Here is a 72,089-nt window from a genome sequence, read left to right as displayed (position 1 = left end):
CTGTGTTCTATGAATGGAACCCTGTGTTCTATGAATAGAACCCTGTGTTTTATGAATGAAACCATGTGTTCTCTGAATGTAAACCACCCGTGATCTATAAATATAACCATCTGTTCTATGAATAAAACCTTGTGTTCTATGAAAAGAACCCTGTGTTCTATAAATGGAACCCTGTGTTCTATGAATAGAACACTGTGTTTTAGGAATGAAAGTATGTGTTCTCTGAATGGAAACCACCCGTGATCTATTAATATAACCATGTGTTCTATGAATAAAACCTTGTGTTCTATTAATAGAACCCTGTGTTCTATGAATGGAACCCTGTGTTCTATGAATAGAACCCTGTGTTTTATGAATGAAACCATGAGTTCTCTGAATGGAAACCACCCGTGATCTATAAATATAACCATCTGTTCTATGAATAAAACCTTGTGTTCTATGAATAGAACCCTGTGTTCTATGAATGGAACCATGTGTTCTATGAATGGAACCCTGTGTTCTATGAATAGAACCCTGTGTTTTATGAATGAAATGATGTGTTCTCTGAATGGAAACCACCCGTGATCTATAAATATAACCATGTGTTCTATGAATAAAACCTTGTGTTCTATTAATAGAACCCTGTGTTCTATGAATGGAACCCCTGTGTTCTATGAAAAGAACCCTGTGTTTTATGAATGAAACCATGTGTTCTCTGAATGGAAACCACCCGTGATCTTTAAATATAACCATCTGTTCTATGAATTAAACCTTGTAACCTATGAATAGAACCATGTGTTCTATAAATGGTACCCTGTGTTCTATAAATATAGAACACTGTGTTTTAGGAATGAAATTATGTGTTCTCTGAATGGAAACCACCCGTGATCTATAAATATAACCATGTGTTCTATGAATAAAATCTTGTGTTCTATTAATAGAACCCTGTGTTCTATGAATGGAACCCTGTGTTCTTTGAATAGAACCCTGTGTTTTATGAATGAAACCATGAGTTCTCTGAATGGAAACCACCCGTGATCTATAAATATAACCATCTGTTCTATGAATAAAACCTTGTGTTCTATGAATAGAACCCTGTGTTCTATGAATGGAACCCTGTGTTCTATGAATGGAACCCTGTGTTCTATAAATAGAACCCTGTGTTTTATTAATGAAACCATGAGTTCTCTGAATGGAAACCACCCGTGATCTATAAATATAACCATCTGTTCTATGAATAAAACCTTGTGTTCTATGAATAGAACCCTGTGTTCTATGAATGGAACCCTGTGTTCTATGAATAGAACCCTGTGTTTTATGAATGAAATTATGTGTTCTCTGAATGGAAACCACCCATGATCTATAAATATAACCATGTGTTCTATGAATAAAACCTTGTGTTCTATTAATAGAACCCTGTGTTCTATGAATGGAACCCTGTGTTCTATGAATAGAACCCTGTGTTTTATGAATGAAACCATGTGTTCTCTGAATGGAAACCACCCGGGATCTATAAATATAACCATTTGTTCTATGAATAAAACCTTGTGTTCTATGAATAGAACCCTGTGTTCTATAAATGGAACCCTGTTTTCTATAAATATAGAACACTGTGTTTTAGGAATGAAATTATGTGTTCTCTGAATGGAAACCACCCGTGATCTATAAATATAACCATGTGTTCTATGAATAAAACCTTGTGTTCTATTAATAGAACCCTGTGTTCTATGAATGGAACCCTGTGTTCTATGAATAGAACCCTGTGTTTTATGAATGAAACCATGAGTTCTCTGAATGGAAACCACCCGTGATCTATAAATATAACCATCTGTTCTATGAATAAAACCTTGTGTTCTATGAATAGAACCCTGTGTTCTATGAATGGAACCCTGTGTTCTATGAATGGAACCCTGTGTTCTATAAATGGAACCCTGTGTTCTATAAATATATAACACTGTGTTTTAGGAATGAAATTATGTGTTCTCTGAATGGAAACCACCCGTGATCTATAAATATAACCATGTGTTCTATGAATAAAACCTTGTGTTCTATTAATAGAACCCTGTGTTCTATGAATGGAACCCTGTGTTCTTTGAATAGAACCCTGTGTTTTATGAATGAAACCATGAGTTCTCTGAATGTAAACCACCCGTGATCTATAAATATAACCATCTGTTCTATGAATAAAACCTTGTGTTCTATGAATAGAACCCTGTGTTCTATGAATGGAACCCTGTGTTCTATGAATGGAACCCTGTGTTCTATAAATAGAACCCTGTGTTTTATTAATGAAACCATGAGTTCTCTGAATGGAAACCACCCGTGATCTATAAATATAACCATCTGTTCTATGAATAAAACCTTGTGTTCTATGAATAGAACCCTGTGTTCTATGAATGGAACCCTGTGTTCTATGAATAGAACCCTGTGTTTTATGAATGCAATTATGTGTTCTCTGAATGGAAACCACCCATGATCTATAAATATAACCATGTGTTCTATGAATAAAACCTTGTGTTCTATTAATAGAACCCTGTGTTCTATGAATGGAACCCTGTGTTCTATGAATAGAACCCTGTGTTTTATGAATGAAACCATGTGTTCTCTGAATGGAAACCACCCGTGATCTATAAATATAACCATTTGTTCTATGAATAAAACCTTGTGTTCTATGAATAGAACCCTGTGTTCTATAAATGGAACCCTGTGTTCTATAAATATAGAACACTGTGTTTTAGGAATGAAATTATGTGTTCTCTGAATGGAAACCACCCGTGATCTATAAATATAACCATGTGTTCTATGAATAAAACCTTGTGTTCTATTAATAGAACCCTGTGTTCTATGAATGGAACCCTGTGTTCTATGAATAGAACCCTGTGTTTTATGAATGAAACCATGAGTTCTCTGAATGGAAACCACCCGTGATCTATAAATATAACCATCTGTTCTATGAATAAAACCTAGTGTTCTATGAATAGAACCCTGTGTTCTATGAATGGAACCCTGTGTTCTATGAATGGAACCCTGTGTTCTATAAATAGAACCCTGTGTTTTATGAATGAAACCATGTGTTCTCTGAATGGAAACCACCCGTGATCTATAAATATAACCATCTGTTCTATGAATAAAACCTTGTGTTCTATGAATAGAACCCTGTGTTCTATAAATGGAACCCTGTTTTCTATGAATAGAACCCTGTGTTTTATGAATGAAATTATGTGTTCTCTGAATGGAAACCACCCGTGATCTATAGATATAACCATGTGTTCTATGAATAAAACCTTGTGTTCTATTAATAGAACCCTGTGTTCTATGAATGGAACCCTGTGTACTATGAATAGAACCCTGTGTTTTATGAATGAAACCATGTGTTCTCTGAATGGAAACCACCCGTGATCTATAAATATAACCATGTGTTCTATGAATAAAACCTTGTGTTCTATGAATAGAACCCTGTGTTCTATAAAGGGAACCCTGTGTTCTATAAATATAGAACACTGTGTTTTAGGAATGAAATGATGTGTTCTCTGAATGGAAACCACCCGTGATCTATAAATATAACCATCTGTTCTATGAATAAAACCTTGTGTTCTATGAATAGAACCCTGTGTTCTATAAATGGAACCCTGTGTTCTATAAATATAGAACACTGTGTTTTAGAAATGAAATTATGTGTTCTCTGAATGGAAACCACCCGTGATCTATAAATATAACCATGTGTTCTATGAATAAAACCTTGTGTTCTATTAATAGAACCCTGTGTTCTATGAATGGAACCCTGTGTTCTATGAATAGAACCCTGTGTTTTATGAATGAAACCATGAGTTCTCTGAATGGAAACCACCCGTGATTTATAAATATAACCATCTGTTCTATGAATAAAACCTTGTGTTCTATGAATGGAACCCTGTGTTCTATGAATGGAACCTTGTGTTCTATGAATGGAACCCTGTGTTCTATGAATAGAACCCTGTGTTTTATGAATGAAACCATGTGTTTTCTGAATGGAAACCACCCGTGATCTATAAATATAACCATCTTTTCTATGAATAAAACCTTGTGTTCTATGAATAGAACCCTGTGTTCTATAAATGGAACCCTGTTTTCTATGAATAGAACCCTGTGTTTTATGAATGAAATTATGTGTTCTCTGAATGGAAACCACCCGTGATCTATAGATATAACCATGTGTTTTATGAATAAAACCTTGTGTTCTATTAATAGAACCCTGTGTTCTATGAATGGAACCCTGTGTTCTATGAATAGAACCCTGTGTTCTATAAATGGAACCCTGTGTTCTATAAATATAGAACACTGTGTTTTAGGAATGAAATTATGTGTTCTCTGAATGGAAACAACCCGTGATCTATAAATATAACCATGTGTTCTATGAATAAAACCTTGTGTTCTATTAATAGAACCCTGTGTTCTATGAATGGAACCCTGTGTTCTATGAATAGAACCCTGTGTTTTATGAATGAAACCATGAGTTCTCTGAATGGAAACCACCCGTGATCTATAAATATAACCATCTGTTCTATGAATAAAACCTTGTGTTCTATGAATAGAACCCTGTGTTCTATAAATGAAACCCTGTTTTCTATGAATAGAACCCTGTGTTTTATGAATGAAAGTATGTGTTCTCTGAATGGAAACCACCCGTGATCTATAGAAATAACCATGTGTTTTATGAATAAAACCTTGTGTTCTATTAATAGAACCCTGTGTTCTATGAATGGAACCCTGTGTTCTATGAATAGAACCCTGTGTTTTATTAATGAAATTATGTGTTCTCTGAATGGAAACCACCCGTGATCTATAAATATAACCATGTGTTCTATGAATAAAACCTTGTGTTCTATTAATAGAACCCTGTGTTCTATGAATGGAACCCTGTGTTCTATGAATAGAACCCTGTGTTTTATGAATGAAACCATGTGTTCTCTGAATGGAAACCACCCGTGATCTATAAATATAACCATCTGTTCTATGAATAAAACCTTGTGTTCTATGAATAGAACCCTGTGTTCTATAAATGGAACCCTGTGTTCCATGAATATAACCCTGTGTATTATGAATGAAATTATGTGTTCTCTGAATGGAAACCACCCGTGATCTATAAATATAACCATGTGTTCTATGAATAAAACCTTGTGTTCTATTAATAGAACCCTGTGTTCTATGAATGGAACCCTGTGTTCTATGAAGAGAACCCTGTGTTTTATGAATGAAACCATGTGTTCTCTGAATGTAAACCACCCGTGATCTATAAATATAACCATCTGTTCTATGAATAAAACCTTGTGTTCTATGAAAAGAACCCTGTGTTCTATAAATGGAACCCTGTGTTCTATGAATAGAACACTGTGTTTTAGGAATGAAAGTATGTGTTCTCTGAATGGAAACCACCCGTGATCTATTAATATAACCATGTGTTCTATGAATAAAACCTTGTGTTCTATTAATAGAACCCTGTGTTCTATGAATGGAACCCTGTGTTCTATGAATAGAACCCTGTGTTTTATGAATGAAACCATGTGTTCTCTGAATGGAAACCACCCGTGATCTATAAATATAACCATCTGTTCTATGAATAAAACCTTGTGTTCTATGAATAGAACCCTGTGTTCTATGAAAGGAACCCTGTGTTCTATGAATAGAACCCTGTGTTTTATGAATGAAATTATGTGTTCTCTGAATGGAAACCACCCATGATCTATAAATATAACCATGTGTTCGATGAATAAAACCTTGTGTTCTATTAATAGAACCCTGTGTTCTATGAATGGAACCCTGTGTTCTATGAATAGAACCCTGTGTTTTATGAATCAAACTATGAGTTCTTTGAATGGAAACCACCCGTGATCTATAAATATAACCATCTTTTCTATGAATAAAACCTTGTGTTCTATGAATAGAACCCTGTGTTCTACAAATGGAACCCTGTGTTCTATGAATATAACCCTGTGTTTTAGGAATGAAATTATGTGTTCTCTGAAGCGAAACCACCCGTGATCTATAAATATAACCATGTGTTCTATGAATAAAACCTTGTGTTCTATTAATAGAACCCTGTGTTCTATGAATGGAACCCTGTGTTCTATGAATAGAACCCTGTGTTTTATGAATGAAACCATGTGTTCTCTGAATGGAAACCACCCGTGATCTATAAATATAACCATCTTTTCTATGAATAAAACCTTGTGTTCTATGAATAGAACCCTGTGTTCTACAAATGGAACCCTGTGTTCTATGAATAGAACCCTGTGTTTTATGAATTAAATTATGTGTTCTCTGAATGGAAACCACCCGTAATCTATAAATATAACCATGTGTTCTATGAATAAAACCTTGTGTTCTATTAATAGAACCCTGTGTTCTATGAATGTAACCCTGTGTTCTATGAATAGAACCCTGTGTTTTATTAATTAAACCATGTGTTCTCTGAATGGAAACCACCCGTGATCTATAAATATAACCATGTGTTCTATGAATAAAACCTTGTGTTCTATTAATAGGACCCTGTGTTCTATGAATGGAACCCTGTGTTCTATGAATAGAACCCTGTGTTTTATGAATGAAACAATGTGTTCTCTGAATGGAAACCACCCGTTATCTATAAATATAACCATCTGTTCTATGAATAAAACCTTGTGTTCTATGAATAGAACCCTGTGTTCTATAAATGGAACCCTGTGTTCTATGAATAGAACCCTGTGTTTTATTAATGAAATTATGTGTTCTCTGAATGGAAACCACCCGTGATCTATGAATATAACCATGTGTTTTATGAATAAAACCTTGTGTTCTATGTATAGAACCCTGTGTTCTATGAATGGAACCCTGTGTTCTATGAATAGAACCCTGTGTTTTATGAATGAAACCATGTGTTCTCTGAATGGAAACCACCCGTGATCTATAAATATAACCATCGGTTCTATGAATAAAACCTTGTGTTCTATGAATAGAACCCTGTGTTCTATAAATGGAACCCTGTTTTCTATGAATAGAACCCTGTGTTTTATGAATGAAATTATGTGTTCTCTGAATGGAAACCACCCGTGATCTATAGATATAACCATGTGTTCTATGAATAAAACCTTGTGTTCTATTAATAGAACCCTGTGTTCTATGAATGGAACCCTGTTTTCTATGAATAGAACCCTGTGTTTTATTAATGAAACCATGTGTTCTCTGAATGGAAACCACCCGTGATCTATAAATATAACCATCTGTTTTATGAATAAAACCTTGTGTTCTATGAATAGAACCCTGTGTTCTATAAATGGAACCCTGTGTTCTATGAATAGAACACTGTGTTTTAGGAATGAAATGATGTGTTCTCTGAATGGAAACCATTTAAATATAACCATGTGTTCTATGAATAAAACCTTGTGTTCTATTAATAGAACCCTGTGTTCTATGAATGGAACCCTGTGTTCTATGAATAGAACCCTGTGTTTTATTAATGAAACCATGAGTTCTCTGAATGGAAACCACCCGTGATCTATAAATATAACCATCTGTTCTATGAATAAAACCTTGTGTTCTATGAATAGAACCCTGTGTTCTATGAATGGAACCCTGTGTTCTACAAATGGAACCCTGTGTTCTATGAATAGAACCCTGTGTTTTATGAATTAAATTATGTGTTCTCTGAATGGAAACCACCCGTAATCTATAAATATAACCATGTGTTCTATGAATAAAACCTTGTGTTCTATTAATAGAACCCTGTGTTCTATGAATGTAACCCTGTGTTCTATGAATAGAACCCTGTGTTTTATTAATTAAACCATGTGTTCTCTGAATGGAAACCACCCGTGATCTATAAATATAACCATGTGTTCTATGAATAAAACCTTGTGTTCTATTAATAGGACCCTGTGTTCTATGAATGGAACCCTGTGTTCTATGAATAGAACCCTGTGTTTTATGAATGAAACCATGTGTTCTCTGAATGGAAACCACCCGTTATCTATAAATATAACCATCTGTTCTATGAATAAAACCTTGTGTTCTATGAATAGAACCCTGTGTTCTATAAATGGAACCCTGTGTTCTATGAATAGAACCCTGTGTTTTATTAATGAAATTATGTGTTCTCTGAATGGAAACCACCCGTGATCTATGAATATAACCATGTGTTTTATGAATAAAACCTTGTGTTCTATGTATAGAACCCTGTGTTCTATGAATGGAACCCTGTGTTCTATGAATAGAACCCTGTGTTTTATGAATGAAACCATGTGTTCTCTGAATGGAAACCACCCGTGATCTATAAATATAACCATCTGTTCTATGAATAAAACCTTGTGTTCTATGAATAGAACCCTGTGTTCTATAAATGGAACCCTGTTTTCTATGAATAGAACCCTGTGTTTTATGAATAAAATTATGTGTTCTCTGAATGGAAACCACCCGTGATCTATAGATATAACCATGTGTTCTATGAATAAAACCTTGTGTTCTATTAATAGAACCCTGTGTTCTATGAATGGAACCCTGTGTTCTATGAATAGAACCCTGTGTTTTATTAATGAAACCATGTGTTCTCTGAATGGAAACCACCCGTGATCTATAAATATAACCATCTGTTCTATGAATAAAACCTTGTGTTCTATGAATAGAACCCTGTGTTCTATAAATGGAACCCTGTGTTCTATGAATAGAACACTGTGTTTTAGGAATGAAATGATGTGTTCTCTGAATGGAAACCATTTAAATATAACCATGTGTTCTATAAATAAAACCTTGTGTTCTATTAATAGAACCCTGTGTTCTATGAATGGAACCCTGTGTTCTATGAATAGAACCCTGTGTTTTATTAATGAAACCATGAGTTCTCTGAATGGAAACCACCCGTGATCTATAAATATAACCATCTGTTCTATGAATAAAACCTTGTGTTCTATGAATAGAACCCTGTGTTCTATGAATGGAACCCTGTGTTCTATGAATAGAACCCTGTGTTTTATGAATGAAATTATGTGTTCTCTGAATGGAAACCACCCGTGATCTATAGATATAACCATGTGTTTTATGAATAAAACCTTGTGTTCTATTAATAGAACCCTGTGTTTTATGAATGGAACCCTGTGTTCTATGAATAGAACCCTGTGTTTTATTAATGAAATTATGTGTTCTCTGAATGGAAACCACCCGTGATCTATAAATATAACCATGTGTTCTATGAATAAAACCTTGTGTTCTATTAATAGAACCCTGTGTTCTATAAATGGAACCCTGTGTTCTATGAATAGAACCCTGTGTTTTATGAATGAAACCATGTGTTCTCTGAATGGAAACCACCCATGATCTATAAATATAACCATCTGTTCTATGAATAAAACCTTGTGTTCTATGAATAGAACCCTGTGTTCTATAAATGGAACCCTGTGTTCTATGAATATAACCCTGTGTATTATGAATGAAATTATGTGTTCTCTGAATGGAAACCACCCGTGATCTATAGATATAACCATGTGTTTTATGAATAAAACCTTGTGTTCTATTAATAGAACCCTGTGTTCTATGAATGGAACCCTGTGTTCTATGAATAGAACCCTGTGTTTTATTAATGAAATTATGTGTTCTCTGAATGGAAACCACCCGTGATCTATAAATATAACCATGTGTTCTATGAATAAAACCTTGTGTTCTATTAATAGAACCCTGTGTTCTATAAATGGAACCCTGTGTTCTATGAATAGAACCCTGTGTTTTATGAATGAAATTATGTGTTCTCTGAATGGAAACCACCCGTGATCTATAAATATAACCATGTGTTCTATGAATAAAACCTTGTGTTCTATTAATAGAACCCTGTGTTCTATGAATGGAACCCTGTGTTCTATGAATAGAACCCTGTGTTTTATGAATGAAACCATGTGTTCTCTGAATGGAAACCACCCGTGATTTTTAAATATAACCATCTGTTCTATGAATAAAACCTTGTGTTCTATGAATAGAACCCTGTGTTCTATAAATGGAACCCTGTGTTCTATGAATAGAACACTGTGTTTTAGGAATGAAATTATGTGTTCTCTGAATGGAAACCACCCGTGATCTATAAATATAACCATGTGTTCTATGAATAAAACCTTGTGTTCTATTAATAGAACCCTGTGTTCTATGAATGGAACCCTGTGTTCTATGAAGAGAACCCTGTGTTTTATGAATGAAACCATGTGTTCTCTGAATGTAAACCACCCGTGATCTATAAATATAACCATCTGTTCTATGAATAAAACCTTGTGTTCTATGAATAGAACCCTGTGTTCTATAAATGGAACCCTGTGTTCTATGAATAGAACACAGTGTTTTAGGAATGAAATTATGTGTTCTCTGAATGGAAACCACCCGTGATCTATAAATATAACCATGTGTTCTATGAATAAAACCTTGTGTTCTATTAATAGAACCCTGTGTTCTACAAATGGAACCCTGTGTTCTATGAATAGAACCCTGTGTTTTATGAATTAAATTATGTGTTCTCTGAATGGAAACCACCCGTAATCTATAAATATAACCATGTGTTCTATGAATAAAACCTTGTGTTCTATAAATAGAACCCTGTGTTCTATGAATGGAACCCTGTGTTCTATGAATAGAACCCTGTGTTTTATGAATGAAACCATGTGTTCTCTGAATGGAAACCACCCGTGATCTATAAATATAACCATCTGTTCTATGAATAAAACCTTGCGTTCTATGAATAGAACCCTGTGTTCTATAAATGGAACCCTGTGTTCTATGAATAGAACCCTGTGTTTTATTAATAAAATTATGTGTTCTCTGAATGAAAACCACCCGTGATCTATAAATATAACCATGTGTTCTATGAATAAAACCTTGTGTTCTATGTATAGAACCCTGTGTTCTATGAATGGAACCCTGTGTTCTATGAATAGAACAATGTGTTTTATGAATTAAACCATGTGTTTTCTGAATGGAAACCACCCGTGATCTATAAATATAACCATGTGTTCTATTAATAAAACCTTGTGTTCTATTAATATAACCCTGTGTTCTATGAATGTAACCCTGTGTTCTATGAATAGAACCCTGTGTTTTATGAATGAAACCATGTGTTCTCTGAATGGAAACCACCCGTGATCTATAAATATAACCATCTGTTCTATGAATAAAACCTTGTGTTCTATGAATAGAACCCTGTGTTCTATAAATGGAACCCTGTGTTCTATGAATAGAACACTGTGTTTTAGGAATTAAATTATGTGTTCTCTGAATGGAAACCACCCGTGATCTATAAATATAACCATGTGTTCTATGAATAAAACCTTGTGTTCTATTAATAGAACCCTGTGTTCTATGAATGGAACCCTGTGTTCTAATAATAGAACCCTGTGTTTTATGAATGAAACCATGTGTACTCTGAATGGAAACCACCCGTAATCTATAAATATAACCATGTGTTCTATGAATAAAACCTTGTGTTCTATTAATAGAACCCTGTGTTCTATGAATGAAACCCTGTGTTCTATGAATAGAACCCTTTGTTTTATGAATCAAACTATGTGTTCTCTGAATGAAAACCATCCGTGATCTATAAATATAACCATCTTTTCTATGAATAAAACCTTGTGTTCTATGGATAGAACCCTGTGTTCTACAAATGGAACCCTGTGTTCTATGAATAGAACCCTGTGTTTTAGGAATGAAATTATGTGTTCTCTGAATGGAAACCACCCGTGATCTATAAATATAACCATGTGTTCTATGAATAAAACCTTGTGTTCTATAAATAGAACCCTGTGTTCTATGAATGGAACCCTGTGTTCTATGAATAGAACCCTGTGTTTTATGAATGAAACCATGTGTTCTCTGAATGGAAACCACCCGTGATCTATAAATATAACCATCTGTTCTATGAATAAAACCTTGCGTTCTATGAATAGAACCCTGTGTTCTATAAATGGAACCCTGTGTTCTATGAATAGAACCCTGTGTTTTATTAATAAAATTATGTGTTCTCTGAATGAAAACCACCCGTGATCTATAAATATAACCATGTGTTCTATGAATAAAACCTTGTGTTCTATGTATAGAACCCTGTGTTCTATGAATGGAACCCTGTGTTCTATGAATAGAACAATGTGTTTTATGAATAAAACCATGTGTTTTCTGAATGGAAACCACCCGTGATCTATAAATATAACCATGTGTTCTATTAATAAAACCTTGTGTTCTATTAATATAACCCTGTGTTCTATGAATGTAACCCTGTGTTCTATGAATAGAACCCTGTGTTTTATGAATGAAACCATGTGTTCTCTGAATGGAAACCACCCGTGATCTATAAATATAACCATCTGTTCTATGAATAAAACCTTGTGTTCTATGAATAGAACCCTGTGTTCTATAAATGGAACCCTGTGTTCTATGAATAGAACACTGTGTTTTAGGAATTAAATTATGTGTTCTCTGAATGGAAACCACCCGTGATCTATAAATATAACCATGTGTTCTATGAATAAAACCTTGTGTTCTATTAATAGAACCCTGTGTTCTATGAATGGAACCCTGTGTTCTAATAATAGAACCCTGTGTTTTATGAATGAAACCATGTGTACTCTGAATGGAAACCACCCGTAATCTATAAATATAACCATGTGTTCTATGAATAAAACCTTGTGTTCTATTAATAGAACCCTGTGTTCTATGAATGAAACCCTGTGTTCTATGAATAGAACCCTTTGTTTTATGAATCAAACTATGTGTTCTCTGAATGGAAACCATCCGTGATCTATAAATATAACCATCTTTTCTATGAATAAAACCTTGTGTTCTATGAATAGAACCCTGTGTTCTACAAATGGAACCCTGTGTTCTATGAATAGAACCCTGTGTTTTAGGAATGAAATTATGTGTTCTCTGAATGGAAACCACCCGTGATCTATAAATATAACCATGTGTTCTATGAATAAAACCTTGTGTTCTATTAATAGAACCCTGTGTTCTATGAATGGAACCCTGTGTTCTATGAATAGAACCCTGTGTTTTATGAATGAAACCATGTGTTCTCTGAATGGAAACCACCCGTGATCTATAAATATAACCATCTTTTCTATGAATAAAACCTTGTGTTCTATGAATAGAACCCTGTGTTCTACAAATGGAACCCTGTGTTCTATGAATAGAACCCTGTGTTTTATGAATTAAATTATGTGTTCTCTGAATGGAAACCACCCGTAATCTATAAATATAACCATGTGTTCTATGAATAAAACCTTGTGTTCTATTAATAGAACCCTGTGTTCTATGAATGGAACCCTGTGTTCTATGAATAGAACCCTGTGTTTTATTAATTAAACCATGTGTTCTCTGAATGGAAACCACCCATGATCTATAAATATAACCATGTGTTCTATGAATAAAACCTTGTGTTCTATTAATAGAACCCTGTGTTCTATGAATGGAACCCTGTGTTCTATGAATAGAACCCTGTGTTTTATGAATGAAACCATGTGTTCTCTGAATGGAAACCACCCGTTATCTATAAATATAACCATCTGTTCTATGAATAAAACCTTGTGTTCTATGAATAGAACCCTGTGTTCTATAAATGGAACCCTGTTTTCTATGAATAGAACCCTGTGTTTTATGAATGAAATTATGTGTTCTCTGAATGGAAACCACCCGTGATCTATAGATATAACCATGTGTTCTATGAATAAAACCTTGTGTTCTATTAATAGAACCCTGTGTTCTATGAATGGAACCCTGTGTTCTATGAATAGAACCCTGTGTTTTATTAATGAAACCATGTGTTCTCTGAATGGAAACCACCCGTGATCTATAAATATAACCATCTGTTCTATGAATAAAACCTTGTGTTCTATGAATAGAACCCTGTGTTCTATAAATGGAACCCTGTGTTCTATGAATAGAACACTGTGTTTTAGGAATGAAATTATGTGTTCTCTGAATGGAAACCATATAAATATAACCATGTGTTCTATGAATAAAACCTTGTGTTCTATTAATAGAACCCTGTGTTCTATGAATGGAACCCTGTGTTCTAAAATATAGAACCCTGTGTTTTATTAATGAAACCATGAGTTCTCTGAATGGAAACCACCCGTGATCTATAAATATAACCATCTGTTCTATGAATAAAACCTTGTGTTCTATGAATAGAACCCTGTGTTCTATGAATGGAACCCTGTGTTCTATGAATAGAACCCTGTGTTTTATGAATGAAACCATGTGTTCTCTGAATGGAAACCACCCGTGATCTATAAATATAACCATTTGTTCTATGAATAAAACCTTGTGTTCTATGAATAGAACCCTGTGTTTTATGAATGGAACCCTGTGTTCTATGAATAGAACCCTGTGTTTTATTAATGAAATTATGTGTTCTCTGAATGGAAACCACCCGTGATCTATAAATATAACCATGTGTTCTATGAATAAAACCTTGTGTTCTATTAATAGAACCCTGTGTTCTATAAATGGAACCCTGTGTTCTATGAATAGAACCCTGTGTTTTATGAATGAAACCATGTGTTCTCTGAATGGAAACCACCCATGATCTATAAATATAACCATCTGTTCTATGAATAAAACCTTGTGTTCTATGAATAGAACCCTGTGTTCTATAAATGGAACCCTGTGTTCTATGAATATAACCCTGTGTATTATGAATGAAATTATGTGTTCTCTGAATGGAAACCACCCGTGATCTATAGATATAACCATGTGTTTTATGAATAAAACCTTGTGTTCTATTAATAGAACCCTGTGTTCTATGAATGGAACCCTGTGTTCTATGAATAGAACCCTGTGTTTTATTAATGAAATTATGTGTTCTCTGAATGGAAACCACCCGTGATCTATAAATATAACCATGTGTTCTATGAATAAAACCTTGTGTTCTATTAATAGAACCCTGTGTTCTATAAATGGAACCCTGTGTTCTATGAATAGAACCCTGTGTTTTATGAATGAAATTATGTGTTCTCTGAATGGAAACCACCCGTGATCTATAAATATAACCATGTGTTCTATGAATAAAACCTTGTGTTCTATTAATAGAACCCTGTGTTCTATGAATGGAACCCTGTGTTCTATGAATAGAACCCTGTGTTTTATGAATGAAACCATGTGTTCTCTGAATGGAAACCACCCGTGATTTTTAAATATAACCATCTGTTCTATGAATAAAACCTTGTGTTCTATGAATAGAACCCTGTGTTCTATAAATGGAACCCTGTGTTCTATGAATAGAACACTGTGTTTTAGGAATGAAATTATGTGTTCTCTGAATGGAAACCACCCGTGATCTATAAATATAACCATGTGTTCTATGAATAAAACCTTGTGTTCTATTAATAGAACCCTGTGTTCTATGAATGGAACCCTGTGTTCTATGAAGAGAACCCTGTGTTTTATGAATGAAACCATGTGTTCTCTGAATGTAAACCACCCGTGATCTATAAATATAACCATCTGTTCTATGAATAAAACCTTGTGTTCTATGAATAGAACCCTGTGTTCTATAAATGGAACCCTGTGTTCTATGAATAGAACACAGTGTTTTAGGAATGAAATTATGTGTTCTCTGAATGGAAACCACCCGTGATCTATAAATATAACCATGTGTTCTATGAATAAAACCTTGTGTTCTATTAATAGAACCCTGTGTTCTACAAATGGAACCCTGTGTTCTATGAATAGAACCCTGTGTTTTATGAATTAAATTATGTGTTCTCTGAATGGAAACCACCCGTAATCTATAAATATAACCATGTGTTCTATGAATAAAACCTTGTGTTCTATAAATAGAACCCTGTGTTCTATGAATGGAACCCTGTGTTCTATGAATAGAACCCTGTGTTTTATGAATGAAACCATGTGTTCTCTGAATGGAAACCACCCGTGATCTATAAATATAAGCATCTGTTCTATGAATAAAACCTTGCGTTCTATGAATAGAACCCTGTGTTCTATAAATGGAACCCTGTGTTCTATGAATAGAACCCTGTGTTTTATTAATAAAATTATGTGTTCTCTGAATGAAAACCACCCGTGATCTATAAATATAACCATGTGTTCTATGAATAAAACCTTGTGTTCTATGTATAGAACCCTGTGTTCTATGAATGGAACCCTGTGTTCTATGAATAGAACAATGTGTTTTATGAATTAAACCATGTGTTTTCTGAATGGAAACCACCCGTGATCTATAAATATAACCATGTGTTCTATTAATAAAACCTTGTGTTCTATTAATATAACCCTGTGTTCTATGAATGTAACCCTGTGTTCTATGAATAGAACCCTGTGTTTTATGAATGAAACCATGTGTTCTCTGAATGGAAACCACCCGTGATCTATAAATATAACCATCTGTTCTATGAATAAAACCTTGTGTTCTATGAATAGAACCCTGTGTTCTATAAATGGAACCCTGTGTTCTATGAATAGAACACTGTGTTTTAGGAATTAAATTATGTGTTCTCTGAATGGAAACCACCCGTGATCTATAAATATAACCATGTGTTCTATGAATAAAACCTTGTGTTCTATTAATAGAACCCTGTGTTCTATGAATGGAACCCTGTGTTCTATGAAGAGAACCCTGTGTTTTATGAATGAAACCATGTGTTCTCTGAATGTAAACCACCCGTGATCTATAAATATAACCATCTGTTCTATGAATAAAACCTTGTGTTCTATTAATAGAACCCTGTGTTCTATGAATGGAACCCTGTGTTCTATGAATAGAACCCTGTGTTTTATTAATGAAATTATGTGTTCTCTGAATGGAAACCACCCGTGATCTATAAATATAACCATGTGTTCTATGAATAAAACCTTGTGTTCTATTAATAGAACCCTGTGTTCTATAAATGGAACCCTGTGTTCTATGAATAGAACCCTGTGTTTTATGAATGAAATTATGTGTTCTCTGAATGGAAACCACCCGTGATCTATAAATATAACCATGTGTTCTATGAATAAAACCTTGTGTTCTATTAATAGAACCCTGTGTTCTATGAATGGAACCCTGTGTTCTATGAATAGAACCCTGTGTTTTATGAATGAAACCATGTGTTCTCTGAATGGAAACCACCCGTGATTTTTAAATATAACCATCTGTTCTATGAATAAAACCTTGTGTTCTATGAATAGAACCCTGTGTTCTATAAATGGAACCCTGTGTTCTATGAATAGAACACTGTGTTTTAGGAATGAAATTATGTGTTCTCTGAATGGAAACCACCCGTGATCTATAAATATAACCATGTGTTCTATGAATAAAACCTTGTGTTCTATTAATAGAACCCTGTGTTCTATGAATGGAACCCTGTGTTCTATGAAGAGAACCCTGTGTTTTATGAATGAAACCATGTGTTCTCTGAATGTAAACCACCCGTGATCTATAAATATAACCATCTGTTCTATGAATAAAACCTTGTGTTCTATGAATAGAACCCTGTGTTCTATAAATGGAACCCTGTGTTCTATGAATAGAACACAGTGTTTTAGGAATGAAATTATGTGTTCTCTGAATGGAAACCACCCGTGATCTATAAATATAACCATGTGTTCTATGAATAAAACCTTGTGTTCTATTAATAGAACCCTGTGTTCTACAAATGGAACCCTGTGTTCTATGAATAGAACCCTGTGTTTTATGAATTAAATTATGTGTTCTCTGAATGGAAACCACCCGTAATCTATAAATATAACCATGTGTTCTATGAATAAAACCTTGTGTTCTATAAATAGAACCCTGTGTTCTATGAATGGAACCCTGTGTTCTATGAATAGAACCCTGTGTTTTATGAATGAAACCATGTGTTCTCTGAATGGAAACCACCCGTGATCTATAAATATAACCATCTGTTCTATGAATAAAACCTTGCGTTCTATGAATAGAACCCTGTGTTCTATAAATGGAACCCTGTGTTCTATGAATAGAACCCTGTGTTTTATTAATAAAATTATGTGTTCTCTGAATGAAAACCACCCGTGATCTATAAATATAACCATGTGTTCTATGAATAAAACCTTGTGTTCTATGTATAGAACCCTGTGTTCTATGAATGGAACCCTGTGTTCTATGAATAGAACAATGTGTTTTATGAATTAAACCATGTGTTTTCTGAATGGAAACCACCCGTGATCTATAAATATAACCATGTGTTCTATTAATAAAACCTTGTGTTCTATTAATATAACCCTGTGTTCTATGAATGTAACCCTGTGTTCTATGAATAGAACCCTGTGTTTTATGAATGAAACCATGTGTTCTCTGAATGGAAACCACCCGTGATCTATAAATATAACCATCTGTTCTATGAATAAAACCTTGTGTTCTATGAATAGAACCCTGTGTTCTATAAATGGAACCCTGTGTTCTATGAATAGAACACTGTGTTTTAGGAATTAAATTATGTGTTCTCTGAATGGAAACCACCCGTGATCTATAAATATAACCATGTGTTCTATGAATAAAACCTTGTGTTCTATTAATAGAACCCTGTGTTCTATGAATGGAACCCTGTGTTCTAATAATAGAACCCTGTGTTTTATGAATGAAACCATGTGTACTCTGAATGGAAACCACCCGTAATCTATAAATATAACCATGTGTTCTATGAATAAAACCTTGTGTTCTATTAATAGAACCCTGTGTTCTATGAATGAAACCCTGTGTTCTATGAATAGAACCCTTTGTTTTATGAATCAAACTATGTGTTCTCTGAATGAAAACCATCCGTGATCTATAAATATAACCATCTTTTCTATGAATAAAACCTTGTGTTCTATGGATAGAACCCTGTGTTCTACAAATGGAACCCTGTGTTCTATGAATAGAACCCTGTGTTTTAGGAATGAAATTATGTGTTCTCTGAATGGAAACCACCCGTGATCTATAAATATAACCATGTGTTCTATGAATAAAACCTTGTGTTCTATAAATAGAACCCTGTGTTCTATGAATGGAACCCTGTGTTCTATGAATAGAACCCTGTGTTTTATGAATGAAACCATGTGTTCTCTGAATGGAAACCACCCGTGATCTATAAATATAACCATCTGTTCTATGAATAAAACCTTGCGTTCTATGAATAGAACCCTGTGTTCTATAAATGGAACCCTGTGTTCTATGAATAGAACCCTGTGTTTTATTAATAAAATTATGTGTTCTCTGAATGAAAACCACCCGTGATCTATAAATATAACCATGTGTTCTATGAATAAAACCTTGTGTTCTATGTATAGAACCCTGTGTTCTATGAATGGAACCCTGTGTTCTATGAATAGAACAATGTGTTTTATGAATAAAACCATGTGTTTTCTGAATGGAAACCACCCGTGATCTATAAATATAACCATGTGTTCTATTAATAAAACCTTGTGTTCTATTAATATAACCCTGTGTTCTATGAATGTAACCCTGTGTTCTATGAATAGAACCCTGTGTTTTATGAATGAAACCATGTGTTCTCTGAATGGAAACCACCCGTGATCTATAAATATAACCATCTGTTCTATGAATAAAACCTTGTGTTCTATGAATAGAACCCTGTGTTCTATAAATGGAACCCTGTGTTCTATGAATAGAACACTGTGTTTTAGGAATTAAATTATGTGTTCTCTGAATGGAAACCACCCGTGATCTATAAATATAACCATGTGTTCTATGAATAAAACCTTGTGTTCTATTAATAGAACCCTGTGTTCTATGAATGGAACCCTGTGTTCTAATAATAGAACCCTGTGTTTTATGAATGAAACCATGTGTACTCTGAATGGAAACCACCCGTAATCTATAAATATAACCATGTGTTCTATGAATAAAACCTTGTGTTCTATTAATAGAACCCTGTGTTCTATGAATGAAACCCTGTGTTCTATGAATAGAACCCTTTGTTTTATGAATCAAACTATGTGTTCTCTGAATGGAAACCATCCGTGATCTATAAATATAACCATCTTTTCTATGAATAAAACCTTGTGTTCTATGAATAGAACCCTGTGTTCTACAAATGGAACCCTGTGTTCTATGAATAGAACCCTGTGTTTTAGGAATGAAATTATGTGTTCTCTGAATGGAAACCACCCGTGATCTATAAATATAACCATGTGTTCTATGAATAAAACCTTGTGTTCTATTAATAGAACCCTGTGTTCTATGAATGGAACCCTGTGTTCTATGAATAGAACCCTGTGTTTTATGAATGAAACCATGTGTTCTCTGAATGGAAACCACCCGTGATCTATAAATATAACCATCTTTTCTATGAATAAAACCTTGTGTTCTATGAATAGAACCCTGTGTTCTACAAATGGAACCCTGTGTTCTATGAATAGAACCCTGTGTTTTATGAATTAAATTATGTGTTCTCTGAATGGAAACCACCCGTAATCTATAAATATAACCATGTGTTCTATGAATAAAACCTTGTGTTCTATTAATAGAACCCTGTGTTCTATGAATGGAACCCTGTGTTCTATGAATAGAACCCTGTGTTTTATTAATTAAACCATGTGTTCTCTGAATGGAAACCACCCATGATCTATAAATATAACCATGTGTTCTATGAATAAAACCTTGTGTTCTATTAATAGAACCCTGTGTTCTATGAATGGAACCCTGTGTTCTATGAATAGAACCCTGTGTTTTATGAATGAAACCATGTGTTCTCTGAATGGAAACCACCCGTTATCTATAAATATAACCATCTGTTCTATGAATAAAACCTTGTGTTCTATGAATAGAACCCTGTGTTCTATAAATGGAACCCTGTTTTCTATGAATAGAACCCTGTGTTTTATGAATGAAATTATGTGTTCTCTGAATGGAAACCACCCGTGATCTATAGATATAACCATGTGTTCTATGAATAAAACCTTGTGTTCTATTAATAGAACCCTGTGTTCTATGAATGGAACCCTGTGTTCTATGAATAGAACCCTGTGTTTTATTAATGAAACCATGTGTTCTCTGAATGGAAACCACCCGTGATCTATAAATATAACCATCTGTTCTATGAATAAAACCTTGTGTTCTATGAATAGAACCCTGTGTTCTATAAATGGAACCCTGTGTTCTATGAATAGAACACTGTGTTTTAGGAATGAAATTATGTGTTCTCTGAATGGAAACCATATAAATATAACCATGTGTTCTATGAATAAAACCTTGTGTTCTATTAATAGAACCCTGTGTTCTATGAATGGAACCCTGTGTTCTAAAATATAGAACCCTGTGTTTTATTAATGAAACCATGAGTTCTCTGAATGGAAACCACCCGTGATCTATAAATATAACCATCTGTTCTATGAATAAAACCTTGTGTTCTATGAATAGAACCCTGTGTTCTATGAATGGAACCCTGTGTTCTATGAATAGAACCCTGTGTTTTATGAATGAAACCATGTGTTCTCTGAATGGAAACCACCCGTGATCTATAAATATAACCATTTGTTCTATGAATAAAACCTTGTGTTCTATGAATAGAACCCTGTGTTCTATAAATGGAACCCTGTGTTCTATAAATATAGAACACTGTGTTTTAGGAATGAAATTATGTGTTCTCTGAATGGAAACCACCCGTGATCTATAAATATAACCATGTGTTCTATGAATAAAACCTTGTGTTCTATTAATAGAACCCTGTGTTCTATGAATGGAACCCTGTGTGCTATAAATAGAACCCTGTGTTTTATGAATGAAACCATGTGTTCTCTGAATGGAAACCACCCGTGATCTATAAATATAACCATGTGTTCTATGAATAAAACCTTGTGTTCTATTAATAGAACCCTGTGTTCTATGAATGGAACCCTGTGTTCTATGAATAGAACCCTGTGTTTTATGAATGAAACCATGTGTTCTCTGAATGGAAACCACCCGTGATCTATAAATATAACCATCTTTTCTATGAATAAAACCTTGTGTTCTATGAATAGAACCCTGTGTTCTACAAATGGAACCCTGTGTTCTATGAATAGAACCCTGTGTTTTATGAATTAAATTATGTGTTCTCTGAATGGAAACCACCCGTAATCTATAAATATAACCATGTGTTCTATGAATAAAACCTTGTGTTCTATTAATAGAACCCTGTGTTCTATGAATGGAACCCTGTGTTCTATGAATAGAACCCTGTGTTTTATTAATTAAACCATGTGTTCTCTGAATGGAAACCACCCATGATCTATAAATATAACCATGTGTTCTATGAATAAAACCTTGTGTTCTATTAATAGAACCCTGTGTTCTATGAATGGAACCCTGTGTTCTATGAATAGAACCCTGTGTTTTATGAATGAAACCATGTGTTCTCTGAATGGAAACCACCCGTTATCTATAAATATAACCATCTGTTCTATGAATAAAACCTTGTGTTCTATGAATAGAACCCTGTGTTTTATGAATGAAACCATGTGTTCTCTGAATGGAAACCACCCGTGATCTATAAATATAACCATCTTTTCTATGAATAAAACCTTGTGTTCTATGAATAGAACCCTGTGTTCTACAAATGGAACCCTGTGTTCTATGAATAGAACCCTGTGTTTTATGAATTAAATTATGTGTTCTCTGAATGGAAACCACCCGTAATCTATAAATATAACCATGTGTTCTATGAATAAAACCTTGTGTTCTATTAATAGAACCCTGTGTTCTATGAATGGAACCCTGTGTTCTATGAATAGAACCCTGTGTTTTATTAATTAAACCATGTGTTCTCTGAATGGAAACCACCCATGATCTATAAATATAACCATGTGTTCTATGAATAAAACCTTGTGTTCTATTAATAGAACCCTGTGTTCTATGAATGGAACCCTGTGTTCTATGAATAGAACCCTGTGTTTTATGAATGAAACCATGTGTTCTCTGAATGGAAACCACCCGTTATCTATAAATATAACCATCTGTTCTATGAATAAAACCTTGTGTTCTATGAATAGAACCCTGTGTTCTATAAATGGAACCCTGTTTTCTATGAATAGAACCCTGTGTTTTATGAATGAAATTATGTGTTCTCTGAATGGAAACCACCCGTGATCTATAGATATAACCATGTGTTCTATGAATAAAACCTTGTGTTCTATTAATAGAACCCTGTGTTCTATGAATGGAACCCTGTGTTCTATGAATAGAACCCTGTGTTTTATTAATGAAACCATGTGTTCTCTGAATGGAAACCACCCGTGATCTATAAATATAACCATCTGTTCTATGAATAAAACCTTGTGTTCTATGAATAGAACCCTGTGTTCTATAAATGGAACCCTGTGTTCTATGAATAGAACACTGTGTTTTAGGAATGAAATTATGTGTTCTCTGAATGGAAACCATATAAATATAACCATGTGTTCTATGAATAAAACCTTGTGTTCTATTAATAGAACCCTGTGTTCTATGAATGGAACCCTGTGTTCTAAAATATAGAACCCTGTGTTTTATTAATGAAACCATGAGTTCTCTGAATGGAAACCACCCGTGATCTATAAATATAACCATCTGTTCTATGAATAAAACCTTGTGTTCTATGAATAGAACCCTGTGTTCTATGAATGGAACCCTGTGTTCTATGAATAGAACCCTGTGTTTTATGAATGAAACCATGTGTTCTCTGAATGGAAACCACCCGTGATCTATAAATATAACCATTTGTTCTATGAATAAAACCTTGTGTTCTATGAATAGAACCCTGTGTTCTATAAATGGAACCCTGTGTTCTATAAATATAGAACACTGTGTTTTAGGAATGAAATTATGTGTTCTCTGAATGGAAACCACCCGTGATCTATAAATATAACCATGTGTTCTATGAATAAAACCTTGTGTTCTATTAATAGAACCCTGTGTTCTATGAATGGAACCCTGTGTGCTATAAATAGAACCCTGTGTTTTATGAATGAAACCATGTGTTCTCTGAATGGAAACCACCCGTGATCTATAAATATAACCATCTGTTCTATGAATAAAACCTTGTGTTCTATGAATAGAACCCTGTGTTCTATGAATGGAACCCTGTGTTCTATGAATAGAACCCTGTGTTTTATGAATGAAACCATGAGTTCTCTGAATGGAAACCACCCGTGATTTATAAATATAACCATCTGTTCTATGAATAAAACCTTGTGTTCTATGAATAGAACCCTGTGTTCTATGAATGGAACCCTGTGTTCTATGAATGGAACCCTGTGTTCTATGAATAGAACCCTGTGTTTTATGAATGAAACCATGTGTTCTCTGAATGGAAACCACCCGTGATCTATAATTATAACCATCTGTTCTATGAATAAAACCTTGTGTTCTATGAATAGAACCCTGTGTTCTATAAATGGAACCCTGTTTTCTATGAATAGAACCCTGTGTTTTATGAATGAAATTATGTGTTCTCTGAATGGAAACCACCCGTGATCTATAGATATAACCATGTGTTTTATGAATAAAACCTTGTGTTCTATTAATAGAACCCTGTGTTCTATGAATGGAACCCTGCGTTCTATGAATAGAACCCTGTGTTCTATAAATGGAACCCTGTGTTCTATAAATATAGAACACTGTGTTTTAGGAATGAAATTATGTGTTCTCTGAATGGAAACCACCCGTGATCTATAAATATAACCATGTGTTCTATGAATAAAACCTTGTGTTCTATTAATAGAACCCTGTGTTCTATAAATGGAACCCTGTGTTCTATGAATAGAACCCTGTGTTTTATGAATGAAACCATGTGTTCTCTGAATGGAAACCACCCATGATCTATAAATATAACCATCTGTTCTATGAATAAAACCTTGTGTTCTATGAATAGAACCCTGTGTTCTATAAATGGAACCCTGTGTTCTATGAATATAACCCTGTGTATTATGAATGAAATTATGTGTTCTCTGAATGGAAACCACCCGTGATCTATAGATATAACCATGTGTTTTATGAATAAAACCTTGTGTTCTATTAATAGAACCCTGTGTTCTATGAATGGAACCCTGTGTTCTATGAATAGAACCCTGTGTTTTATTAATGAAATTATGTGTTCTCTGAATGGAAACCACCCGTGATCTATAAATATAACCATGTGTTCTATGAATAAAACCTTGTGTTCTATTAATAGAACCCTGTGTTCTATAAATGGAACCCTGTGTTCTATGAATAGAACCCTGTGTTTTATGAATGAAATTATGTGTTCTCTGAATGGAAACCACCCGTGATCTATAAATATAACCATGTGTTCTATGAATAAAACCTTGTGTTCTATTAATAGAACCCTGTGTTCTATGAATGGAACCCTGTGTTCTATGAATAGAACCCTGTGTTTTATGAATGAAACCATGTGTTCTCTGAATGGAAACCACCCGTGATTTTTAAATATAACCATCTGTTCTATGAATAAAACCTTGTGTTCTATGAATAGAACCCTGTGTTCTATAAATGGAACCCTGTGTTCTATGAATAGAACACTGTGTTTTAGGAATGAAATTATGTGTTCTCTGAATGGAAACCACCCGTGATCTATAAATATAACCATGTGTTCTATGAATAAAACCTTGTGTTCTATTAATAGAACCCTGTGTTCTATGAATGGAACCCTGTGTTCTATGAAGAGAACCCTGTGTTTTATGAATGAAACCATGTGTTCTCTGAATGTAAACCACCCGTGATCTATAAATATAACCATCTGTTCTATGAATAAAACCTTGTGTTCTATGAATAGAACCCTGTGTTCTATAAATGGAACCCTGTGTTCTATGAATAGAACACAGTGTTTTAGGAATGAAATTATGTGTTCTCTGAATGGAAACCACCCGTGATCTATAAATATAACCATGTGTTCTATGAATAAAACCTTGTGTTCTATTAATAGAACCCTGTGTTCTACAAATGGAACCCTGTGTTCTATGAATAGAACCCTGTGTTTTATGAATTAAATTATGTGTTCTCTGAATGGAAACCACCCGTAATCTATAAATATAACCATGTGTTCTATGAATAAAACCTTGTGTTCTATAAATAGAACCCTGTGTTCTATGAATGGAACCCTGTGTTCTATGAATAGAACCCTGTGTTTTATGAATGAAACCATGTGTTCTCTGAATGGAAACCACCCGTGATCTATAAATATAACCATCTGTTCTATGAATAAAACCTTGCGTTCTATGAATAGAACCCTGTGTTCTATAAATGGAACCCTGTGTTCTATGAATAGAACCCTGTGTTTTATTAATAAAATTATGTGTTCTCTGAATGAAAACCACCCGTGATCTATAAATATAACCATGTGTTCTATGAATAAAACCTTGTGTTCTATGTATAGAACCCTGTGTTCTATGAATGGAACCCTGTGTTCTATGAATAGAACAATGTGTTTTATGAATTAAACCATGTGTTTTCTGAATGGAAACCACCCGTGATCTATAAATATAACCATGTGTTCTATTAATAAAACCTTGTGTTCTATTAATATAACCCTGTGTTCTATGAATGTAACCCTGTGTTCTATGAATAGAACCCTGTGTTTTATGAATGAAACCATGTGTTCTCTGAATGGAAACCACCCGTGATCTATAAATATAACCATCTGTTCTATGAATAAAACCTTGTGTTCTATGAATAGAACCCTGTGTTCTATAAATGGAACCCTGTGTTCTATGAATAGAACACTGTGTTTTAGGAATTAAATTATGTGTTCTCTGAATGGAAACCACCCGTGATCTATAAATATAACCATGTGTTCTATGAATAAAACCTTGTGTTCTATTAATAGAACCCTGTGTTCTATGAATGGAACCCTGTGTTCTAATAATAGAACCCTGTGTTTTATGAATGAAACCATGTGTACTCTGAATGGAAACCACCCGTAATCTATAAATATAACCATGTGTTCTATGAATAAAACCTTGTGTTCTATTAATAGAACCCTGTGTTCTATGAATGAAACCCTGTGTTCTATGAATAGAACCCTTTGTTTTATGAATCAAACTATGTGTTCTCTGAATGAAAACCATCCGTGATCTATAAATATAACCATCTTTTCTATGAATAAAACCTTGTGTTCTATGGATAGAACCCTGTGTTCTACAAATGGAACCCTGTGTTCTATGAATAGAACCCTGTGTTTTAGGAATGAAATTATGTGTTCTCTGAATGGAAACCACCCGTGATCTATAAATATAACCATGTGTTCTATGAATAAAACCTTGTGTTCTATAAATAGAACCCTGTGTTCTATGAATGGAACCCTGTGTTCTATGAATAGAACCCTGTGTTTTATGAATGAAACCATGTGTTCTCTGAATGGAAACCACCCGTGATCTATAAATATAACCATCTGTTCTATGAATAAAACCTTGCGTTCTATGAATAGAACCCTGTGTTCTATAAATGGAACCCTGTGTTCTATGAATAGAACCCTGTGTTTTATTAATAAAATTATGTGTTCTCTGAATGAAAACCACCCGTGATCTATAAATATAACCATGTGTTCTATGAATAAAACCTTGTGTTCTATGTATAGAACCCTGTGTTCTATGAATGGAACCCTGTGTTCTATGAATAGAACAATGTGTTTTATGAATAAAACCATGTGTTTTCTGAATGGAAACCACCCGTGATCTATAAATATAACCATGTGTTCTATTAATAAAACCTTGTGTTCTATTAATATAACCCTGTGTTCTATGAATGTAACCCTGTGTTCTATGAATAGAACCCTGTGTTTTATGAATGAAACCATGTGTTCTCTGAATGGAAACCACCCGTGATCTATAAATATAACCATCTGTTCTATGAATAAAACCTTGTGTTCTATGAATAGAACCCTGTGTTCTATAAATGGAACCCTGTGTTCTATGAATAGAACACTGTGTTTTAGGAATTAAATTATGTGTTCTCTGAATGGAAACCACCCGTGATCTATAAATATAACCATGTGTTCTATGAATAAAACCTTGTGTTCTATTAATAGAACCCTGTGTTCTATGAATGGAACCCTGTGTTCTAATAATAGAACCCTGTGTTTTATGAATGAAACCATGTGTACTCTGAATGGAAACCACCCGTAATCTATAAATATAACCATGTGTTCTATGAATAAAACCTTGTGTTCTATTAATAGAACCCTGTGTTCTATGAATGAAACCCTGTGTTCTATGAATAGAACCCTTTGTTTTATGAATCAAACTATGTGTTCTCTGAATGGAAACCATCCGTGATCTATAAATATAACCATCTTTTCTATGAATAAAACCTTGTGTTCTATGAATAGAACCCTGTGTTCTACAAATGGAACCCTGTGTTCTATGAATAGAACCCTGTGTTTTAGGAATGAAATTATGTGTTCTCTGAATGGAAACCACCCGTGATCTATAAATATAACCATGTGTTCTATGAATAAAACCTTGTGTTCTATTAATAGAACCCTGTGTTCTATGAATGGAACCCTGTGTTCTATGAATAGAACCCTGTGTTTTATGAATGAAACCATGTGTTCTCTGAATGGAAACCACCCGTGATCTATAAATATAACCATCTTTTCTATGAATAAAACCTTGTGTTCTATGAATAGAACCCTGTGTTCTACAAATGGAACCCTGTGTTCTATGAATAGAACCCTGTGTTTTATGAATTAAATTATGTGTTCTCTGAATGGAAACCACCCGTAATCTATAAATATAACCATGTGTTCTATGAATAAAACCTTGTGTTCTATTAATAGAACCCTGTGTTCTATGAATGGAACCCTGTGTTCTATGAATAGAACCCTGTGTTTTATTAATTAAACCATGTGTTCTCTGAATGGAAACCACCCATGATCTATAAATATAACCATGTGTTCTATGAATAAAACCTTGTGTTCTATTAATAGAACCCTGTGTTCTATGAATGGAACCCTGTGTTCTATGAATAGAACCCTGTGTTTTATGAATGAAACCATGTGTTCTCTGAATGGAAACCACCCGTTATCTATAAATATAACCATCTGTTCTATGAATAAAACCTTGTGTTCTATGAATAGAACCCTGTGTTCTATAAATGGAACCCTGTTTTCTATGAATAGAACCCTGTGTTTTATGAATGAAATTATGTGTTCTCTGAATGGAAACCACCCGTGATCTATAGATATAACCATGTGTTCTATGAATAAAACCTTGTGTTCTATTAATAGAACCCTGTGTTCTATGAATGGAACCCTGTGTTCTATGAATAGAACCCTGTGTTTTATTAATGAAACCATGTGTTCTCTGAATGGAAACCACCCGTGATCTATAAATATAACCATCTGTTCTATGAATAAAACCTTGTGTTCTATGAATAGAACCCTGTGTTCTATAAATGGAACCCTGTGTTCTATGAATAGAACACTGTGTTTTAGGAATGAAATTATGTGTTCTCTGAATGGAAACCATATAAATATAACCATGTGTTCTATGAATAAAACCTTGTGTTCTATTAATAGAACCCTGTGTTCTATGAATGGAACCCTGTGTTCTAAAATATAGAACCCTGTGTTTTATTAATGAAACCATGAGTTCTCTGAATGGAAACCACCCGTGATCTATAAATATAACCATCTGTTCTATGAATAAAACCGTGTGTTCTATGAATAGAACCCTGTGTTCTATGAATGGAACCCTGTGTTCTATGAATAGAACCCTGTGTTTTATGAATGAAACCATGTGTTCTCTGAATGGAAACCACCCGTGATCTATAAATATAACCATTTGTTCTATGAATAAAACCTTGTGTTCTATGAATAGAACCCTGTGTTCTATAAATGGAACCCTGTGTTCTATAAATATAGAACACTGTGTTTTAGGAATGAAATTATGTGTTCTCTGAATGGAAACCACCCGTGATCTATAAATATAACCATGTGTTCTATGAATAAAACCTTGTGTTCTATTAATAGAACCCTGTGTTCTATGAATGGAACCCTGTGTGCTATAAATAGAACCCTGTGTTTTATGAATGAAACCATGTGTTCTCTGAATGGAAACCACCCGTGATCTATAAATATAACCATGTGTTCTATGAATAAAACCTTGTGTTCTATTAATAGAACCCTGTGTTCTATGAATGGAACCCTGTGTTCTATGAATAGAACCCTGTGTTTTATGAATGAAACCATGTGTTCTCTGAATGGAAACCACCCGTGATCTATAAATATAACCATCTTTTCTATGAATAAAACCTTGTGTTCTATGAATAGAACCCTGTGTTCTACAAATGGAACCCTGTGTTCTATGAATAGAACCCTGTGTTTTATGAATTAAATTATGTGTTCTCTGAATGGAAACCACCCGTAATCTATAAATATAACCATGTGTTCTATGAATAAAACCTTGTGTTCTATTAATAGAACCCTGTGTTCTATGAATGGAACCCTGTGTTCTATGAATAGAACCCTGTGTTTTATTAATTAAACCATGTGTTCTCTGAATGGAAACCACCCATGATCTATAAATATAACCATGTGTTCTATGAATAAAACCTTGTGTTCTATTAATAGAACCCTGTGTTCTATGAATGGAACCCTGTGTTCTATGAATAGAACCCTGTGTTTTATGAATGAAACCATGTGTTCTCTGAATGGAAACCACCCGTTATCTATAAATATAACCATCTGTTCTATGAATAAAACCTTGTGTTCTATGAATAGAACCCTGTGTTCTATAAATGGAACCCTGTTTTCTATGAATAGAACCCTGTGTTTTATGAATGAAATTATGTGTTCTCTGAATGGAAACCACCCGTGATCTATAGATATAACCATGTGTTCTATGAATAAAACCTTGTGTTCTATTAATAGAACCCTGTGTTCTATGAATGGAACCCTGTGTTCTATGAATAGAACCCTGTGTTTTATTAATGAAACCATGTGTTCTCTGAATGGAAACCACCCGTGATCTATAAATATAACCATCTGTTCTATGAATAAAACCTTGTGTTCTATGAATAGAACCCTGTGTTCTATAAATGGAACCCTGTGTTCTATGAATAGAACACTGTGTTTTAGGAATGAAATTATGTGTTCTCTGAATGGAAACCATATAAATATAACCATGTGTTCTATGAATAAAACCTTGTGTTCTATTAATAGAACCCTGTGTTCTATGAATGGAACCCTGTGTTCTAAAATATAGAACCCTGTGTTTTATTAATGAAACCATGAGTTCTCTGAATGGAAACCACCCGTGATCTATAAATATAACCATCTGTTCTATGAATAAAACCGTGTGTTCTATGAATAGAACCCTGTGTTCTATGAATGGAACCCTGTGTTCTATGAATAGAACCCTGTGTTTTATGAATGAAACCATGTGTTCTCTGAATGGAAACCACCCGTGATCTATAAATATAACCATTTGTTCTATGAATAAAACCTTGTGTTCTATGAATAGAACCCTGTGTTCTATAAATGGAACCCTGTGTTCTATAAATATAGAACACTGTGTTTTAGGAATGAAATTATGTGTTCTCTGAATGGAAACCACCCGTGATCTATAAATATAACCATGTGTTCTATGAATAAAACCTTGTGTTCTATTAATAGAACCCTGTGTTCTATGAATGGAACCCTGTGTGCTATAAATAGAACCCTGTGTTTTATGAATGAAACCATGTGTTCTCTGAATGGAAACCACCCGTGATCTATAAATATAACCATGTGTTCTATGAATAAAACCTTGTGTTCTATTAATAGAACCCTGTGTTCTATGAATGGAACCCTGTGTTCTATGAATAGAACCCTGTGTTTTATGAATGAAACCATGTGTTCTCTGAATGGAAACCACCCGTGATCTATAAATATAACCATCTTTTCTATGAATAAAACCTTGTGTTCTATGAATAGAACCCTGTGTTCTACAAATGGAACCCTGTGTTCTATGAATAGAACCCTGTGTTTTATGAATTAAATTATGTGTTCTCTGAATGGAAACCACCCGTAATCTATAAATATAACCATGTGTTCTATGAATAAAACCTTGTGTTCTATTAATAGAACCCTGTGTTCTATGAATGGAACCCTGTGTTCTATGAATAGAACCCTGTGTTTTATTAATTAAACCATGTGTTCTCTGAATGGAAACCACCCATGATCTATAAATATAACCATGTGTTCTATGAATAAAACCTTGTGTTCTATTAATAGAACCCTGTGTTCTATGAATGGAACCCTGTGTTCTATGAATAGAACCCTGTGTTTTATGAATGAAACCATGTGTTCTCTGAATGGAAACCACCCGTTATCTATAAATATAACCATCTGTTCTATGAATAAAACCTTGTGTTCTATGAATAGAACCCTGTGTTTTATGAATGAAACCATGTGTTCTCTGAATGGAAACCACCCGTGATCTATAAATATAACCATCTTTTCTATGAATAAAACCTTGTGTTCTATGAATAGAACCCTGTGTTCTACAAATGGAACCCTGTGTTCTATGAATAGAACCCTGTGTTTTATGAATTAAATTATGTGTTCTCTGAATGGAAACCACCCGTAATCTATAAATATAACCATGTGTTCTATGAATAAAACCTTGTGTTCTATTAATAGAACCCTGTGTTCTATGAATGGAACCCTGTGTTCTATGAATAGAACCCTGTGTTTTATTAATTAAACCATGTGTTCTCTGAATGGAAACCACCCATGATCTATAAATATAACCATGTGTTCTATGAATAAAACCTTGTGTTCTATTAATAGAACCCTGTGTTCTATGAATGGAACCCTGTGTTCTATGAATAGAACCCTGTGTTTTATGAATGAAACCATGTGTTCTCTGAATGGAAACCACCCGTTATCTATAAATATAACCATCTGTTCTATGAATAAAACCTTGTGTTCTATGAATAGAACCCTGTGTTCTATAAATGGAACCCTGTTTTCTATGAATAGAACCCTGTGTTTTATGAATGAAATTATGTGTTCTCTGAATGGAAACCACCCGTGATCTATAGATATAACCATGTGTTCTATGAATAAAACCTTGTGTTCTATTAATAGAACCCTGTGTTCTATGAATGGAACCCTGTGTTCTATGAATAGAACCCTGTGTTTTATTAATGAAACCATGTGTTCTCTGAATGGAAACCACCCGTGATCTATAAATATAACCATCTGTTCTATGAATAAAACCTTGTGTTCTATGAATAGAACCCTGTGTTCTATAAATGGAACCCTGTGTTCTATGAATAGAACACTGTGTTTTAGGAATGAAATTATGTGTTCTCTGAATGGAAACCATATAAATATAACCATGTGTTCTATGAATAAAACCTTGTGTTCTATTAATAGAACCCTGTGTTCTATGAATGGAACCCTGTGTTCTAAAATATAGAACCCTGTGTTTTATTAATGAAACCATGAGTTCTCTGAATGGAAACCACCCGTGATCTATAAATATAACCATCTGTTCTATGAATAAAACCTTGTGTTCTATGAATAGAACCCTGTGTTCTATGAATGGAACCCTGTGTTCTATGAATAGAACCCTGTGTTTTATGAATGAAACCATGTGTTCTCTGAATGGAAACCACCCGTGATCTATAAATATAACCATTTGTTCTATGAATAAAACCTTGTGTTCTATGAATAGAACCCTGTGTTCTATAAATGGAACCCTGTGTTCTATAAATATAGAACACTGTGTTTTAGGAATGAAATTATGTGTTCTCTGAATGGAAACCACCCGTGATCTATAAATATAACCATGTGTTCTATGAATAAAACCTTGTGTTCTATTAATAGAACCCTGTGTTCTATGAATGGAACCCTGTGTGCTATAAATAGAACCCTGTGTTTTATGAATGAAACCATGTGTTCTCTGAATGGAAACCACCCGTGATCTATAAATATAACCATCTGTTCTATGAATAAAACCTTGTGTTCTATGAATAGAACCCTGTGTTCTATGAATGGAACCCTGTGTTCTATGAATAGAACCCTGTGTTTTATGAATGAAACCATGAGTTCTCTGAATGGAAACCACCCGTGATTTATAAATATAACCATCTGTTCTATGAATAAAACCTTGTGTTCTATGAATAGAACCCTGTGTTCTATGAATGGAACCCTGTGTTCTATGAATGGAACCCTGTGTTCTATGAATAGAACCCTGTGTTTTATGAATGAAACCATGTGTTCTCTGAATGGAAACCACCCGTGATCTATAATTATAACCATCTGTTCTATGAATAAAACCTTGTGTTCTATGAATAGAACCCTGTGTTCTATAAATGGAACCCTGTTTTCTATGAATAGAACCCTGTGTTTTATGAATGAAATTATGTGTTCTCTGAATGGAAACCACCCGTGATCTATAGATATAACCATGTGTTTTATGAATAAAACCTTGTGTTCTATTAATAGAACCCTGTGTTCTATGAATGGAACCCTGCGTTCTATGAATAGAACCCTGTGTTCTATAAATGGAACCCTGTGTTCTATAAATATAGAACACTGTGTTTTAGGAATGAAATTATGTGTTCTCTGAATGGAAACCACCCGTGATCTATAAATATAACCATGTGTTCTATGAATAAAACCTTGTGTTCTATTAATAGAACCCTGTGTTCTATGAATGGAACCCTGTGTTCTATGAATAGAACCCTGTGTTTTATGAATGAAACCATGAGTTCTCTGAATGGAAACCACCCGTGATCTATAAATATAACCATCTGTTCTACGAATAAAACATTGTGTTCTATGAATAGAACTCTGTGTTCTATGAATGGAACCCTGTGTTCTATGAATGGAACCCTGTGTTCTATGAATAGAACCCTGTGTTTTATGAATAAAACCATGTGTTCTCTGAATGGAAACCACCCGTGATCTATAAATATAACCATCTGTTCTATGAATAAAACCTTGTGTTCTATGAATAGAACCCTGTGTTCTATAAATGAAACCCTGTTTTCTATGAATAGAACCCTGTGTTTTATGAATAAAAGTATGTGTTCTCTGAATGGAAACCACCCGTGATCTATAGAAATAACCATGTGTTTTATGAATAAAACCTTGTGTTCTATTAATAGAACCCTGTGTTCTATGAATGGAACCCTGTGTTCTATGAATAGAACCCTGTGTTTTATTAATGAAATTATGTGTTCTCTGAATGGAAACCACCCGTGATCTATAAATATAACCATGTGTTCTATGAATAAAACCTTGTGTTCTATTAATAGAACCCTGTGTTCTATGAATGGAACCCTGTGTTCTATGAATAGAACCCTGTGTTTTATGAATGAAACCATGTGTTCTCTGAATGGAAACCACCCGTGATCTATAAATATAACTATCTGTTCTATGAATAAAACCTTGTGTTCTATGAATAGAACCCTGTGTTCTATAAATGGAACCCTGTGTTCCATGAATATAACCCTGTGTATTATGAATGAAATTATGTGTTCTCTGAATGGAAACCACCCGTGATCTATAAATATAACCATGTGTTCTATGAATAAAACCTTGTGTTCTATTAATAGAACCCTGTGTTCTATGAATGGAACCCTGTGTTCTATGAAGAGAACCCTGTGTTTTATGAATGAAACCATGTGTTCTCTGAATGTAAACCACCCGTGATCTATAAATATAACCATCTGTTCTATGAATAAAACCTTGTGTTCTATGAAAAGAACCCTGTGTTCTATAAATGGAACCCTGTGTTCTATGAATAGAACACTGTGTTTTAGGAATGAAAGTATGTGTTCTCTGAATGGAAACCACCCGTGATCTATAAATATAACCATGTGTTCTATGAATAAAACCTTGTGTTCTATTAATAGAACCCTCTGTTCTATGAATGGAACCCTGTGTTCTATGAATAGAACCCTGTGTTTTATGAATGAAACCATGTGTTCTCTGAATGGAAACCACCCGTGATCTATAAATATAACCATCTGTTCTATGAATAAAACCTTGTGTTCTATGAATAGAACCCTGTGTTCTATGAAAGGAACCATGTGTTCTATGAATAGAACCCTGTGTTTTATGAATGAAATTATGTGTTCTCTGAATGGAAACCACCCATGATCTATAGATATAACCATGTGTTCTATGATTAAAACCTTGTGTTCTATTAATAGAACCCTGTGTTCTATGAATGGAACCCTGTGTTCTATGAATAGAACCCTGTGTTTTATGAATCAAACTATGTGTTCTTTGAATGGAAACCACCCGTGATCTATAAATATAACCATCTTTTCTATGAATAAAACCTTGTGTTCTATGAATAGAACCCTGTGTTCTACAAATGGAACCCAGTGTTCTATGAATATAACCCTGTGTTTTAGGAATGAAATTATGTGTTCTCTGAAGCGAAACCACCCGTGATCTATAAATTTAACCATGTGTTCTATGAATAAAACCTTGTGTTCTATTAATAGAACCCTGTGTTCTATGAATGGAACCCTGTGTTCTATGAATAGAACCCTGTGTTTTATGAATGAAACCATGTGTTCTCTGAATGGAAACCACCCGTTATCTATAAATATAACCATCTGTTCTATGAATAAAACCTTGTGTTCTATGAATAGAACCCTGTGTTCTATAAATGGAACCCTGTGTTCTATGAATAGAACCCTGTGTTTTATTAATGAAATTATGTGTTCTCTGATTGGAAACCACCCGTGATCTATGGATATAACCATGTGTTTTATGAATAAAACCTTGTGTTCTATGTATAGAACCCTGTGTTCTATGAATGGAACCCTGTGTTCTATGAATAGAACCCTGTGTTTTATGAATGAAACCATGTGTTCTCTGAATGGAAACCACCCGTGATCTATAAATATAACCATCTGTTCTATGAATAAAACCTTGTGTTCTATGAATAGAACCCTGTGTTCTATAAATGGAACCCTGTTTTCTATGAATAGAACCCTGTGTTTTATGAATGAAATTATGTGTTCTCTGAATGGAAACCACCCGTGATCTATAGATATAACCATGTGTTCTATGAATAAAACCTTGTGTTCTATTAATAGAACCCTGTGTTCTATGAATGGAGCCCTGTGTTCTATGAATAGAACCCTGTGTTTTATTAATGAAACCATGTGTTCTCTGAATGGAAACCACCCGTGATCTATAAATATAACCATCTGTTTTATGAATAAAACCTTGTGTTCTATGAATAGAACCCTGTGTTCTATAAATGGAACCCTGTGTTCTATGAATAGAACACTGTGTTTTAGGAATGAAATGATGTGTTCTCTGAATGGAAACCATTTAAATATAACCATGTGTTCTATGAATAAAACCTTGTGTTCTATTAATAGAACCCTGTGTTCTATGAATGGAACCCTGTGTTCTATGAATAGAACCCTGTGTTTTAGGAATGAAATGATGTGTTCTCTGAATGGAAACCATTTAAATATAACCATGTGTTCTATGAATAAAACCTTGTGTTCTATGAATAGAACCCTGTGTTCTATGAATGGAACCCTGTGTTCTACAAATGGAACCCTGTGTTCTATGAATAGAACCCTGTGTTTTATGAATTAAATTATGTCTTCTCTGAATGGAAACCACCCATAATCTATAAATATAACCATGTGTTCTATGAATAAAACCTTGTGTTCTATTAATAGAACCCTGTGTTCTATGAATGTAACCCTGTGTTCTATGAATAGAACCCTGTGTTTTATTAATTAAACCATGTGTTCTCTGAATGGAAACCACCCGTGATCTATAAATATAACCATGTGTTCTATGAATAAAACCTTGTGTTCTATTAATAGGACCCTGTGTTCTATGAATGGGACCCTGTGTTCTATGAATAGAACCCTGTGTTTTATGAATGAAACCATGTGTTCTCTGAATGGAAACCACCTGTTATCTATAAATATAACCATCTGTTCTATGAATAAAACCTTGTGTTCTATGAATAGAACCCTGTGTTCTATAAATGGAACCCTGTGTTCTATGAATAGAACCCTGTGTTTTATTAATGAAATTATGTGTTCTCTGAATAAAAACCACCCGTGATCTATGAATATAACCATGTGTTTTATGAATAAAACCTTGTGTTCTATGTATAGAACCCTGTGTTCTATGAATGGAACCCTGTGTTCTATGAATAGAACCCTGTGTTTTATGAATGAAACCATGTGTTCTCTGAATGGAAACCACCCGTGATCTATAAATATAACCATCTGTTCTATGAATAAAACCTTGTGTTCTATGAATAGAACCCTGTGTTCTATAAATGGAACCCTGTTTTCTATGAATAGAACCCTGTGTTTTATGAATGAAATTATGTGTTCTCTGAATGGAAACCACCCGTGATCTATAGATATAACCATGTGTTCTATGAATAAAACCTTGTGTTCTATTAATAGAACCCTGTGTTCTATGAATGGAACCCTGTGTTCTATGAATAGAACCCTGTGTTTTATTAATGAAACCATGTGTTCTCTGAATGGAAACCACCCGTGATCTATAAATATAACCATCTGTTCTATGAATAAAACCTTGTGTTCTATGAATAGAACCCTGTGTTCTATAAATGGAACCCTGTGTTCTATGAATAGAACACTGTGTTTTAGGAATGAAATGATGTGTTCTCTGAATGGAAACCATTTAAATATAACCATGTGTTCTATGAATAAAACCTTGTGTTCTATTAATAGAACCCTGTGTTCTATGAATGGAACCCTGTGTTCTATGAATAGAACCCTGTGTTTTATTAATGAAACCATGAGTTCTCTGAATGGAAACCACCCGTGATCTATAAATATAACCATCTGTTCTATGAATAAAACCTTGTGTTCTATGAATAGAACCCTGTGTTCTATGAATGGAACCCTGTGTTCTATGAATAAAACCCTGTGTTTTATGAATGAAATTATGTGTTCTCTGAATGGAAACCACCCGTGATCTATAGATATAACCATGTGTTTTATGAATAAAACCTTGTGTTCTATTAATAGAACCCTGTGTTTTATGAATGGAACCCTGTGTTCTATGAATAGAACCCTGTGTTTTATTAATGAAATTATGTGTTCTCTGAATGGAAACCACCCGTGATCTATAAATATAACCATGTGTTCTATGAATAAAACCTTGTGTTCTATTAATAGAACCCTGTGTTCTATGAATGGAACCCTGTGTTCTATGAATAGAACCCTGTGTTTTATGAATGAAACCATGTGTTCTCTGAATGGAAACCACCCATGATCTATAAATATAACCATCTGTTCTATGAATAAAACCTTGTGTTCTATGAATAGAACCCTGTGTTCTATAAATGGAACCCTGTGTTCTATGAATATAACCCTGTGTATTATGAATGAAATTATGTGTTCTCTGAATGGAAACCACCCGTGATCTATAGATATAACCATGTGTTTTATGAATAAAACCTTGTGTTCTATTAATAGAACCCTGTGTTCTATGAATGGAACCCTGTGTTCTATGAATAGAACCCTGTGTTTTATTAATGAAATTATGTGTTCTCTGAATGGAAACCACCCGTGATCTATAAATATAACCATGTGTTCTATGAATAAAACCTTGTGTTCTATTAATAGAACCCTGTGTTCTATAAATGGAACCCTGTGTTCTATGAATAGAACCCTGTGTTTTATGAATGAAATTATGTGTTCTCTGAATGGAAACCACCCGTGATCTATAAATATAACCATGTGTTCTATGAATGGAACCCTGTGTTCTATGAATAGAACCCTGTGTTTTATGAATGAAACCATGTGTTCTCTGAATGGAAACCACCCGTGATCTTTAAATATAACCATCTGTTCTATGAATAAAACCTTGTGTTCTATGAATAGAACCCTGTGTTCTATAAATGGAACCCTGTGTTCTATGAATAGAACACTGTGTTTTAGGAATGAAATTATGTGTTCTCTGAATGGAAACCACCCATGATCTATAAATATAACCATGTGTTCTATGAATAAAACCTTGTGTTCTATTAATAGAACCCTGTGTTCTATGAATGGAACCCTGTGTTCTATGAAGAGAACCCTGTGTTTTATGAATAAAACAATGTGTTCTCTGAATGTAAACCACCCGTGATCTATAAATATAACCATCTGTTCTATGAATAAAACCTTGTGTTCTATGAATAGAACCCTGTGTTCTATAAATGGAACCCTGTGTTCTATGAATAGAACACAGTGTTTTAGGAATGAAATTATGTGTTCTCTGAATGGAAACCACCCATGATCTATAAATATAACCATGTGTTCTATGAATAAAACCTTGTGTTCTATTAATAGAACCCTGTGTTCTACAAATGGAACCCTGTGTTCTATGAATAGAACCCTGTGTTTTATGAATTAAATTATGTGTTCTCTGAATGGAAACCACCCGTAATCTATAAATATAACCATGTGTTCTATGAATAAAACCTTGTGTTCTATAAATAGAACCCTGTGTTCTATGAATGGAACCCTGTGTTCTATGAATAGAACCCTGTGTTTTATGAATGAAACCATGTGTTCTCTGAATGGAAACCACCCGTGATCTATAAATATAACCATCTGTTCTATGAATAAAACCTTGCGTTCTATGAATAGAACCCTGTGTTCTATAAATGGAACCCTGTGTTCTATGAATAGAACCCTGTGTTTTATTAATAAAATTATGTGTTCTCTGAATGAAAACCACCCGTTGTCTATAAATATAACCATGTGTTCTATGAATAAAACCTTGTGTTCTATGTATAGAACCCTGTGTTCTATGAATGGAACCCTGTGTTCTATGAATAGAACAATGTGTTTTATGAATGAAACCATGTGTTTTCTGAATGGAAACCACCCGTGATCTATAAATATAACCATGTGTTCTATTAATAAAACCTTGTGTTCTATTAATATAACCCTGTGTTCTATGAATGTAACCCTGTGTTCTATGAATAGAACCCTGTGTTTTATTAATGAAACCATGTGTTCTCTGAATGGAAACCACCCGTGATCTATAAATATAACCATCTGTTCTATGAATAAAACCTTGTGTTCTATGAATAGAACCCTGTGTTCTATAAATGGAACCCTGTGTTCTATGAATAGAACACTGTGTTTTAGGAATTAAATTATGTGTTCTCTGAATGGAAACCACCCGTGATCTATAAATATAACCATGTGTTCTATGAATAAAACCTTGTGTTCTATTAATAGAACCCTGTGTTCTATGAATGGAACCCTGTGTTCTAATAATAGAACCCTGTGTTTTATGAATGAAACCATGTGTACTCTGAATGGAAACCACCCGTAATCTATAAATATAACCATGTGTTCTATGAATAAAACCTTGTGTTCTATTAATAGAACCCTGTGTTCTATGAATGAAACCCTGTGTTCTATGAATAGAACCCTGTGTTTTATGAATCAAACTATGTGTTCTCTGAATGGAAACCACCCGTGATCTATAAATATAACCATCTTTTCTATGAATAAAACCTTGTGTTCTATGAATAGAACCCTGTGTTCTACAAATGGAACCCTGTGTTCTATGAATAGAACCCTGTGTTTTAGGAATGAAATTATGTGTTCTCTGAATGGAAACCACCCGTGATCTATAAATATAACCATGTGTTCTATGAATAAAACCTTGTGTTCTATTAATAGAACCCTGTGTTCTATGAATGGAACCCTGTGTTCTATGAATAGAACCCTGTGTTTTATGAATGAAACCATGTGTTCTCTGAATGGAAACCACCCGTGATCTATAAATATAACCATCTTTTCTATGAATAAAACCTTGTGTTCTATGAATAGAACCCTGTGTTCTACAAATGGAACCCTGTGTTCTATGAATAGAACCCTGTGTTTTATGAATTAAATTATGTGTTCTCTGAATGGAAACCACCCGTAATCTATAAATATAACCATGTGTTCTATGAATAAAACCTTGTGTTCTATTAATAGAACCCTGTGTTCTTTGAATGGAACCCTGTGTTCTATGAATAGAACCCTGTGTTTTATTAATTAAACCATGTGTTCTCTGAATGGAAACCACCCATGATCTATAAATATAACCATGTGTTCTATGAATAAAACCTTGTGTTCTATTAATAGAACCCTGTATTCTATAAATGGAACCCTGTGTTCTATGAATAGAACCCTGTGTTTTATGAATGAAACCATGTGTTCTCTGAATGGAAACCACCCGTTATCTATAAATATAACCATCTGTTCTATGAATAAAACCTTGTGTTCTATGAATAGAACCCTGTGTTCTATAAATGGAACCCTGTTTTCTATGAATAGAACACTGTGTTTTAGGAATGAAATTATGTGTTCTCTGAATGGAAACCACCCGTGATCTATAAATATAACCATCTGTTCTATGAATAAAACCTTGTGTTCTATGAATAGAACCCTGTGTTCTATGAATGGAACCCTGTGTTCTATGAATAGAACCCTGTGTTTTATGAATGAAACCATGTGTTCTCTGAATGGAAACCACCCGTGATCTATAAATATAACCATTTGTTCTATGAATAAAACCTTGTGTTCTATGAATAGAACCCTGTGTTCTATAAATGGAACCCTGTGTTCTATAAATATAGAACACTGTGTTTTAGGAATGAAATTATGTGTTCTCTGAATGGAAACCACCCGTGATCTATAAATATAACCATGTGTTCTATGAATAAAACCTTGTGTTCTATTAATAGAACCCTGTGTTCTATGAATGGAACCCTGTGTGCTATAAATAGAACCCTGTGTTTTATGAATGAAACCATGTGTTCTCTGAATGGAAACCACCCGTGATCTATAAATATAACCATCTGTTCTATGAATAAAACCTTGTGTTCTATGAATAGAACCCTGTGTTCTATGAATGGAACCCTGTGTTCTATGAATAGAACCCTGTGTTTTATGAATGAAACCATGAGTTCTCTGAATGGAAACCACCCGTGATTTATAAATATAACCATCTGTTCTATGAATAAAACCTTGTGTTCTATGAATAGAACCCTGTGTTCTATGAATGGAACCCTGTGTTCTATGAATGGAACCCTGTGTTCTATGAATAGAACCCTGTGTTTTATGAATGAAACCATGTGTTCTCTGAATGGAAACCACCCGTGATCTATAATTATAACCATCTGTTCTATGAATAAAACCTTGTGTTCTATGAATAGAACCCTGTGTTCTATAAATGGAACCCTGTGTTCCATGAATATAACCCTGTGTATTATGAATGAAATTATGTGTTCTCTGAATGGAAACCACCCGTGATCTATAAATATAACCATGTGTTCTATGAATAAAACCTTGTGTTCTATTAATAGAACCCTGTGTTCTATGAATGTAACCCTGTGTTCTATGAAGAGAACCCTGTGTTTTATGAATGAAACCATGTGTTCTCTGAATGTAAACCACCCGTGATCTATAAATATAACCATCTGTTCTATGAATAAAACCTTGTGTTCTATGAAAAGAACCCTGTGTTCTATAAATGGAACCCTGTGTTCTATGAATAGAACACTGTGTTTTAGGAATGAAAGTATGTGTTCTCTGAATGGAAACCACCCGTGATCTATAAATATAACCATGTGTTCTATGAATAAAACCTTGTGTATTATTAATAGAACCCTGTGTTCTATGAATGGAACCCTGTGTTCTATGAATAGAACCCTGTGTTTTATGAATGAAACCATGTGTTCTCTGAATGGAAACCACCCGTGATCTATAAATATAACCATCTGTTCTATGAATAAAACCTTGTGTTCTATGAATAGAACCCTGTGTTCTATGAAAGGAACCCTGTGTTCTATGAATAGAACCCTGTGTTTTATGAATGAAATTATGTGTTCTCTGAATGGAAACCACCCATGATCTATAAATATAACCATGTGTTCTATGAATAAAACCTTGTGTTCTATTAATAGAACCCTGTGTTCTATGAATGGAACCCTGTGTTCTATGAATAGAACCCTGTGTTTTATGAATCAAACTATGTGTTCTCTGAATGGAAACCACCCGTGATCTATAAATATAACCATCTTTTCTATGAATAAAACCTTGTGTTCTATGAATAGAACCCTGTGTTCTACAAATGGAACCCTGTGTTCTATGAATATAACCCTGTGTTTTAGGAATGAAATTATGTGTTCTCTGAAGCGAAACCACCCGTGATCTATAAATATAACCATGTGTTCTATGAATAAAACCTTGTGTTCTATTAATAGAACCCTGTGTTCTATGAATGGAACCCTGTGTTCTATGAATAGAACCCTGTGTTTTATGAATGAAACCATGTGTTCTCTGAATGGAAACCACCCGTGATCTATAAATATAACCATCTTTTCTATGAATAAAACCTTGTGTTCTATGAATAGAACCCTGTGTTCTACAAATGGAACCCTGTGTTCTATGAATAGAACCCTGTGTTTTAGGAATGAAATTATGTGTTCTCTGAATGGAAACCACCCGTGATCTATAAATATAACCATGTGTTCTATGAATAAAACCTTGTGTTCTATTAATAGAACCCTGTGTTCTATGAATGGAACCCTGTGTTCTATGAATAGAACCCTGTGTTTTATGAATGAAACCATGTGTTCTCTGAATGGAAACCACCCGTGATCTATAAATATAACCATCTTTTCTATGAATAAAACCTTGTGTTCTATGAATAGAACCCTGTGTTCTACAAATGGAACCCTGTGTTCTATGAATAGAACCCTGTGTTTTATGAATTAAATTATGTGTTCTCTGAATGGAAACCACCCGTAATCTATAAATATAACCATGTGTTCTATGAATAAAACCTTGTGTTCTATGAATAGAACCCTGTGTTCTATGAATGTAACCCTGTGTTCTATGAATAGAACCCTGTGTTTTATTAATTAAACCATGTGTTCTCTGAATGGAAACCACCCGTGATCTATAAATATAACCATGTGTTCTATGAATAAAACCTTGTGTTCTATTAATAGGACCCTGTGTTCTATGAATGGAACCCTGTGTTCTATGAATAGAACCCTGTGTTTTATGAATGAAACCATGTGTTCTCTGAATGGAAACCACCTGTTATCTATAAATATAACCATCTGTTCTATGAATAAAACCTTGTGTTCTATGAATAGAACCCTGTGTTCTATAAATGAAACCCTGTGTTCTATGAATAGAACCCTGTGTTTTATTAATGAAATTATGTGTTCTCTGAATAAAAACCACCCGTGATCTATGAATATAACCATGTGTTTTATGAATAAAACCTTGTGTTCTATGTATAGAACCCTGTGTTCTATGAATGGAACCCTGTGTTCTATGAATAGAACCCTGTGTTTTATGAATGAAACCATGTGTTCTCTGAATGGAAACCACCCGTGATCTATAAATATAACCATCTGTTCTATGAATAAAACCTTGTGTTCTATGAATAGAACCCTGTGTTCTATAAATGGAACCCTGTTTTCTATGAATAGAACCCTGTGTTTTATGAATGAAATTATGTGTTCTCTGAATGGAAACCACCCGTGATCTATAGATATAACCATGTGTTCTATGAATAAAACCTTGTGTTCTATTAATAGAACCCTGTGTTCTATGAATGGAACCCTGTGTTCTATGAATAGAACCCTGTGTTTTATTAATGAAACCATGTGTTCTCTGAATGGAAACCACCCGTGATCTATAAATATAACCATCTGTTCTATGAATAAAACCTTGTGTTCTATGAATAGAACCCTGTGTTCTATAAATGGAACCCTGTGTTCTATGAATAGAACACTGTGTTTTAGGAATGAAATGATGTGTTCTCTGAATGGAAACCATTTAAATATAACCATGTGTTCTATGAATAAAACCTTGTGTTCTATTAATAGAACCCTGTGTTCTATGAATGGAACCCTGTGTTCTATGAATAGAACCCTGTGTTTTATTAATGAAACCATGAGTTCTCTGAATGGAAACCACCCGTGATCTATAAATATAACCATCTGTTCTATGAATAAAACCTTGTGTTCTATGAATAGAACCCTGTGTTCTATGAATGGAACCCTGTGTTCTATGAATAAAACCCTGTGTTTTATGAATGAAATTATGTGTTCTCTGAATGGAAACCACCCGTGATCTATAGATATAACCATGTGTTTTATGAATAAAACCTTGTGTTCTATTAATAGAACCCTGTGTTTTATGAATGGAACCCTGTGTTCTATGAATAGAACCCTGTGTTTTATTAATGAAATTATGTGTTCTCTGAATGGAAACCACCCGTGATCTATAAATATAACCATGTGTTCTATGAATAAAACCTTGTGTTCTATTAATAGAACCCTGTGTTCTATGAATGGAACCCTGTGTTCTATGAATAGAACCCTGTGTTTTATGAATGAAACCATGTGTTCTCTGAATGGAAACCACCCATGATCTATAAATATAACCATCTGTTCTATGAATAAAACCTTGTGTTCTATGAATAGAACCCTGTGTTCTATAAATGGAACCCTGTGTTCTATGAATATAACCCTGTGTATTATGAATGAAATTATGTGTTCTCTGAATGGAAACCACCCGTGATCTATAGATATAACCATGTGTTTTATGAATAAAACCTTGTGTTCTATTAATAGAACCCTGTGTTCTATGAATGGAACCCTGTGTTCTATGAATAGAACCCTGTGTTTTATTAATGAAATTATGTGTTCTCTGAATGGAAACCACCCGTGATCTATAAATATAACCATGTGTTCTATGAATAAAACCTTGTGTTCTATTAATAGAACCCTGTGTTCTATAAATGGAACCCTGTGTTCTATGAATAGAACCCTGTGTTTTATGAATGAAATTATGTGTTCTCTGAATGGAAACCACCCGTGATCTATAAATATAACCATGTGTTCTATGAATGGAACCCTGTGTTCTATGAATAGAACCCTGTGTTTTATGAATGAAACCATGTGTTCTCTGAATGGAAACCACCCGTGATCTTTAAATATAACCATCTGTTCTATGAATAAAACCTTGTGTTCTATGAATAGAACCCTGTGTTCTATAAATGGAACCCTGTGTTCTATGAATAGAACACTGTGTTTTAGGAATGAAATTATGTGTTCTCTGAATGGAAACCACCCGTGATCTATAAATATAACCATGTGTTCTATGAATAAAACCTTGTGTTCTATTAATAGAACCCTGTGTTCTATGAATGGAACCCTGTGTTCTATGAAGAGAACCCTGTGTTTTATGAATAAAACAATGTGTTCTCTGAATGTAAACCACCCGTGATCTATAAATATAACCATCTGTTCTATGAATAAAACCTTGTGTTCTATGAATAGAACCCTGTGTTCTATAAATGGAACCCTGTGTTCTATGAATAGAACACAGTGTTTTAGGAATGAAATTATGTGTTCTCTGAATGGAAACCACCCATGATCTATAAATATAACCATGTGTTCTATGAATAAAACCTTGTGTTCTATTAATAGAACCCTGTGTTCTACAAATGGAACCCTGTGTTCTATGAATAGAACCCTGTGTTTTATGAATTAAATTATGTGTTCTCTGAATGGAAACCACCCGTAATCTATAAATATAACCATGTGTTCTATGAATAAAACCTTGTGTTCTATAAATAGAACCCTGTGTTCTATGAATGGAACCCTGTGTTTTATGAATGAAACCATGTGTTCTCTGAATGGAAACCACCCGTGATCTATAAATATAACCATCTGTTCTATGAATAAAACCTTGCGTTCTATGAATAGAACCCTGTGTTTTATGAATGAAACCATGTGTTCTCTGAATGGAAACCACCCGTGATCTATAAATATAACCATCTGTTCTATGAATAAAACCTTGCGTTCTATGAATAGAACCCTGTGTTCTATAAATGGAACCCTGTGTTCTATGAATAGAACCCTGTGTTTTATTAATAAAATTATGTGTTCTCTGAATGAAAACCACCCGTGATCTATAAATATAACCATGTGTTCTATGAATAAAACCTTGTGTTCTATGTATAGAACCCTGTGTTCTATGAATGGAACCCTGTGTTCTATGAATAGAACAATGTGTTTTATGAATGAAACCATGTGTTTTCTGAATGGAAACCACCCGTGATCTATAAATATAACCATGTGTTCTATTAATAAAACCTTGTGTTCTATTAATATAACCCTGTGTTCTATGAATGTAACCCTGTGTTCTATGAATAGAACCCTGTGTTTTATTAATGAAACCATGTGTTCTCTGAATGGAAACCACCCGTGATCTATAAATATAACCATCTGTTCTATGAATAAAACCTTGTGTTCTATGAATAGAACCCTGTGTTCTATAAATGGAACCCTGTGTTCTATGAATAGAACACTGTGTTTTAGGAATTAAATTATGTGTTCTCTGAATGGAAACCACCCGTGATCTATAAATATAACCATGTGTTCTATGAATAAAACCTTGTGTTCTATTAATAGAACCCTGTGTTCTATGAATGGAACCCTGTGTTCTAATAATAGAACCCTGTGTTTTATGAATGAAACCATGTGTACTCTGAATGGAAACCACCCGTAATCTATAAATATAACCATGTGTTCTATGAATAAAACCTTGTGTTCTATTAATAGAACCCTGTGTTCTATGAATGAAACCCTGTGTTCTATGAATAGAACCCTGTGTTTTATGAATCAAACTATGTGTTCTCTGAATGGAAACCACCCGTGATCTATAAATATAACCATCTTTTCTATGAATAAAACCTTGTGTTCTATGAATAGAACCCTGTGTTCTACAAATGGAACCCTGTGTTCTATGAATAGAACCCTGTGTTTTAGGAATGAAATTATGTGTTCTCTGAATGGAAACCACCCGTGATCTATAAATATAACCATGTGTTCTATGAATAAAACCTTGTGTTCTATTAATAGAACCCTGTGTTCTATGAATGGAACCCTGTGTTCTATGAATAGAACCCTGTGTTTTATGAATGAAACCATGTGTTCTCTGAATGGAAACCACCCGTGATCTATAAATATAACCATCTTTTCTATGAATAAAACCTTGTGTTCTATGAATAGAACCCTGTGTTCTACAAATGGAACCCTGTGTTCTATGAATAGAACCCTGTGTTTTATGAATTAAATTATGTGTTCTCTGAATGGAAACCACCCGTAATCTATAAATATAACCATGTGTTCTATGAATAAAACCTTGTGTTCTATTAATAGAACCCTGTGTTCTATGAATGGAACCCTGTGTTCTATGAATAGAACCCTGTGTTTTATTAATTAAACCATGTGTTCTCTGAATGGAAACCACCCATGATCTATAAATATAACCATGTGTTCTATGAATAAAACCTTGTGTTCTATTAATAGAACCCTGTGTTCTATAAATGGAACCCTGTGTTCTATGAATAGAACCCTGTGTTTTATGAATGAAACCATGTGTTCTCTGAATGGAAACCACCCGTTATCTATAAATATAACCATCTGTTCTATGAATAAAACCTTGTGTTCTATGAATAGAACCCTGTGTTCTATAAATGGAACCCTGTTTTCTATGAATAGAACACTGTGTTTTAGGAATGAAATTATGTGTTCTCTGAATGGAAACCACCCGTGATCTATAAATATAACCATCTGTTCTATGAATAAAACCTTGTGTTCTATGAATAGAACCCTCTGTTCTATGAATGGAACCCTGTGTTCTATGAATAGAACCCTGTGTTTTATGAATGAAACCATGTGTTCTCTGAATGGAAACCACCCGTGATCTATAAATATAACCATTTGTTCTATGAATAAAACCTTGTGTTCTATGAATAGAACCCTGTGTTCTATAAATGGAACCCTGTGTTCTATAAATATAGAACACTGTGTTTTAGGAATGAAATTATGTGTTCTCTGAATGGAAACCACCCGTGATCTATAAATATAACCATGTGTTCTATGAATAAAACCTTGTGTTCTATTAATAGAACCCTGTGTTCTATGAATGGAACCCTGTGTGCTATAAATAGAACCCTGTGTTTTATGAATGAAACCATGTGTTCTCTGAATGGAAACCACCCGTGATCTATAAATATAACCATCTGTTCTATGAATAAAACCTTGTGTTCTATGAATAGAACCCTGTGTTCTATGAATGGAACCCTGTGTTCTATGAATAGAACCCTGTGTTTTATGAATGAAACCATGAGTTCTCTGAATGGAAACCACCCGTGATTTATAAATATAACCATCTGTTCTATGAATAAAACCTTGTGTTCTATGAATAGAACCCTGTGTTCTATGAATGGAACCCTGTGTTCTATGAATGGAACCCTGTGTTCTATGAATAGAACCCTGTGTTTTATGAATGAAACCATGTGTTCTCTGAATGGAAACCACCCGTGATCTATAATTATAACCATCTGTTCTATGAATAAAACCTTGTGTTCTATGAATAGAACCCTGTGTTCTATAAATGGAACCCTGTGTTCCATGAATATAACCCTGTGTATTATGAATGAAATTATGTGTTCTCTGAATGGAAACCACCCGTGATCTATAAATATAACCATGTGTTCTATGAATAAAACCTTGTGTTCTATTAATAGAACCCTGTGTTCTATGAATGTAACCCTGTGTTCTATGAAGAGAACCCTGTGTTTTATGAATGAAACCATGTGTTCTCTGAATGTAAACCACCCGTGATCTATAAATATAACCATCTGTTCTATGAATAAAACCTTGTGTTCTATGAAAAGAACCCTGTGTTCTATAAATGGAACCCTGTGTTCTATGAATAGAACACTGTGTTTTAGGAATGAAAGTATGTGTTCTCTGAATGGAAACCACCCGTGATCTATAAATATAACCATGTGTTCTATGAATAAAACCTTGTGTTCTATTAATAGAACCCTGTGTTCTATGAATGGAACCCTGTGTTCTATGAATAGAACCCTGTGTTTTATGAATGAAACCATGTGTTCTCTGAATGGAAACCACCCGTGATCTATAAATATAACCATCTGTTCTATGAATAAAACCTTGTGTTCTATGAATAGAACCCTGTGTTCTATGAAAGGAACCCTGTGTTCTATGAATAGAACCCTGTGTTTTATGAATGAAATTATGTGTTCTCTGAATGGAAACCACCCATGATCTATAAATATAACCATGTGTTCTATGAATAAAACCTTGTGTTCTATTAATAGAACCCTGTGTTCTATGAATGGAACCCTGTGTTCTATGAATAGAACCCTGTGTTTTATGAATCAAACTATGTGTTCTCTGAATGGAAACCACCCGTGATCTATAAATATAACCATCTTTTCTATGAATAAAACCTTGTGTTCTATGAATAGAACCCTGTGTTCTACAAATGGAACCCTGTGTTCTATGAATATAACCCTGTGTTTTAGGAATGAAATTATGTGTTCTCTGAAGCGAAACCACCCGTGATCTATAAATATAACCATGTGTTCTATGAATAAAACCTTGTGTTCTATTAATAGAACCCTGTGTTCTATGAATGGAACCCTGTGTTCTATGAATAGAACCCTGTGTTTTATGAATGAAACCATGTGTTCTCTGAATGGAAACCACCCGTGATCTATAAATATAACCATCTTTTCTATGAATAAAACCTTGTGTTCTATGAATAGAACCCTGTGTTCTACAAATGGAACCCTGTGTTCTATGAATAGAACCCTGTGTTTTAGGAATGAAATTATGTGTTCTCTGAATGGAAACCACCCGTGATCTATAAATATAACCATGTGTTCTATGAATAAAACCTTGTGTTCTATTAATAGAACCCTGTGTTCTATGAATGGAACCCTGTGTTCTATGAATAGAACCCTGTGTTTTATGAATGAAACCATGTGTTCTCTGAATGGAAACCACCCGTGATCTATAAATATAACCATCTTTTCTATGAATAAAACCTTGTGTTCTATGAATAGAACCCTGTGTTCTACAAATGGAACCCTGTGTTCTATGAATAGAACCCTGTGTTTTATGAATTAAATTATGTGTTCTCTGAATGGAAACCACCCGTAATCTATAAATATAACCATGTGTTCTATGAATAAAACCTTGTGTTCTATTAATAGAACCCTGTGTTCTATGAATGGAACCCTGTGTTCTATGAATAGAACCATGTGTTTTATTAATTAAACCATGTGTTCTCTGAATGGAAACCACCCATGATCTATAAATATAACCATGTGTTCTATGAATAAAACCTTGTGTTCTATTAATAGAACCCTGTGTTCTATAAATGGAACCCTGTGTTCTATGAATAGAACCCTGTGTTTTATGAATGAAATTATGTGTTCTCTGAATGGAAACCACCCGTGATCTATAGATATAACCATGTGTTCTATGAATAAAACCTTGTGTTCTATTAATAGAACCATGTGTTCTATGAATGGAACCCTGTGTTCTATGAATAGAACCCTGTGTTTTATTAATGAAACCATGTGTTCTCTGAATGGAAACCACCCGTGATCTATAAATATAACCATCTGTTCTATGAATAAAACCTTGTGTTCTATGAATAGAACCCTGTGTTCTATAAATGGAACCCTGTGTTCTATGAATAGAACACTGTGTTTTAGGAATGAAATTATGTGTTCTCTGAATGGAAACCATATAAATATAACCATGTGTTCTATGAATAAAACCTTGTGTTCTATTAATAGAACCCTGTGTTCTATGAATGGAACCCTGTGTTCTAAAATATAGAACCCTGTGTTTTATTAATGAAACCATGAGTTCTCTGAATGGAAACCACCCGTGATCTATAAATATAACCATCTGTTCTATGAATAAAACCTTGTGTTCTATGAATAGAACCCTGTGTTCTATGAATGGAACCCTGTGTTCTATGAATAGAACCCTGTGTTTTATGAATGAAATGATGTGTTCTCTGAATGGAAACCACCCGTGATCTATAAATATAACCATGTGTTCTATGAATAAAACCTTGTGTTCTATTAATAGAACCCTGTGTTCTATGAATGGAACCCTGTGTACTATGAATAGAACCCTGTGTTTTATGAATGAAACCATGTGTTCTCTGAATGGAAACCACCCGTGATCTATAAATATAACCATGTGTTCTATGAATAAAACCTTGTGTTCTATGAATAGAACCCTGTGTTCTATAAAGGGAACCCTGTGTTCTATAAATATAGAACACTGTGTTTTAGGAATGAAATGATGTGTTCTCTGAATGGAAACCACCCGTGATCTATAAATATAACCATCTGTTCTATGAATAAAACCTTGTGTTCTATGAATAGAACCCTGTGTTCTATAAATGGAACCCTGTGTTCTATAAATATAGAACACTGTGTTTTAGGAATGAAATTATGTGTTCTCTGAATGGAAACCACCCGTGATCTATAAATATAACCATGTGTTCTATGAATAAAACCTTGTGTTCTATTAATAGAACCCTGTGTTCTATGAATGGAACCCTGTGTTCTATGAATGGAACCCTGTGTTCTATGAATAGAACCATGAGTTCTCTGAATGGAAACCACCCGTGATTTATAAATATAACCATCTGTTCTATGAATAAAACCTTGTGTTCTATGAATAGAACCCTGTGTTCTATGAATGGAACCCTGTGTTCTATGAATGGAACCCTGTGTTCTATGAATAGAACCCTGTGTTTTATGAATGAAATGATGTGTTCTCTGAATGGAAACCACCCGTGATCTATAAATATAACCATGTGTTCTATGAATAAAACCTTGTGTTCTATTAATAGAACCCTGTGTTCTATGAATGGAACCCCTGTGTTCTATGAATAGAACCCTGTGTTTTATGAATGAAACCATGTGTTCTCTGAATGGAAACCACCCGTGATCTTTAAATATAACCATCTGTTCTATGAATTAAACCTTGTGTTCTATGAATAGAACCCTGTGTTCTATAAATGGAACCCTGTGTTCTATAAATATAGAACACTGTGTTTTAGGAATGAAATTATGTGTTCTCTGAATGGAAACCACCCGTGATCTATAAATATAACCATGTGTTCTATGAATAAAACCTTGTGTTCTATTAATAGAACCCTGTGTTCTAAGAATGGAACCCTGTGTTCTTTGAATAGAACCCTGTGTTTTATGAATGAAACCATGAGTTCTCTGAATGGAAACCACCCGTGATCTATAAATATAACCATCTGTTCTATGAATAAAACCTTGTGTTCTATGAATAGAACCCTGTGTTCTATGAATGGAACCCTGTGTTCTATGAATGGAACCCTGTGTTCTATAAATAGAACCCTGTGTTTTATTAATGAAACCATGAGTTCTCTGAATGGAAACCACCCGTGATCTATAAATATAACTATCTGTTCTATGAATAAAACCTTGTGTTCTATGAATAGAACCCTGTGTTCTATGAATGGAACCCTGTGTTCTATGAATAGAACCCTGTGTTTTATGAATGAAATTATGTGTTCTCTGAATGGAAACCACCCATGATCTATAAATATAACCATGTGTTCTATGAATAAAACCTTGTGTTCTATTAATAGAACCCTGTGTTCTATGAATGGAACCCTGTGTTCTATGAATAGAACCCTGTGTTTTATGAATGAAACCATGTGTTCTCTGAATGGAAACCACCCGTGATCTATAAATATAACCATTTGTTCTATGAATAAAACCTTGTGTTCTATGAATAGAACCCTGTGTTCTATAAATGGAACCCTGTGTTCTATAAATATAGAACACTGTGTTTTAGGAATGAAATTATGTGTTCTCTGAATGAAAACCACCCGTGATCTATAAATATAACCATGTGTTCTATGAATAAAACCTTGTGTTCTATTAATAGAACCCTATGTTCTATGAATGGAACCCTGTGTTCTATGAATAGAACCCTGTGTTTTATGAATGAAACCATGAGTTCTCTGAATGGAAACCACCCGTGATCTATAAATATAACCATCTGTTCTATGAATAAAACCTTGTGTTCTATGAATAGAACCCTGTGTTCTATGAATGGAACCCTGTGTTCTATAAATAGAACCCTGTGTTTTATGAATGAAACCATGTGTTCTCTGAATGGAAACCACCCGTGATCTATAAATATAACCATCTGTTCTATAAATAAAACCTTGTGTTCTATGAATAGAACCCTGTGTTCTATAAATGGAACCCTGTTTTCTATGAATAGAACCCTGTGTTTTATGAATGAAATTATGTGTTCTCTGAATGGAAACCACCCGTGATCTATAGATATAACCATGTGTTCTATGAATAAAACCTTGTGTTCTATTAATAGAACCCTGTGTTCTATGAATGGAACCCTGTGTACTATGAATAGAACCCTGTGTTTTATGAATGAAACCATGTGTTCTCTGAATGGAAACCACCCGTGATCTATAAATATAACCATGTGTTCTATGAATAAAACCTTGTGTTCTATGAATAGAACCCTGTGTTCTATATAGGGAACCCTGTGTTATATAAATATAGAACACTGTGTTTTAGGAATGAAATGATGTGTTCTCTGAATGGAAACCACCCGTGATCTATAAATATAACCATCTGTTCTATGAATAAAACCTTGTGTTCTATGAATAGAACCCTGTGTTCTATAAATGGAACCCTGTGTTCTATAAATATAGAACACTGTGTTTTAGGAATGAAATTATGTGTTCTCTGAATGGAAACCACCCGTGATCTATAAATATAACCATGTGTTCTATGAATAAAACCTTGTGTTCTATTAATAGAACCCTGTGTTCTATGAATGGAACCCTGTGTTCTATGAATAGAACCCTGTGTTTTATGAATGAAACCATGAGTTCTCTGAATGGAAACCACCCGTGATTTATAAATATAACCATCTGTTCTATGAATAAAACCTTGTGTTCTATGAATAGAACCCTGTGTTCTATGAATGGAACCCTGTGTTCTATGAATGGAACCCTGTGTTCTATGAATAGAACCCTGTGTTTTATGAATGAAACCATGTGTTCTCTGAATGGAAACCACCCGTGATCTATAAATATAACCATCTGTTCTATGAATAAAACCTTGTGTTCTATGAATAAAACCCTGTGTTCTATAAATGGAACCCTGTTTTCTATGAATAGAACCCTGTGTTTTATGAATGAAATTATGTGTTCTCTGAATGGAAACCACCCGTGATCTATAGATATAACCATGTGTTTTATGAATAAAACCTTGTGTTCTATTAATAGAACCCTGTGTTCTATGAATGGAACCCTGTGTTCTATGAATAGAACCCTGTGTTCTATAAATGGAACCCTGTGTTCTATAAATATAGAACACTGTGTTTTAGGAATGAAATTATGTGTTCTCTGAATGGAAACCACCCGTGATCTATAAATATAACCATGTGTTCTATGAATAAAACCTTGTGTTCTATTAATAGAACCCTGTGTTCTATGAATGGAACCCTGTGTTCTATGAATAGAACCCTGTGTTTTATGAATGAAACCATGAGTTCTCTGAATGGAAACCACCCGTGATCTATAAATATAACCATCTGTTCTATGAATAAAACCTTGTGTTCTATGAATAGAACTCTGTGTTCTATGAATGGAACCCTGTGTTCTATGAATGGAACCCTGTGTTCTATGAATAGAACCCTGTGTTTTATGAATGAAACCATGTGTTCTCTGAATGGAAACCACCCGTGATCTATAAATATAACCATCTGTTCTATGAATAAAACCTTGTGTTCTATGAATAGAACCCTGTGTTCTATAAATGAAACCCTGTTTTCTATGAATAGAACCCTGTGTTTTATGAATGAAAGTATGTGTTCTCTGAATGGAAACCACCCGTGATCTATAGAAATAACCATGTGTTTTATGAATAAAACCTTGTGTTCTATTAATAGAACCCTGTGTTCTATGAATGGAACCCTGTGTTCTATGAATAGAACCCTGTGTTTTATTAATGAAATTATGTGTTCTCTGAATGAATACCACCCGTGATCTATAAATAAAACCATGTGTTCTATGAATAAAACCTTGTGTTCTATTAATAGAACCCTGTGTTCTATGAATGGAACCCTGTGTTCTATGAATAGAACCCTGTGTTTTATGAATGAAACCATGTGTTCTCTGAATGGAAACCACCCGTGATCTATAAATATAACCATCTGTTCTATGAATAAAACCTTGTGTTCTATGAATAGAACCCTGTGTTCTATAAATGGAACCCTGTGTTCCATGAATATAACCCTGTGTATTATGAATGAAATTATGTGTTCTCTGAATGGAAACCACCCGTGATCTATAAATATAACCATGTGTTCTATGAATAAAACCTTGTGTTCTATTAATAGAACCCTGTGTTTTATGAATGGAACCCTGTGTTCTATGAAGAGAACCCTGTGTTTTATGAATGAAACCATGTGTTCTCTGAATGTAAACCACCCGTGATCTATAAATATAACCATCTGTTCTATGAATAAAACCTTGTGTTCTATGAAAAGAACCCTGTGTTCTATAAATGGAACCCTGTGTTCTATGAATAGAACACTGTGTTTTAGGAATGAAAGTATGTGTTCTCTGAATGGAAACCACCCGTGATCTATAAATATAACCATGTGTTCTATGAATAAAACCTTGTGTTCTATTAATAGAACCCTGTGTTCTATGAATGGAACCCTGTGTTCTATGAATAGAACCCTGTGTTTTATGAATGAAACCATGTGTTCTCTGAATGGAAACCACCCGTGATCTATAAATATAACCATCTGTTCTATGAATAAAACCTTGTGTTCTATGAATAGAACCCTGTGTTCTATGAAAGGAACCCTGTGTTCTATGAATAGAACCCTGTGTTTTATGAATGAAATTATGTGTTCTCTGAATGGAAACCACCCATGATCTATAAATATAACCATGTGTTCTATGAATAAAACCTTGTGTTCTATTAATAGAACCCTGTGTTCTATGAATGGAACCCTGTGTTCTATGAATAGAACCCTGTGTTTTATGAATCAAACTATGTGTTCTCTGAATGGAAACCACCCGTGATCTATAAATATAACCATCTTTTCTATGAATAAAACCTTGTGTTCTATGAATAGAACCCTGTGTTCTACAAATGGAACCCTGTGTTCTATGAATATAACCCTGTGTTTTAGGAATGAAATTATGTGTTCTCTGAAGCGAAACCACCCGTGATCTATAAATATAACCATGTGTTCTATGAATAAAACCTTGTGTTCTATTAATAGAACCCTGTGTTCTATGAATGGAACCCTGTGTTCTATGAATAGAACCCTGTGTTTTATGAATGAAACCATGTGTTCTCTGAATGGAAACCACCCGTGATCTATAAATATAACCATCTTTTCTATGAATAAAACCTTGTGTTCTATGAATAGAACCCTGTGTTCTACAAATGGAACCCTGTGTTCTATGAATAGAACCCTGTGTTTTATGAATTAAATTATGTGTTCTCTGAATGGAAACCACCCGTAATCTATAAATATAACCATGTGTTCTATGAATAAAACCTTGTGTTCTATGAATGTAACCCTGTGTTCTATGAATAGAACCCTGTGTTCTATAAATGGAACCCTGTGTTCTATGAATAGAACCCTGTGTTTTATTAATGAAATTATGTGTTCTCTGAATGGAAACCACCCGTGATCTATGAATATAACCATGTGTTTTATGAATAAAACCTTGTGTTCTATGTATAGAACCCTGTGTTCTATGAATGGAACCCTGTGTTCTATGAATAGAACCCTGTGTTTTATGAATGAAACCATGTGTTCTCTGAATGGAAACCACCCGTGATCTATAAATATAACCATCTGTTCTATGAATAAAACCTTGTGTTCTATGAATAGAACCATGTGTTCTATAAATGGAACCCTGTTTTCTATGAATAGAACCCTGTGTTTTAGGAATGAAATTATGTGTTCTCTGAATGGAAACCACCCGTGATCTATAGATATAACCATGTGTTCTATGAATAAAACCTTGTGTTCTATTAATAGAACCCTGTGTTCTATGAATGGAACCCTGTGTTCTATGAATAGAACCCTGTGTTTTATGAATGAAACCATGTGTTCTCTGAATGGAAACCACCCGTGATCTATAAATATAACCATTTGTTCTATGAATAAAACCTTGTGTTCTATGAATAGAACCCTGTGTTCTATAAATGGAACCCTGTGTTCTATAAATATAGAACACTGTGTTTTAGGAATGAAATTATGTGTTCTCTGAATGAAAACCACCCGTGATCTATAAATATAACCATGTGTTCTATGAATAAAACCTTGTGTTCTATTAATAGAACCCTGTGTTCTATGAATGGAACCCTGTGTTCTATGAATAGAACCCTGTGTTTTATGAATGAAACCATGAGTTCTCTGAATGGAAACCACCCGTGATCTATAAATATAACCATCTGTTCTATGAATAAAACCTTGTGTTCTATGAATAGAACCCTGTGTTCTATGAATGGAACCCTGTGTTCTATAAATAGAACCCTGTGTTTTATGAATGAAACCATGTGTTCTCTGAATGGAAACCACCCGTGATCTATAAATATAACCATCTGTTCTATGAATAAAACCTTGTGTTCTATGAATAGAACCCTGTGTTCTATAAATGGAACCCTGTTTTCTATGAATAGAACCCTGTGTTTTATGAATGAAATTATGTGTTCTCTGAATGGAAACCACCCGTGATCTATAGATATAACCATGTGTTCTATGAATAAAACCTTGTGTTCTATTAATAGAACCCTGTGTTCTATGAATGGAACCCTGTGTACTATGAATAGAACCCTGTGTTTTATGAATGAAACCATGTGTTCTCTGAATGGAAACCACCCGTGATCTATAAATATAACCATGTGTTCTATGAATAAAACCTTGTGTTCTATGAATAGAACCCTGTGTTCTATATAGGGAACCCTGTGTTCTATAAATATAGAACACTGTGTTTTAGGAATGAAATGATGTGTTCTCTGAATGGAAACCACCCGTGATCTATAAATATAACCATCTGTTCTATGAATAAAACCTTGTGTTCTATGAATAGAACCCTGTGTTCTATAAATGGAACCCTGTGTTCTATAAATATAGAACACTGTGTTTTAGGAATGAAATTATGTGTTCTCTGAATGGAAACCACCCGTGATCTATAAATATAACCATGTGTTCTATGAATAAAACCTTGTGTTCTATTAATAGAACCCTGTGTTCTATGAATGGAACCCTGTGTTCTATGAATAGAACCCTGTGTTTTATGAATGAAACCATGAGTTCTCTGAATGGAAACCACCCGTGATTTATAAATATAACCATCTGTTCTATGAATAAAACCTTGTGTTCTATGAATAGAACCCTGTGTTCTATGAATGGAACCCTGTGTTCTATGAATGGAACCCTGTGTTCTATGAATAGAACCCTGTGTTTTATGAATGAAACCATGTGTTCTCTGAATGGAAACCACCCGTGATCTATAAATATAACCATCTGTTCTATGAATAAAACCTTGTGTTCTATGAATAAAACCCTGTGTTCTATAAATGGAACCCTGTTTTCTATGAATAGAACCCTGTGTTTTATGAATGAAATTATGTGTTCTCTGAATGGAAACCACCCGTGATCTATAGATATAACCATGTGTTTTATGAATAAAACCTTGTGTTCTATTAATAGAACCCTGTGTTCTATGAATGGAACCCTGTGTTCTATGAATAGAACCCTGTGTTCTATAAATGGAACCCTGTGTTCTATAAATATAGAACACTGTGTTTTAGGAATGAAATTATGTGTTCTCTGAATGGAAACCACCCGTGATCTATAAATATAACCATGTGTTCTATGAATAAAACCTTGTGTTCTATTAATAGAACCCTGTGTTCTATGAATGGAACCCTGTGTTCTATGAATAGAACCCTGTGTTTTATGAATGAAACCATGAGTTCTCTGAATGGAAACCACCCGTGATCTATAAATATAACCATCTGTTCTATGAATAAAACCTTGTGTTCTATGAATAGAACTCTGTGTTCTATGAATGGAACCCTGTGTTCTATGAATGGAACCCTGTGTTCTATGAATAGAACCCTGTGTTTTATGAATGAAACCATGTGTTCTCTGAATGGAAACCACCCGTGATCTATAAATATAACCATCTGTTCTATGAATAAAACCTTGTGTTCTATGAATAGAACCCTGTGTTCTATAAATGAAACCCTGTTTTCTATGAATAGAACCCTGTGTTTTATGAATGAAAGTATGTGTTCTCTGAATGGAAACCACCCGTGATCTATAGAAATAACCATGTGTTTTATGAATAAAACCTTGTGTTCTATTAATAGAACCCTGTGTTCTATGAATGGAACCCTGTGTTCTATGAATAGAACCCTGTGTTTTATTAATGAAATTATGTGTTCTCTGAATGAATACCACCCGTGATCTATAAATAAAACCATGTGTTCTATGAATAAAACCTTGTGTTCTATTAATAGAACCCTGTGTTCTATGAATGGAACCCTGTGTTCTATGAATAGAACCCTGTGTTTTATAAATGAAACCATGTGTTCTCTGAATGGAAACCACCCGTGATCTATAAATATAACCATCTGTTCTATGAATAAAACCTTGTGTTCTATGAATAGAACCCTGTGTTCTATAAATGGAACCCTGTGTTCCATGAATATAACCCTGTGTATTATGAATGAAATTATGTGTTCTCTGAATGGAAACCACCCGTGATCTATAAATATAACCATGTGTTCTATGAATAAAACCTTGTGTTCTATTAATAGAACCCTGTGTTCTATGAATGGAACCCTGTGTTCTATGAAGAGAACCCTGTGTTTTATGAATGAAACCATGTGTTCTCTGAATGTAAACCACCCGTGATCTATAAATATAACCATCTGTTCTATGAATAAAACCTTGTGTTCTATGAAAAGAACCCTGTGTTCTATAAATGGAACCCTGTGTTCTATGAATAGAACACTGTGTTTTAGGAATGAAAGTATGTGTTCTCTGAATGGAAACCACCCGTGATCTATAAATATAACCATGTGTTCTATGAATAAAACCTTGTGTTCTATTAATAGAACCCTGTGTTCTATGAATGGAACCCTGTGTTCTATGAATAGAACCCTGTGTTTTATGAATGAAACCATGTGTTCTCTGAATGGAAACCACCCGTGATCTATAAATATAACCATCTGTTCTATGAATAAAACCTTGTGTTCTATGAATAGAACCCTGTGTTCTATGAAAGGAACCCTGTGTTCTATGAATAGAACCCTGTGTTTTATGAATGAAATTATGTGTTCTCTGAATGGAAACCACCCATGATCTATAAATATAACCATGTGTTCTATGAATAAAACCTTGTGTTCTATTAATAGAACCCTGTGTTCTATGAATGGAACCCTGTGTTCTATGAATAGAACCCTGTGTTTTATGAATCAAACTATGTGTTCTCTGAATGGAAACCACCCGTGATCTATAAATATAACCATCTTTTCTATGAATAAAACCTTGTGTTCTATGAATAGAACCCTGTGTTCTACAAATGGAACCCTGTGTTCTATGAATATAACCCTGTGTTTTAGGAATGAAATTATGTGTTCTCTGAAGCGAAACCACCCGTGATCTATAAATATAACCATGTGTTCTATGAATAAAACCTTGTGTTCTATTAATAGAACCCTGTGTTCTATGAATGGAACCCTGTGTTCTATGAATAGAACCCTGTGTTTTATGAATGAAACCATGTGTTCTCTGAATGGAAACCACCCGTGATCTATAAATATAACCATCTTTTCTATGAATAAAACCTTGTGTTCTATGAATAGAACCCTGTGTTCTACAAATGGAACCCTGTGTTCTATGAATAGAACCCTGTGTTTTATGAATTAAATTATGTGTTCTCTGAATGGAAACCACCCGTAATCTATAAATATAACCATGTGTTCTATGAATAAAACCTTGTGTTCTATTAATAGAACCCTGTGTTCTATGAATGTAACCCTGTGTTCTATGAATAGAACCCTGTGTTCTATAAATTGAACCCTGTGTTCTATGAATAGAACCCTGTGTTTTATTAATGAAATTATGTGTTCTCTGAATGGAAACCACCCGTGATCTATGAATATAACCATGTGTTTTATGAATAAAACCTTGTGTTCTATGTATAGAACCCTGTGTTCTATGAATGGAACCCTGTGTTCTATGAATAGAACCCTGTGTTTTATGAATGAAACCATGTGTTCTCTGAATGGAAACCACCCGTGATCTATAAATATAACCATCTGTTCTATGAATAAAACCTTGTGTTCTATGAATAGAACCATGTGTTCTATAAATGGAACCCTGTTTTCTATGAATAGAACCCTGTGTTTTAGGAATGAAATTATGTGTTCTCTGAATGGAAACCACCCGTGATCTATAGATATAACCATGTGTTCTATGAATAAAACCTTGTGTTCTATTAATAGAACCCTGTGTTCTATGAATGGAACCCTGTGTTCTATGAATAGAACCCTGTGTTTTATTAATGAAACCATGTGTTCTCTGAATGGAAACCACCCGTGATCTATAAATATAACCATCTGTTCTATGAATAAAACTTTGTGTTCTATGAATAGAACCCTGTGTTCTATAAATGGAACCCTGTGTTCTATGAATAGAACACTGTGTTTTAGGAATGAAATGATGTGTTCTCTGAATGGAAACCATTTAAATATAACCATGTGTTCTATGAATAAAACCTTGTGTTCTATTAATAGAACCCTGTGTTCTATGAATGGAACCCTGTGTTCTATGAATAGAACCCTGTGTTTTATTAATGAAACCATGAGTTCTCTGAATGGAAACCACCCGTGATCTATAAATATAACCATCTGTTCTATGAATAAAACCTTGTTTTCTATGAATAGAACCCTGTGTTCTATGAATGGAACCCTGTGTTCTATGAATATAACCCTGTGTTTTATGAATGAAATTATGTGTTCTCTGAATGGAAACCACCCGTGATCTATAGATATAACCATGTGTTTTATGAATAAAACCTTGTGTTCTATTAATAGAACCCTGTGTTCTATGAATGGAACCCTGTGTTCTATGAATAGAACCCTGTGTTTTATTAATGAAATTATGTGTTCTCTGAATGGAAACCACCCGTGATCTATAAATATAACCATGTGTTCTATGAATAAAACCTTGTGTTCTATTAATAGAACCCTGTGTTCTATGAATGGAACCCTGTGTTCTATGAATAGAACCCTGTGTTTTATGAATGAAACCATGTGTTCTCTGAATGGAAACCACCCATGATCTATAAATATAACCATCTGTTCTATGAATAAAACCTTGTGTTCTATGAATAGAACCCTGTGTTCTATAAATGGAACCCTGTGTTCTATGAATATAACCCTGTGTATTATGAATGAAATTATGTGTTCTCTGAATGGAAACCACCCGTGATCTATAGATATAACCATGTGTTTTATGAATAAAACCTTGTGTTCTATTAATAGAACCCTGTGTTCTATGAATGGAACCCTGTGTTCTATGAATAGAACCCTGTGTTTTATTAATGAAATTATGTGTTCTCTGAATGGAAACCACCCGTGATCTAAAAATATAACCATGTGTTCTATGAATAAAACCTTGTGTTCTATTAATAGAACCCTGTGTTCTATAAATGGAACCCTGTGTTCTATGAATAGAACCCTGTGTTTTATGAATGAAATTATGTGTTCTCTGAATGGAAACCACCCGTGATCTATAAATATAACCATGTGTTCTATGAATAAAACCTTGTGTTCTATTAATAGAACCCTGTGTTCTATGAATGGAACCCTGTGTTCTATGAATAGAACCCTGTGTTTTATGAATGAAACCATGTGTTCTCTGAATGGAAACCACCCGTGATCTTTAAATATAAACCATCTGTTCTATGAATAAAACCTTGTGTTCTATGAATAGAACCCTGTGTTCTATAAATGGAACCCTGTGTTCTATGAATAGAACACTGTGTTTTAGGAATGAAATTATGTGTTCTCTGAATGGAAACCACCCGTGATCTATACATATAACCATGTGTTCTATGAATAAAACCTTGTGTTCTATTAATAGAACCCTGTGTTCTATGAATGGAACCCTGTGTTCTATGAATAGAACCCTGTGTTTTATGAATGAAACCATGTGTTTTCTGAATGGAAACCACCCGTGATCTATAAATATAACCATCTGTTCTATGAATAAAACCTTGTGTTCTATGAATAGAACCCTGTGTTCTATAAATGGAACCCTTTGTTCTATGAATATAACCCTGTGTATTATGAATGAAATTATGTGTTCTCTGAATGGAAACCACCCGTGATCTATAAATATAACCATGTGTTCTATGAATAAAACCTTGTGTTCTATTAATAGAACCCTGTGTTCTATGAATGGAACCCTGTGTTCTATGAAGAGAACCCTGTGTTTTATGAATGAAACCATGTGTTCTCTGAATGTAAACCACCCGTGATCTATAAATATAACCATCTGTTCTATGAATAAAACCTTGTGTTCTATGAATAGAACCCTGTGTTCTATAAATGGAACCCTGTGTTCTATGAATAGAACACAGTGTTTTAGGAATGAAATTATGTGTTCTCTGAATGGAAACCACCCGTGATCTATAAATATAACCATGTGTTCTATGAATAAAACCTTGTGTTCTATTAATAGAACCCTGTGTTCTATGAATGGAACCCTGTGTTCTATGAATAGAACCCTGTGTTCTATGAATGGAACCCTGTGTTCTATGTAGAGAACCCTGTGTTTTATGAATGAAACCATGTGTTCTCTGAATGTAAACCACCCGTGATCTATAAATATAACCATCTGTTCTATGAATAAAACCTTGTGTTCTATGAATAGAACCCTGTGTTCTATAAATGGAACCCTGTGTTCTATGAATAGAACCCTGTGTTTTATTAATGAAATTATGTGTTCTCTGAATGGAAACCACCCGTGATCTATAAATATAACCATGTGTTCTATGAATAAAACCTTGTGTTCTATTAATAGAACCCTGTGTTCTATGAATGGAACCCTGTGTTCTATGAATAGAACCCTGTGTTTTATGAATGAAACCATGTGTTCTCTGAATGGAAACCACCCGTGATCTATAAATATAACAATCTGTTCTATGAATAAAACCTTGTGTTCTATGAATAGAACCCTGTGTTCTATAAATGGAACCCTGTGTTCTATGAATATAACCCTGTGTATTATGAATGAAATTATGTGTTCTCTGAATGGAAACCACCCGTGATCTATAGATATAACCATGTGTTTTATTAATAAAACCTTGTGTTCTATTAATAGAACCCTGTGTTCTATGAATGTAACCCTGTGTTCTATGAATAGAACCCTGTGTTTTATTAATGAAATTATGTGTTCTCTGAATGGAAACCACCCGTGATCTATAAATATAACCATGTGTTCTATGAATAAAACCTTGTGTTCTATTAATAGAACCCTGTGTTCTATAAATGGAACCCTGTGTTCTATGAATAGAACCCTGTGTTTTATGAATGAAATTATGTGTTCTCTGAATGGAAACCACCCGTGATCTATAAATATAACCATGTGTTCTATGAATAAAACCTTGTGTTCTATTAATAGAACCCTGTGTTCTATGAATGGAACCCTGTGTTCTATGAATAGAACCCTGTGTTTTATGAATGAAACCATGTGTTCTCTGAATGGAAACCACCCGTGATCTTTAAATATAACCATCTGTTCTATGAATAAAACCTTGTGTTCTATGAATAGAACCCTGTGTTCTGTAAATGGAACCCTGTGTTCTATGAATAGAACACTGTGTTTTAGGAATGAAATTATGTGTTCTCTGAATGGAAACCACCCGTGATCTATAAATATAACCATGTGTTCTATGAATAAAACCTTGTGTTCTATTAATAGAACCCTGTGTTCTATGAATGGAACCCTGTGTTCTATGAATAGAACCCTGTGTTTTATGAATGAAACCATGTGTTTTCTGAATGGAAACCACCCGTGATCTATAAATATAACCATCTGTTCTATGAATAAAACCTTGTGTTCTATGAATAGAACCCTGTGTTCTATAAATGGAACCCTGTGTTCTATGAATATAACCCTGTGTATTATGAATGAAATTATGTGTTCTCTGAATGGAAACCACCCGTGATCTATAAATATAACCATGTGTTCTATGAATAAAACCTTGTGTTCTATTAATAGAACCCTGTGTTCTATGAATGGAACCCTGTGTTCTATGAAGAGAACCCTGTGTTTTATGAATGAAACCATGTGTTCTCTGAATGTAAACCACCCGTGATCTATAAATATAACCATCTGTTCTATGAATAAAACCTTGTGTTCTATGAATAGAACCCTGTGTTCTATAAATGGAACCCTGTGTTCTATGAATAGAACACTGTGTTTTAGGAATGAAATTATGTGTTCTCTGAATGGAAACCACCCGTGATCTATAAATATAACCATGTGTTCTATGAATAAAACCTTGTGTTCTATTAATAGAACCCTGTGTTCTATGAATGGAACCCTGTGTTCTATGAATAGAACCCTGTGTTCTATGAATGGAACCCTGTGTTCTATGTAGAGAACCCTGTGTTTTATGAATGAAACCATGTGTTCTCTGAATGTAAACCACCCGTGATCTATAAATATAACCATCTGTTCTATGAATAAAACCTTGTGTTCTATGAATAGAACCCTGTGTTCTATAAATGGAACCCTGCGTTCTATGAATAGAACCCTGTGTTTTATTAATGAAATTATGTGTTCTCTGAATGGAAACCACCCGTGATCTATAAATATAACCATGTGTTCTATGAATAAAACCTTGTGTTCTATTAATAGAACCCTGTGTTCTATGAATGGAACCCTGTGTTCTATGAATAGAACCCTGTGTTTTATGAATGAAACCATGTGTTCTCTGAATGGAAACCACCCGTGATCTATAAATATAACCATCTGTTCTATGAATAAAACCTTGTGTTCTATGAATAGAACCCTGTGTTCTATAAATGGAACCCTGTGTTCTATGAATATAACCCTGTGTATTATGAATGAAATTATGTGTTCTCTGAATGGAAACCACCCGTGATCTATAGATATAACCATGTGTTTTATGAATAAAACCTTGTGTTCTATTAATAGAACCCTGTGTTCTATGAATGGAACCCTGTGTTCTATGAATAGAACCCTGTGTTTTATTAATGAAATTATGTGTTCTCTGAATGGAAACCACCCGTGATCTATAAATATAACCATGTGTTCTATGAATAAAACCTTGTGTTCTATTAATAGAACCCTGTGTTCTATAAATGGAACCCTGTGTTCTATGAATAGAACCCTGTGTTTTATGAATGAAATTATGTGTTCTCTGAATGGAAACCACCCTTGATCTATAGATATAACCATGTGTTTTATGAATAAAACCTTGTGTTCTATTAATAGAACCCTGTGTTCTATGAATGGAACCCTGTGTTCTATGAAGAGAACCCTGTGTTTTATGAATGAAACCATGTGTTCTCTGAATGTAAACCACCCGTGATCTATAAATATAACCATCTGTTCTATGAATAAAACCTTGTGTTCTATGAATAGAACCCTGTGTTCTATAAATGGAACCCTGTGTTCTATGAATAGAACACTGTGTTTTAGGAATGAAATTATGTGTTCTCTGAATGGAAACCACCCGTGATCTATAAATATAACCATGTGTTCTATGAATAAAACCTTGTGTTCTATTAATAGAACCCTGTGTTCTATGAATGGAACCCTGTGTTCTATGAATAGAACCCTGTGTTCTATGAATGGAATCCTGTGTTCTATGTAGAGAACCCTGTGTTTTATGAATGAAACCATGTGTTCTCTGAATGTAAACCATCTGTGATCTATAAATATAACCATCTGTTCTATGAATAAAACCTTGTGTTCTATGAATAGAACCCTGTGTTCTATAAATGGAACCCTGCGTTCTATGAATAGAACCCTGTGTTTTATTAATGAAATTATGTGTTCTCTGAATGGAAACCACCCGTGATCTATAAATATAACCATGTGTTCTATGAATAAAACCTTGTGTTCTATTAATAGAACCCTGTGTTCTATGAATGGAACCCTGTGTTCTATGAATAGAACCCTGTGTTTTATGAATGAAACCATGTGTTCTCTGAATGGAAACCACCCGTGATCTATAAATATAACCATCTGTTCTATGAATAAAACCTTGTGTTCTATGAATAGAACCCTGTGTTCTATAAATGGAACCCTGTGTTCTATGAATATAACCCTGTGTATTATGAATGAAATTATGTGTTCTCTGAATGGAAACCACCCGTGATCTATAGATATAACCATGTGTTTTATGAATAAAACCTTGTGTTCTATTAATAGAACCCTGTGTTCTATGAATGGAACCCTGTGTTCTATGAATAGAATCCTGTGTTTTATTAATGAAATTATGTGTTCTCTGAATGGAAACCACCCGTGATCTATAAATATAACCATGTGTTCTATGAATAAAACCTTGTGTTCTATTAATAGAACCCTGTGTTCTATAAATGGAACCCTGTGTTCTATGAATAGAACCCTGTGTTTTATGAATGAAATTATGTGTTCTCTGAATGGAAACCACCCGTGATCTATAAATATAACCATGTGTTCTATGAATAAAACCTTGTGTTCTATTAATAGAACCCTGTGTTCTATGAATGGAACCCTGTGTTCTATGAATAGAACCCTGTGTTTTATGAATGAAACCATGTGTTCTCTGAATGGAAACCACCCGTGATCTTTAAATATAACCATCTGTTCTATGAATAAAACTTTGTGTTCTATGAATAGAACCCTGTGTTCTATAAATGGAACCCTGTGTTCTATGAATAGAACACTGTGTTTTAGGAATGAAATTATGTGTTCTCTGAATGGAAACCACCCGTGATCTATAAATATAACCATGTGTTCTATGAATAAAACCTTGTGTTCTATTAATAGAACCCTGTGTTCTATGAATGGAACCCTGTGTTCTATGAATAGAACCCTGTGTTTTATGAATGAAACCATGTGTTTTCTGAATGGAAACCACCCGTGATCTATAAATATAACCATCTGTTCTATGAATAAAACCTTGTGTTCTATGAATAGAACCCTGTGTTCTATAAATGGAACCCTTTGTTCTATGAATATAACCCTGTGTATTATGAATGAAATTATGTGTTCTCTGAATGGAAACCACCCGTGATCTATAAATATAACCATGTGTTCTATGAATAAAACCTTGTGTTCTATTAATAGAACCCTGTGTTCTATGAATGGAACCCTGTGTTCTATGAAGAGAACCCCCTGTTTTATGAATGAAACCATGTGTTCTCTGAATGTAAACCACCCGTGATCTATAAATATAACCATCTGTTCTATGAATAAAACCTTGTGTTCTATGAATAGAACCCTGTGTTCTATAAATGGAACCCTGTGTTCTATGAATAGAACACAGTGTTTTAGGAATGAAATTATGTGTTCTCTGAATGGAAACCACCCGTGATCTATAAATATAACCATGTGTTCTGTGAATAAAACCTTGTGTTCTATTAATAGAACCCTGTGTTCTATGAATGGAACCCTGTGTTCTATGAATAGAACCCTGTGTTCTATGAATGGAACCCTGTGTTCTATGTAGAGAACCCTGTGTTTTATGAATGAAACCATGTGTTCTCTGAATGTAAACCACCCGTGATCTATAAATATAACCATCTGTTCTATGAATAAAACCTTGTGTTCTATGAATAGAACCCTGTGTTCTATAAATGGAACCCTGTGTTCTATGAATAGAACCCTGTGTTTTATTAATGAAATTATGTGTTCTCTGAATGGAAACCACCCGTGATCTATAAATATAACCATGTGTTCTATGAATAAAACCTTGTGTTCTATTAATAGAACCCTGTGTTCTATGAATGGAACCCTGTGTTCTATGAATAGAACCCTGTGTTTTATGAATGAAACCATGTGTTCTCTGAATGGAAACCACCCGTGATCTATAAATATAACCATCTGTTCTATGAATAAAACCTTGTGTTCTATGAATAGAACCCTGTGTTCTATAAATGGAACCCTGTGTTCTATGAATATAACCCTGTGTATTATGAATGAAATTATGTGTTCTCTGAATGGAAACCACCCGTGATCTATAGATATAACCATGTGTTTTATGAATAAAACCTTGTGTTCTATTAATAGAACCCTGTGTTCTATGAATGTAACCCTGTGTTCTATGAATAGAACCCTGTGTTTTATTAATGAAATTATGTGTTCTCTGAATGGAAACCACCCGTGATCTATAAATATAACCATGTGTTCTATGAATAAAACCTTGTGTTCTATTAATAGAACCCTGTGTTCTATAAATGGAACCCTGTGTTCTATGAATAGAACCCTGTGTTTTATGAATGAAATTATGTGTTCTCTGAATGGAAACCACCCGTGATCTAGAAATATAACCATGTGTTCTATGAATAAAACCTTGTGTTCTATTAATAGAACCCTGTGTTCTATGAATGGAACCCTGTGTTCTATGAATAGAACCCTGTGTTTTATGAATGAAACCATGTGTTCTCTGAATGGAAACCACCCGTGATCTTTAAATATAACCATCTGTTCTATGAATAAAACCTTGTGTTCTATGAATAGAACCCTGTGTTCTATAAATGGAACCCTGTGTTCTATGAATAGAACACTGTGTTTTAGGAATGAAATTATGTGTTCTCTGAATGGAAACCACCCGTGATCTATAAATATAACCATGTGTTCTATGAATAAAACCTTGTGTTCTATTAATAGAACCCTGTGTTCTATGAATGGAACCCTGTGTTCTATGAATAGAACCCTGTGTTTTATGAATGAAACCATGTGTTTTCTGAATGGAAACCACCCGTGATCTATAAATATAACCATCTGTTCTATGAATAAAACCTTGTGTTCTATGAATAGAACCCTGTGTTCTATAAATGGAACCCTGTGTTCTATGAATATAACCCTGTGTATTATGAATGAAATTATGTGTTCTCTGAATGGAAACCACCCGTGATCTATAAATATAACCATGTGTTCTATGA

This window comes from Crinia signifera, chromosome 4 (assembly GCF_055691185.1).
Source record: "Crinia signifera chromosome 4, ASM5569118v1, whole genome shotgun sequence".
Taxonomy (NCBI): Eukaryota; Metazoa; Chordata; class Amphibia; order Anura; family Myobatrachidae; genus Crinia; species Crinia signifera.
This window is presented reverse-complemented; position numbering follows the sequence as displayed.